The sequence below is a fragment of the Nicotiana tomentosiformis genome, chromosome 9 (genome assembly GCF_000390325.3).
Source record: "Nicotiana tomentosiformis chromosome 9, ASM39032v3, whole genome shotgun sequence".
Taxonomy (NCBI): Eukaryota; Viridiplantae; Streptophyta; class Magnoliopsida; order Solanales; family Solanaceae; genus Nicotiana; species Nicotiana tomentosiformis.
The window spans coordinates 20,501,011-20,573,099 of record NC_090820.1 but is presented as its reverse complement, the minus strand read 5'-3'; the positions used below and the strand labels follow the sequence as shown (position 1 = coordinate 20,573,099).

Genomic DNA, 72,089 nt, shown 5'->3' with positions numbered 1-72,089 from the left:
TATCCGACTTCGAATGGCCCAAATCTACCAAAATCAATTACATACAATAAATACAACTATAAAATATTAATCTAATTAATGAAATCAAAGCTAAAGCAAGAAATTAGAAAATCACTCCAAAAAGCCTCCCCGGGCCCTCGTCTCAGAATCGGGTAAATATCGCAAAATATGAACACCCATTCACTCACGAGTTCACTCGTACCAAAATTATCCAAATCCGATATCAAAATCCGAATCAAAATTCAAAGATTTATTTGAAGAATCTTCCAACCTTTTTCCAAATTTCTCAACCAAATTCCTTAATTAAATGATAAAATCAACTACAGATTAGTGAAATATAACCATAAACGAGTTAAGAATCATTACCCCAAAGTTCTCTATGAAAAATCCTTGAATTATTGCCTCAACCCGAGTTCTCAAAGACCCAAAATAAAAATGAGATCAAACCCTCGAAATTGATCTTTTCTGCCCAGCGATTCCGCATATGCGGACCACCAGTCGCACATGCGATGCCACACCTGCAGAAATTCCCTCGCAGGTGCCAAAATGACTGAAGGTGCTGGGTCCGAATTTGCGAGCAAGGGGCTGCACCTGCGTGCCCACTCCTGCTTATATCTTCCGCTTCTGTGTATCCTCACACTCCAGGCCCCGTCCGCTTCTGCGCTCCATCTTACGCAGATGCGGCTTCGCTTCTGCAGGCCCATCTTGCACTTGCATCCATAGACCAAGCTTGACCAAACCTCTCTTACGCTCCACCTTCTGTACGTGCGAGTCCGCACTTGCGGTTTCCCCACCGTTGGTACGAAAACACCAGAAACCAGAAAGCTTCAGCAATTTGCATAAGTCCAAATTCAATCCGTTAAGCATCCGAAACATACCCGAGGCCCCCGGGACCTCAACCAAACATACCAACAAGTCCTAAAACACCATACGAACTTAGTCGAGCCCTCTGATCATATCAAACAATGCTACAAACATGAATCACCCTCCGATTCAAACTTTATGAACTTTGGAACTTCTAACTTCTACAACCGATGCCAAAACCTATCAAACCATGTTCGATTGACCTTAAATTCCGGTCAAACTTCCCAAAATTTTAACTTCCGTCATTTCAAGCCTAATTTAGCTATAGACCTCCAAAATACAATCCGGACATGCTCCTAAGTCCAAAATCACCCAACGGAGCTAACGGAACCAAAGAAACTCCATTCCGGAGTCATCTTCATATAGTTCCAACTACGGTCAAAATCTTAGAACTTTAGCTTCCGTTTTAGGGACTAAGTGTCCCAAAACACTCCGAAACCACGAGCAATACCTCCCGGCATGTCACATAAGTAGAAAGAGATATTTGGAAAGCAATAAATACGGAATCGGGGCTATTACTCTCAAAACGACTGGCCGGGTCGTTACATCCTCCCCCTCTTAAAACAATCGTTCTTCCCCGAACGAGCATAGAGACATACCCAAAGTGGTGAAAATATGAGGATAATGGCTGCGCATATCCTGCTCGGTCTCCCAAGTCGCCTCCTCGACCGATTGAACCCTCAACTGAACCTTCACGGAAGCAATGTTCTTTGACCTCAGCTTTCGAACCTGCCTATATAAAATAGCCACTAGCTGCTCAACATAAGATAGATGCTTGTCCAACTGGACTAAGCTGAAATCCAGCACATGAGATGGATCACCGTGATACTTCCGGAGCATAGAAACATGAAATACCAGATGAACTCCTGCTAGACCTGGAGGTAAGGCAAGCTCATAAGCAACCTCCCCAACATGCCGCAACACTTCAAAGGGACCAACGAACCTTGGGCTCAGCTTGCTCTTCTTCCCGAACCTCATAACGCCCTTCATAGGCGAAACTCGTAGCAATACCCGCTCCCCAATCATTTCTAAAGCATCCTGAACCAAGTTTGTACCCAATAATCTAGCCTCGCCCAGCTCGAACCAATCCACTAGAGACTGACACCGCCTACCATACAGAGCCTCATACGGTGCCATCTAGATGCTCGACTGATAACTGTTATTGTAGGCAAACTCCGCAAGTGTCAAGAACTAATCCCAAGAACCTCCAAAATCTATGACACACGCATAGGGCATTTTCTCTAATATTTGAATAGTGCGCTCGGACTGCCCTTCCGTCTGAGGATGAAATATTGTGCTCAACTCCACTCGAGTACCCAACTCATACTGTACGACCCTCTAGAACTATGATGTAAACTGTGTACCCCGGTCAGAGATGATAGATATCGGTACGCCATGAAGCTTGACAATCTTGCGTATATAAATTCGAGCAAACTACTCGGAAGAATAGGTAGCAGGGTCATGTCATAAGCGCTCATCCTCTCAGGCTCGCCACAGTGTCAGGCAGCCAGCTCTGTAACCTGCCGGCCATACTCGTGCAAAGTGGTCGCTCCCTCGCCGGCATGCTGCTGCATCTGCAGTCCCAACTGGTGGAACAAATGTAGTCCAATAGCCTGCACAACATGTAAAATATAAATTATGGAACGCTAGGTTACAGTTATAAGTAAGAATACCAATTACAGTGCCTCGTGCCTCCCGGCGTATAAAATGTACCGACCGCCAATGCGATGAATGGGATTCCCGACTAAAAGTCGGGTAACGTCGCGGTACCAGCCCATATAATCATACTCAGTATCCGTCCGGCGCGGTGAAGGGCGGCGGAATCAGGTCAAGTCGCCGGTCCCAAGTATCGATCTGTGCCTCTAGCCATGCCACATATGCCTGGTCCACCCTGGAATGATCATCCCGCTGGAAATGTATGGTATGCCAGGTGGGCGGTGGCGGTACAAGCTGTGGACGGCCAAACTGGCGAAGTACCCACTCGGTGGCATGATGCTCCACAATATCAAGGCACATCAACGGGACGGAAGAGCTCCAAATAAGTCAGTCGGCCGAGCAATAATCGGGCAAGCCAACTATCAGCGCGTCGCTATATGGCGTCCAGATGAACTATTAAGTAACAATAGAAAATGTGAGTATATGCAACACATGTGAAACTAGGCAAAGTATACTTAGGTATACATTTACCTGTGCGCCCTCCAGCAAATCCAACAAATCTCTGCACAAGGGGAGATTATGTCGAGCCTCGTACTCTCGTCCATATCCCCGCCGAAGAACCCACCTCCTAGCTAGAGGGAGAAACGGAGGTGGTACACCCGGAGATAATGGTGGTAGAGGTGGCTGCAACTGTATGAACCGCTCCCAGGCCCAAACCTAACATAAAAAGTGGACGTAAAATTTAAGATATTTTTTTACTGGGTATGTTATAATGAATAGAGTATTCGAATATGTTTTCACCTGTAGCAGCGGCAAGAATCCAACAACGTCACGCTGGGTGCCCATGGTCGCCCGGCACATCAAACTCTCTACAACACCCAATAATCTAGTTTAAGTATTTATGGCCTACAAGCATCATCCAATAAGTGTTAATACTTATTTCTTTCTCACATACTCATAATAAATCCATGCATATATCTCTAAGGGTGTAGGATTACCTTTTGAAAAACATCTTGCCAAAACCCTCTTTTGAGTTCTTGAATATCTAAGAATTTCATGGTGGATTGAGTTAGTTTTAGAGTGGAGATGGGGAAGTTGGAGGTCTTGAGAGAGTAGAGGAAACCCCCCTAATTCGGCCAAGAGGAATAGGGGAAAATGAACCCCGAAATGAGTATATAACATTTTGAGCACCACAGGTAGCATGGGGCGCTAGGTCTAACCTAATTTCCAGAACCTCAAAAATTTCAGCGCCAGGGCTAGCGCCCCACGCTACCCTGGGCGCTGGCGATGAGAAATCTTTTCTATCTTGCCCGGAAATGGTCATAAATCTATCATACGATGTCCGATTTTGACAATTCTTTTTGTTATGGCTCCGTAATTTCAATACGGATCTAATGCTTCAATAAAAACGGAATTCGGAGCTCATTTGCTTAATGTTATACCACTTAATCTTGAAGAAATGATGTCGAAACATTCTAGAAATATCCAAATTCTACATTCGATGCTGAAATCTATCAAATCAAGTCCGATTGATCTTGAATTTTGCACACAAGTCATAAATGATATTACAAACCTATAAAAATTTCTATAACTGGATTCCGACCCCGATATCAATAAAGTCAACTCCCAGACAAACTTCCAAACCTTTCATTTCTAACTTTCGCCATTTCAAGCCAAAATCAACTATGGACTTCCAAATGAATATCCGGACACACTCCTAAGTCAAAATTACCATACAGAGCTATTTGAATAATTAAAACTCCATTCCGGAGTCATTTGCACAAAAGTCAAACTCTCCGGTCAACTCTTTTCTTTAAAGCTTCTTAAATAAGAATAGTTCTTCCAATTTGATCCCGAATCGTCCGAAAACCAAACTCGACCACACACGCAATTTATAATACGCTTTACGAAGCTGCTTGAGATCTTAAGTCGCTGAATGCGATGCTAATTCTCAAAATGACAAGTCAGGTCATTACATCCTCCACCTCTTAAACAAGCGTTCGTCCTCGAACGTACTAAGAATTATTCTGAGGTTATCAAATTGCTGATTAAACTCTTACACATAAACTCGCGGGTGATACCATGTCACGGCAACCTACATAGGTTCGACAACACTATCTCAATTGAGATTAATTTTCCTATCCACACTTATAAACCTTAAAATCAATTTTCTTACACTTCAATCATTTTCAAAAGTGTCTGATTTTCATATCAACACAAACCTTCACAATACTAACAAGAGACACTAGGCATGAAGGCCTCATAATTATTTACCTTAATTAATGAGTCAGATTTAACGTCACCTGGGCACTCACCTCGTAGGTTAAAACTCAATAATTACAACACTAACATGGCTAATTATGCACAGATAAATTCATACAAGAATTTTCAAATAAGTCTAACAGGCATGACTCCCTATTAGTACTATAATACAAATTTAATTTTACAAGGGAGAATTTAAACAGATAAAGTTTCATTACAAGGATCTCGTCCTTATATAACTTCCACTGCGGCTTGTAGCCAGGTTTAAATATAACAAATCATATTAAAAATGTGAGGATCTCGTCCTCAGTTCTAAATCACAAGTAATATGCAAATCGTGCCAATCAAAATCTTCCATTTTCTTCTTTAAAATAATTTTTATTAAATAAAATCACAACACATAATGAACCCTCATACCGGTAGGGCATATAATTCATAAAATTGTAACCAATTATCCCGAAATTACATCAAACCCTATGGTAGTGAGTATCAGAAAGTCATTTTTGGACTCATAGCCCTAGTGTACAAAACAAAAATGATAGACACGGGCTAACACCAACAAATCTATCCAATAGGGATAAACACGTGAGTAGAGTACAAATTCACAAACTCACTATATGAGGAGCATGGAAGGAGATCTCCCCTTTAATGAATTAAATTATACATGTAATGGCACCATCTGGTGTAACGGTCTCATCCAATTCATAGCAATTATATCAACGGGTCAGGCCTCCGCCTCTAGGATGCCCTCTACACGCCCATCCTCCACCCCTAACTGAATATGTATGTAGAGTAGCAACTGAAATGGAGCCTGTGGCTTGAGTGCTCTGATGTAATATGTGTCTCCCAAGTCTGGGACAATCTCTTATAATGTGCCTAGTATCATCACACTCATAATACCCCTCTGCGGGTTCGGTTGCTCATACTGAGTCTATGCCGGATAACTAGAATAACCATTATAGGAATCTCGTGCCAGTGGTGCATTAAAAGAAATTACTAGTGCACCCCGAGTAATCTGATGTGCGGACTGAGCTGACCGACTTCTCGCGTCTTTGCCATAATGAGTTATAGCTGCAAAGTAGCATCCACTGAATTCTACAGAACCTTAAGACCTCTTGGTCTCCCTAGTTTTATTTTTCTCACCTCAAACACGTTCTAACATCTTGGCAATTTCCACCACTTGCTGAAATGAAGTATCACCTTGTAGCCCCCGAGTCATACAGAATCTAAGATCATAACTGAGTCCTTTAATGAATCTGTGGACTCGCTCTCTGGTTGTAGGAACCAAAGTAAGGGTATGATGGGCTAACTCTTTAAACCTATTGGCACATTCTGACACCAGCATGGTGTCCTAACACAACCATTCAAACTTTGTGCGCCACGCATTACGGAAGGTCTGGGGAATAAACTCCCTCAGAAATATTTCTGAAAACTTAGCCCAAGTAGGCGGTGTTGCATTGGCTGGTCTGCCCTCTTCATAGACTTGCCACAAATACAGGTGGAGAATTATCTCTCCAAAGTCCAATTTCTTCCTTTGTTATGTTGACCCAACACCGCCGAGCTGACCATTTCTTCACATATTCCTCGATTCTTCCTTGGGGTAATACTCCCCCCTATTTGTACATGACGATCCCAATAATAAAACTCTGTACTGACAAATCTTGGTACGAACCACGTAGCCCATAAGCTCATCAACCACTGTACTTCCTCTTAAGCACCCCATACTATCGCAACCAAGACGTTCACGTTGAATAGACCTTCTGTAAATTTGAAGTTGTTTCTCTAACTCCTTTGATACTGAAATATAGGATTATTAAGGACGCAGTCATACCCCAAGTCCCAACATTATCACCTGCAAAATCACAGGCCTTAAACATGTGCAAATCTTGGGAAACTTTTCAGTACCACATATGTACATCTCAGGCCAGAACTGATATAACACATGACCCCGCAATATGTTCGTCTATAGTGAACTCCCCCATTTGGCGTGAAGCCATAGGACACAACGTCCGATGATCCACAATACTAACCCTCACAGCTTGTACTCATCAACTAGATGCTAGAATCTGTTGCTCCCCCACATAAATCACTGAGTGATCCTTCAATACATCTGCATCTTCAGTCGGGACCACACGTTGAGACTATATTTGAGCATCCCTAGCTCCCTCGTAGTCTATCTGCGACATCATAAATCGTCGGTGCACAGTTGATACCGAGTGCGCAATGGCATACACGAGTGGATGTAAATGAATATAAGATATATGCTTCAAGATGAATCAATATCGCACGATAAGGAATAAAAGAAGTGGGATTTCCTAATAGTTTCCATAGCCTCTCAAAGATAAGTACAGACGTCTCAGTACCGATCCGCAAGACTCTACTAAACCTGCTTATGACTTATAGAACCCATGAACCTAGAGCTCTGATACCAAATTTTCACGACCCTAAATTCTCACATCCGGCACCGTGATAGTGCCTAACATTTCACTTGCTAGGCAAGCCAACATTGGAATAATTTCAACCATTTTTAACAGTTACAGTTGAAATAATAATAAATCAACTGAATATTTAATTTACTATGAATTAAAAATTTCCTACAATCCCAAAACCAGTAGTACAAGTCACACGCTCTACAGAGTTTACTAAAAAAATTTCTAAATATAATTGTTCCAGAACAGAATCAACAGTGCAGGAAAATATCAGAAGGTGACTCTGAGACCTGTGAACGCGACAACAGGTATACCTTAAGTCTCCACAATAATGTCCAATCAATTAGCAAGATTATCAACAACACTGAGGTACTTGGATCTGCACAAAAATGTGTAGAAGAGTAGCATGAGTACACCGCAGCGGTACCTAGTAAGTATCAAACCTAACCTCGATAGAGTAGTGACGAGGCTAGGTCAAGACACCTACCTGACATATAAACATGTACAAAATATTATATAAAGCTAACAAGGAAATAATATCAATGTAAGGCCAATAACATAAGAATTTCCAATTCAAATCAACAATGAAAGCACGGATAGCAACGAGAAAACAATCAAGTAATTAAGCAACAACATAGTCAGAGTACAAATGACATATGAATGGGTTCAATTAAGGAATCATATGACCAATCAATCAATTAAATTAATTATAATGCATGCATTTCAACATAATTGCTCGAGGTATCACTCTTCGAAACCTCAATCATGATTCACACCTTCCAATTCTTACACATGTGGCATCTTGTGCCCACATCTTTCCGAATTATTTTTGCACGGCAAAATCCTCGTGCTACCATATATATAGTTTCCGTATCAATATCTACCAAGATGACCAATGAATAATTTAAACATACATAAATACAATTTTCAAATTGAATACAGTGAAGCATCAAATAAGTTATTGAACCAATTTAGGATTCAAATAAGGTAAAATAGTAGAGAGGTTGTGCAAATAGAATATCAATTTAGTTTAGTTTAGAAGTATATGAGATCCAATAAAAATATTGCATTTATACCAATTAAGACATTCAATCAAATTTTAACGAGCTAAATATGAGATTTATTAAAATAAAATGAAGTAACAATTGTTCACACAAATTACACGACGATAAGATAATGAGAAAGTTTAGGTATCAGTTAGAGTAAAAATATAATCATCAATTAATTTAGTAAATCTCTGAATAAGATATGAGTTTTATTTTTGAAAGACACACAAGTGGAAAAAATTAAAAAAAAATGCATTCATTTACCTCTACTAAATTCTCAGCAACTTAACATAATACATATGATGCATGACTCACATAAAAAGTTCATATTATCCCATTTTTAAAATATTGACAGTTGATTAATTATGATCAAATACAATGAAGTGATTTTTTGAAATCACAGTAACCGTCCTAGCATGAAATGCATCATGAGAATCACAAATGGGAATTAACCTTAATTTTGCAATAATTTCATATTTGTACATTTGTTGAGGCGTGCAACCCGTTCCCATAATATAATCCTTCAATTAAATTCCTTTGTGGTGTGCAACCCAATCCAATAGTATAATCTTTCAAATAAATTCCGTTGCGGCGTGCAACCCGATCCAATACAATATCAATCATTTCTCATGTGTCATTTTCATTTCTGTTGCAGCGTGCAACCCGCTCCCTAATATTAACATTCAACCAATCCGTTGCGACGTGCAATCCGCTCCTCAAATTAAATATTAAACACATATGTTGTGACGTGCAGCCCGCTCCTCAAGCAACATAAATTAAACAATTAATTTACAACCAACTACGGTGTACCACAAAATCAAAAGGAATAACGAGGCTACGCAAAGAAGTCACAACTAATGAAAAAGGTTACACGATAGCTCACGAAATAAAATAGCAAGGAAATGATAATCCATAAGCCAATGTATAATTTATGAGCATCAATTGACAATTAAGGCATGTAGCAGGTAAAGCATGAATTCAACAAGTGGTTACAATCAACAATTGGCATATAAGGTGATCTTGACAACGAACATGGAACTTGTGCTAACAATTTCAAGTAAATCACGTACAAACAATTCTAACACAAAATATGTAGTCATGAAATGATAGTTACAATTAGTTACATGAAGGGAGCCTAACAGTCCAAACCGGTCAAATACTGAATATAGGTCATATACCCACTCGTCACCTTGCGCACACGACCTTCACATAATGCAAATGACACAATCATCTCAAATCCTAAGGGGTGGTTTCCCCCACACAAAGTTAGACAAGACACTTACCTTAACTGAGTTAGGCCGATATTCCAAAATGGTCTTCTCTCATGAAATGACCTCCGGACGGCTCAAATCTGAAATTCGCCCCTTAATAATTTTACGATGGTCTACCACACTAAACAAATTTCAATCTAAAATAATGCAACACAATTGCACCAATATTAGTAAACAAATTTCCAGATTTTTGGTCATTTAGGCATTTTATCAAACACCTAGTGTACATAGCATTTTACTACCTTTAGTAATGGTGTTTCTTCATTCAACAATCCCTCTTTCCCATCAACAAGAGATACTAAATCATCCTTTGTCTACAAACATCATTCTTTATCACCATTACAATTATCAATGAACTCACATCCACCCAATTATTGCTAATTAATTCATTACAAAATCTCTACAACACCCAATAATCTAGTTTAAGTATTTATGGCTTCCAAGCACCATCCAATAAGTGTTAATACTTATTTCTTGCTCACATACTCATAATAAATCCATGCATATATCTCTAAAGGTGTAGGATTACCTTTTGGAAGAAATCTTACCAAAATCCTCTTTGGAGTTCTTGAAGAAATTTCTTGAAGATATAAGGATTTCATGGTGGATTGAGTTAGTTTTAGAGTGGAAATGATAGAATGAAACACCAAATTAGTAGGGATTACTCACCTTGGAGATGGGGGGAGTTGGAGGTCTTGAGAGAGTGGAGGAAACCCCCAAAATTCGGCCAAGAGGAATGGGAAAAAATGAACCCCGAAATGAGTATATAACATTTTGAGCGCCACAGGTAGCGTGGGGCGCTACTTGTGGCCCAATTTCCAGAACCTCAAAAATACCCAGCGCCAGGGCTAGCGTCCCACACTACCCTGGGCACTGGCGATGGGAAATCTTTTCTATCTCACTCGAAAATGGGCATAACTTTCTCATACGATGTCTGAATTCGACGGTTTTTTTGCTATGGCTCCGTAATTTCAATACAGATCTAATTCTTCAATCAAAACTGAATTTGGAGCTTATTTTATTAATGTGATACCACTTATTCTTGAAGAAATGATATTGAAACATTCTAGAAATATCCAAATTTTACATTCGATGCTGAAATCTATCAAATCAAGTCCGATTGACCTCGAATTTTGCACACAAGTCATAAATGATATAACATACCTATAAATATTTCTATAACTGGATTCCGACCCTGATATCAATAGAGTCAACTCACAGTCAAACTTCCAAACCTTCAATTTCCAACTTTCTCCATTTCAAGCCAAAATTAACTACGGACTTTCAAATGAATATCCGGACACACTCCTACGTCAAAAATCACCATACGAAACTATTTGAACTATAAATACTCCATTCCAGAGTCATTTGCATAAAATTCAAACTCTTCAATCAACTCTTTTCTTTTAAGCTTCTTAAATAAGAACTGTTCTTCCAATTGTTATCATGAATCGTCCGAAAACTAAACTCGACCACACACGCAAGTCATAATACGTATTACAAAGTTGTTCGAGATCTTAATCCATTGAACGAGATGCTAATTCTCAAAACGACAAGTCGGGTCGTTACAATAATATTAGAATTCATCACCAATAGTATAAAAAGGAAAAAGTAAGATAAAAACTCGTTTACGAATCTTCCGTCTTTCTCCTTGCTTGTACACTTAAGAGAGTGCACTCTTCCCGGTTCCACAATATCACAAAAACATATAATAAATTATCAATTGTAGAGTGGATATCAGAAGCTCCCTCACTATATCTTAGGTTGCGGGGAGGATCGATCGCGAACCTGGGTCCTCAATGTTGAAGGATCCTCCAATGTGACACCAAATGTGTCGACGACTGCTATTATCTCACCCTCTCTAGTCGGAGCAGCATCCACAACAACCTCCTCTTGAGCCACAGTCGGCTCCTCAGTAGCAGTGCTATCGGTAGCACTCAAAACGGATAACTCTACATCTCCCGGCTCCTTGAAGTCTGTCTGGACTCCAATGTGCTTTACCTATCGCAATACATGAACTGCCTCGAGCATCACAGCAAACTGCTCTCGCATTCACTGATCTCTAGTCTCTTATGCGACTAACAAAGCACGGTCTCGTGCCTCTAATCTACTCGCAACTGCTGAAGTGCTCCCTCCGAATCAGTGATGCGCTTACAATGTCCCTTTTTTTGTATAGTCAATGCCGATGGGTCCTGAACAGAGCAAATATCATGGAACGCCAACTCTTTGCCTCTACATATCTCATCGTCCTCCTCAGTCAACTTGTATTTTCCAAGTAAAGTAGTCAATTTAGGCACAAGGTAGAGCATCCACCGCATGTTTTTCTTGGTCCTTGCCATTTGATTTCATAAGATAGCTCCAATGTTCACCACAATACCAGTCATCAGGGCATATACCAAGAATACCCGCTCCCAAATCACAATAGACTTGTGTGTTGCTGGCATCAATATGGTGCAGACCTAATTCAACCATGATCGAGCCTCTCTAGTCATGTACGTCTTTACCAACCCATAATTTTTCCTCCGCTTAGCTCATCCTAATCCCCAACACAAGATTGCACTTATGTGGTCTAAGTCTGACCTCTGATCTCTCCTTCAATACTCTGATTCGGATTGCAAGGGTTTGCGGTAGTACCTATTTATTGTCGTGGAGGAGATGTCAACCTCAGTCCCACAAACCTAAACAATATCATTGCCACAGTTAGTTTCCCAATTCGCATACAACTCACGCACAAGAGTCAAATTTGCCTCGCCCTTGAGAAAAATGTGTCCACCCATTCTTCTCTATTGCTCGCAAATTATTCGAGCAACTTGACTTGGTGGCCCCAAAGTTCAGTAGTCCCTCAAACAATAGTGGATTGATCTGTTTAGTCTTGATACTTGCTCATTTCGTCCACGCTCTTTTACTCACAGTGCTCTTCTCCCAAATGGACTTATCAACTGGAGCACTCGATTCCCGTTCACCTTCGGGATAATTGTCTTCTCTTCATCAGAGAGTCAAACTCTGACTCGATAATCATTTTTTCCTTGCCCTTCCATTTTACCTTTCGCTTCTTTGCCAGTGGTGGATTCGAAGCTCCCTCTCAAATTTGGGTTGGAACCTCTCTTGGCCATAATTGATGTGCCCTTTATTGTGTCAGTGAGGGCTGCTTAGTGCTCAGATTGGTGGCCTCTGTGTCCACCACATAAGTTCCACTCTACTTATTGTCATGCCTCTCTTTTGTTCGTGCCTCCTTAGCACCCTTATCCACTACATTCTTGTCGGTTGGTGGTTTCTTTGGAGGTGGCTTACCACTACCACCTACTCCATGGCTTCGAGTTGGTATTTTAGAGATAGTTGTATTACCAGTATGGGGTGAAGGTAGGAGGGTAGCAAACGATAGAGACATAGAAAGAGAACGTGTGGGGGCTGGGGACTATCGCGCAAGAGAGAGGGAAAAAAAGAGTTTAAGTGACTATTAAACATGGAAAAAAAAAAGAGACAAAAACTAGAAAAAGAAGAAGAAAACATAAAAGAAAAAAGTGAAGTACACCTCTCGTGTCTTGATCCAGGCTAGTGAGCATTTATGTGCTAATATGCTTAAAGAAGAAGGGCCTATCATGTATTGGTTCGTTGCAAGACGTTTACTTGGTCATGATAAGAAGGTCTTTAAAAGTGAAGTGTAGTGTATTAAAGTGCTTAGGTGGGTTAGTCACTATTTTTCCCAAATATATCTCTCCTATCCCTTAGCCTACATTATAACCTTTAAAGTCCTACCTGATCTGAGCATATGCGAACTTAAATTAGTCCAGTACTATACTTCGGGCAAGACTATGGTACGAACGTGGGTGGCATATGAGTTACTTTTGCGATAGTGAGCGAATTCTTTTGATTTGAGAGTCCTTAAAATACACTTGAACTTATATTTGAGTGTGTGGACTACTTTCTCTCTTTGGTTTGTTGGTGAGGGAATGTGATTTGCAAAGGATTGGTAAAGTCCTTGGTCTTTGAGTTGGCACAAGAAACGAGTCTTAGTATGGAATATATTGGAGTTAAATTTTGAGGTTAGGATGTTAGAAAGAGTCACACAACTATTTTAATTAGTCTTGGCATGACGTAAAACTTGAAGAAAAGTATGAATAGTGCGTATGCTAGGTTCTAAGTGTTGATATAAACCTTTAGCATTGGTGTGATGTTTGAGTAGATTTGAAAATTTATTTCTTGCAAATGTGCTTAATTTTAAGTTGCTCGAGGACGAGCAAAAGTCTAAGTGGGATAGTGATAAATGACTAAAAGTGCATATTTTTATGTATGTTTTCATCTCATTTGTCGTGTGAGTTGCTGGAGATTACATGGTTTTTAAAGTGAAATATGCTCAATACGTGTTTTTTGTATGTAGGAGTAAGTTTGTGATAAGTGATCAAAAGATGTCAATTTGTTGTAGAAAGAAAAAGATGGAAGAATTGGGAGCTCGTCTATTCTCGCGCATGGTAAGAAAACAGACGCGGAAAAGGAGACAAGTGCATTCACAAAATAGTGAAGTGAAGTAAAGGCACGAATCACTTTGCGAAATGGAAGAATTTCAAAAACTGAGTCTGCGTCTATGGGCAAACGACGCGCGAGCGTAAACGCGGATTTCAGTTTTTCCCACCCGAGTTTGGATTGATTAGTTCTGCCCCTTACAGACCCTAAGTGATATAAATATATCAAAGAACAACTTTTTAAGGGTTACACGACATTTTTGAAGGAAAGAACAAGCAAGGAGCAAGGCAGAAGATTCGGAGACGAGTTTTTATCTTTCTTCTTTCTTTTTCGATTATCGGTGATTAATTATAGTATTGTAGTTATGCAACCAATTATGAGTAGCTAAACTCTTTTATCTAGGGTTTGATGGAACCTCTTGGTGGATGATATTTCGTTGTGTTTAATATAAATTTGCCATTGGATTTTCTCTACCTGTTCAACTACGTTATTATTATTGTTGATTGAAGGACCCTCAATTGAGTGTACCTATTTAGTGTGTATTACTTGGAAAAAAGTACATATTTAGGTAGTTGTTGAACAACATCACTCCTAACGTATGTGAGGAATCAATACGGCGGGTTTAGGAATAACGAAACCTTGGTGCGATCTTAGTGAGCGGTAAATTCTCGCTAGCTAGCGTAGTTTGTGAAAATACGTCTAGTAAATTGTGATAGTTGCTCAGAAGAGAATTACGACACCTGAAGTGCTCACGAATGGTAGAGAATACTTAGGTGAATTTATAGGAGACGTAGCGGGGAGTATTTCGATGATTGAGGAAATCATAACCCCTAGACTTTTCCAATCTTATCTACAACTTTTCCTTTATTAGTAATAAAATTACAGCATTTCAATTACTTTGCTTTTAGTTAGTAAACACTCAACTCATTACTTGACACTTCTGAAAGTTGATTGCGTGAATTCTTGCGAGACTAGTAGTTGTGATTAGTAGGTTAATTCCCCGTGGGATTCGACTCCGGGCTCATAAACAGGAACTGTCACATACATGTTGCGCATGTTATATCACTCCGGATATAAGTACTATGTTTATATCTGCCTAGAATCTTTTGTACACAAATAATTATAATTTCTTTTATGTTTATACTGTTAAATATCACATACTATTGTAAAAAGTTTGTGTTATAAAAAAGTATGAGCTGCCGTTGATGGTCTATTTGAACTGCTTCAAGTTCTAATGAGTTACTGGTGATGCAAGCTTCTTCAAGTTAAGCAGCTGCTTCATTCTATGGTCTATAATAATTGGTTCACCTAGTTAGTCTAAATCTCCACGTTAAATGAAGATTGTGAGGTTTTACTTATGTATAAGACTAATTAGATTATTTATACTAATTTATATGTGATTACTGACTTACTTCATCTCGAAGGTAGTCTAGGATTTCAAGTGAAGCAAATCAGACTTTGTTTTTGTAAAGGATTAATTAAACTACTTATGCTAATTTCTCTCCTATTAGATAGTCTATATCAGCCTTTTTTCGGCGGAAACAAACTTATAATGACGGGTTATCCTAGTATTATGGAAAAAGAGTAGACACAAAGCAGGAAGAAACATATCGCACTTTTTATATAGAGCATACATGTGAAATAAATGATGAATCATGTATCATTTCTTGTTAAATTTGACATCTTTGGTAGTCCCATAAAGTTTTCAGATTTCAATAGAAATCATTGTAATTTGGACATCCCCAGGTTATTGGTGAAATTTCGGTAGCTGGTGCAACATACAAAACAATGGAGTTTGTCGGTACTGCTGTTGAACGTTTAACAACAGGTTCATTGACTTTTCAGTGGATGTAACCGAGTTCCAATGTTTTGACTTATTAATACCTCTTTTCTAAAGATGGAAGAGAGAATGACGTTATGCAATATGGTTACTGAAGCTGGTGGAAAGAATGGTGTTATTCCAGCTGATAAAACAAGATATGACTATCTTTAGGTAAGTGAGACAAGTTGCTGATTCAACTTGTCCTCCCGCACAGCTGTTTGCTGCATATTGAACTATGCCTCCTGTCTTACATCTCTCGCTTACTCCCTTTAGCTTCTTGGTTGAGTGGAAGAAGACCAGTTCTCTGGCTAAGGAACATCTTTCGTGTTTTCTTGTCACAGGGCAAGACTACCTGTGCGTTATGAACCTATCTACAGTGATGAGCAAGCCAGGTAAACCACTTGTGTTTTCTGTAAGCGTTACCAGTGTCTCAAATTTCATTTTATGATTAGGAAAAAATTGTATATTTTTGGACTTCCTGCACTTCCAGTTCTCTGGTTTCACTATTAGTTGCCAACTTGATTCCTGTGACCAGCAAAGCATTATAATCAACTATACGTGAGTACTCATGTTAACAATGTCTCTTTAAGCATTAATTTATCTTTCTCCAGCTTTTTCATTTCATTTGTTGTTATTTAGCATAACAACACTAAAAGAAGTAACCCTGCCTTAACACCACCAATCAAATTCATACTTCGTGCGCACTACATCCTTCAAAATAATAACTTAATCATTCCATGATTTTCATATTTTCATAAAGTGCAATGTAACTTGTATTCAGGAATTTCATTACTCGAGTCATCCTAGATTCTCCGAAAGTCATAACTAATCCACAAGTATGCCTCAGATCAAAACCATTACAACACATAATCGTGCAATCAAATCGTAGATAGCAGACTCCCCCACTTGGCACAAAGCCATAAATCAAAACATTTAATAACTCACAATACACATACTTTATTACTGCCATAATACTGCAGTCAGTTTAATAAAAATTCTTTTCATGCTCATGCAACACCAACCATAAAATACCTCAATCATCCGCTAAGCTCGCATTTATTCTCTTGACAGTCAAGTCAACTTTCTCAACTAGATTCAAATTCAGATCTCAACACATACACCCTGCTGGTAGAAAAGAACTCTCCGCTCAACATTATAAGGAGCATACCTCCGTAGAATACTCCGCATGAGATAACCCACATGTTTTACCTAAAATTGGCATCTTGATATACCCTTTTGCAGCCACAATCACTACGTGATCACTTAATCTCCCCAAGTCCGAACTCATCAACAAGACATGAAAATCTAGGAAAACTAGATCCTCTCTTTAACTTTCTTTTCTTATCGAATAGCACATGAAAGAACATGTTGTTTTTCTGATGTTCAAACATACAATTCTTTGTTCTAGAATAGAAGCGGCCATGCACTTATTTAAGTCATCTTGAAGTATCTTAATCTTTTCTTATGTACTCTTCAGCCTCATCCTCCTGATAATCGTGTTTTGGCAAGAAAATGCAAAGATGTTAAGATTGACAAGAGTATATATTGGATATTGTACTGGTGCAAAGACAGAGGACTTCAGCGCTGCTGCAAAACTTTTCCTAGCTTCTGTAAGATGATATCTCTTTCTCAAAATTTCAAATGTGAGCTTAGCTATTCATTCTGTACGTTGCACTTGTCTTCTGTAATTCCTTTAACTGCCTATTTAACTCAATCCTACACAATGCATATCTGTGTGCATGACTTACTGTTGGGATGCGAGGCTCTCAAAGGCATTTCTTGCACTTGTCCAACTACATCATATTCCTTTGTATTATTATAGAATATGCATTTTAGGTGGAAGTTTGGGATGTGATCTTTTTCTGACCATCTCTGAAAAATTGAACTGAACTTGAGGGGAAATGCCAGTTTTACAGGGGCGGCCAATTCTTTTTAGCATATTGCTCAGAAATTTTTTTGTTTGTTAAAGCTCTGTTACCTAACTGAGTTTTGCATCATTGCAGGGAAAGAAGGTCAAAGTTCCAATCATTCCTTGTCCCTGCTACTCGGAAGGTTTGTACTCTTAACATATTATTCAACGTGAATGTTATGGTGTCGTGCCATATGATGCAAAACTTTGGAATATTTTCAGGTGTGGATGGATTTATGTACTCTTCCAGTTCCAGAATCTGGTGACAAAACTTGTTCACAGAATTTTGAGGATGCCGGCTGTGATAAACCAGCAAGCAGAGGCGGATCCAGGATTCGAAGGTTGCGGGTGCCACCATATTATGCATACAGTATACATGTCAGTAGCTACAAAGACAGATTAGGAATAATGGGTCGGTTCGGTTAGTTTTTGGTTAATTTGAATAGGTCTTTCATTCACAAAGCAAATAAATTCGATTTTAGTTTAAATTTTTAGCGCTTAATTTAAACACATTCTAAATAAAAATGTAAAAGAAAAATAACATTGCATGAAAGAGCGCCTCCAATATAAATATTTGCTTAAAGGGTACCTTAACTACACTATATTCTTTGTTTGACTAGATTAATTTACTTGTATTTTTCTTTGTTTATTTTTTCATTTTAATTGTTGAGTTATATGACAATTATTTTCAAAGAAAAACTTTCAACATTCAACATTCAACCTATGATATTCAACTCAAAACGACTATCAATCAAGCCATTTAATTTTTTTTCAAAACCCAATAGAAGATATTGCTCAAATTATATTCCAATATATAAATTAATATCGTTTCATTAAAAATAAAGAAATTATATTAAGTAAGGTATAATGATAGAAACAAAATGAGGACTAAAAGTTAAAAAAATGAAGAATAGAGACTTAACAAGTAATAAAAGGAGGGAAAGAACCGAAAAAGAAGGAAAAGATATGAGGCCCTAGGGTTTAACTAAAAATAAAAGAAATCTTAATAAGTAGAAAAAAGGAAAAATCAAAGGAGCTGCTCCAACAGGGAATCGAACTTGCATTCTTGAGGCCAAGAAAAGCCTTCAATGGGAAGGCTAAAACAATGGCACCCACTTCCAATTTGTGATTTTTGGGTGCCATTCTATCTATTTATACGTTTTTTCACAAAGATATTATGTACATGGTAGAAATTTTAGCGAAGCGAGCGGGTGCCGTGGTACCCCTAACTTGCAACGTAGATACGCCCCTTCCAGCAAGTCCTAGCTGTGGTGCTTACTAGACACTGCGCAATATGCCTGCTCGATTCTTCGTTCGTTCTTAACTATTATCTGTTGATCCCCGAACACGATCCCGGCTTAATTCCTTGGGGTTTTACTCATACTTCAAAGCTCCAAATCACTTGAATTCATTCCATAACATCTACATAGCTCGAAATCACTCCTACAAGGCATAAAACACACCATTAGTGCAAAACACTAGCGATTAAAGCTCAAACTCAACTAAAGTGCAGTAAATTGAAATGTAATAATCGACTAAAACATGAGATTATAGCCTGCCATCAACACTCGTGCACGCTTGAATGAACCTCAGGCAAGTTTCATACTTACTATAGAAACAAGTTGATAGTGGTCATAGGTCAATGATGAAGATCTAATATTCTTCAATATTTCCATCTTGCACTTAAGAATGAATGTGAACCACGATGTTTATACAGTGGAATTGCAGTTTATCTTAAAGCGCAATGCCTTATTCAATGAAGTCTAGTTGTAAATGTTTGTCATACCATTTTAGCATACTTCATATTGTAATTTAAATTATACTCCTACCTGCGTCAATAATGTGGTCTTTAGTTGATCGATTTGTCCTTACAAGATTAGCACATTCATCTTATGGCTAGTTTTTCAAGTTTCTTATTAACAATGAAATGAAAGGTCATTACTATATTGCAATGTGTAACAACTTGACCTCAACGAGCATTTTGATTTGCAGGTCTGTGTCTCAACCACAAATAGAAACTTCCCTAGACGAATAGGTCATAAGGAAAGGTCAAATTTATCTTGCATCTCCATATACAGCTGCAGCATCAGGATTAACTGGTCTCGTTACTGATCCCCGAGAGTTTTTGCTGTATAAATGCTTGATTATTCATGTTAAGGCGCGTTTAAGCTTGAACGTTTTGTATCTTAATCGTATACTTGAGGACTTTGTGTTTCAACGAAGTAAAGATTGGCAAAATGTAGGTTTCTCTAGTTCTCTTAGCTATAGTTACATTTATTTACTGGTGGAAAGTGAAAAGACAGAAACGTTGGCTAGTCACTCATGAGCCACTTGATTTAGCTTATGCCTTATCAGAAAGACTTGGTTCAAAGAGTAGAGGCGTTTCTTCATTACATTCGATTGGCTATTGTCTTATGTGAATGCACCAAGTTTACCACACGGTTAGTGTGTAGACGTGATGAATTGTGTGAATCGTCTCACTCAAAAGGTTAATGTCTCAATATAACCTCTCATATACTCCTGGACCTATGCATTTAAACTGTTAGAAAGTGAGCACTTTCATTTATTCGTTTAACTTGTGCACATTACATCACAAAAGATCGAAATCGATGTAATACATGAGGCATTATAAAGTACCAATCTAAACTATAGAATGACGATATCCTCGGTAAGTCAAGGAGCTGAGATATACCAAATCATTACAAGTTAATTAGGTATATAGTTATGTTTACCAGAAAAATTGCTGCATGTTTTTACAGTTGTTTTGATAAAGAAAAAGGGTTAAAGGCAAGTGAATCAAAAATGATTGTGAGCTAGTTTGAATTGTGTGAACCGCACAACAGTTTAAGACAAAAAATACAAAGAATCAACAAGACATGCTTAAGATATCAACCCAATAGAATTATACACTTTTTGTCTCTGATTCTGATGTCAGAGAGTTGATGAGAATGCCTCCAGTTGGCGCGGGGATCCCCGGGGCCAAACCACTTCAAGATGGCACCGTGACTTCAAGGGACCGGCAACCACTATATCAGATCTATTGGTCGAGGTCACCGGCTACGTCTCATATCTCTGTTGTACACCTGGTACGTCCGAATTTTTGCCCCATACAAGTTACTCCCTCTTGTTCCAGTTTTTGTGAACTTATTTTCTATTTGGTCTGTTCCAAAAAAAAATGACCCCTTTCTAAATTTGGTAATAATTTAACTTAAAATTATAATTCTATCCTTAATGGGAAGCTTTTATAACCATACAAATACTCTGGACCCCTTTTTGAGACAAATTACAAAAATCTTCATTTTTTTTTAAACTTTGTGTCCAGTCAAACATATTCACATAAATTAAAATGGAGGGATTAGTTTTTTTAAATAGTTATGATATCTATAAGTTTCGTTTTTTGGGTACCAAAAAGTGCTACAATGGAAGGTAACTTTCATGATCTTTTTGAGATTTAGAAGTGACACAAAAACACAATAGTTGGTGACTCAGATATGAACTCAGATAGTTTCATCATTGTGTAGGGTTCCTATTGTTGGGAAAAAGTGGAAGCACAATGGATGGCGCATGAGGGTTTATGCAACTTTATGTTAGGAACCTCCTGGAAACTCTCTTCGCCACCCACCCAATTCCTTTTCTTTTTTTTTTTGTGTGTGTAAAAATAACACGGGTTAGCCAGTTTAATAGCCAGCGTTTGAAAAATTATTGAAAAAAAAGCTGTTGTTTTACTGAAACACGAAAAATTCTGGCATAATATACTGGATTGTGAAGCTCCTGTGTATAAACTTCCAACGTATTATATTGGAACTCCAGCAGAAAAGTTCTAGCATAATATGCGGGATTATGGAGCTCATGCATATAAACTTCCAGCATATTAGGATGGAATTTCAGTACATTATAAAATTTCAGCATTTTATGCTGAAAGCTCATATGTAAAAATTTCGAACTCAAACATATTATGCTGGAATATTTCCGTATTTTTAAGAGTTTTTTGTTCATATTTTATCTTTACGTGAAAAAATGGTTAAATTTCGATTACTTTTGAAATTGTGGCTATTTTTTGTGAGCACCTAATTTTTGACTATATTTGAATTTTTGTCACCTTCTACTATTAAATATTTTTAGAAATTTAATATATATTTTTTAGCTTTGTTATATTTTTTATATATATAGGGTAAGAGTTAAAAATAATTTAAAAGGTAAAAATAATTTGAGAGAAATTATTTTTCTTCTTCTACGCTAAAAGAATTTCTACTTGTGTCATTCTTTCTTCGTCTTTCTTTCAAAAAATCCAGTAATTCATCGCCTAAAACACAACAAAAAAATACTTCAAAACATTCCTTTTCACATGCCAAACAGTGGAGTCGATAGTCGAGGTCGAGAATTCCGTTGGAGCTCCGTTCACTAGCTTTGATGTTCTTTTTCGCTTATGCTTGTTCGACGTTCGTCTTAGTTATTGTACTTGTTCTTGGAAACTCATTTAATTGGAAATTTTGCATTGAAGGTTTATTCTTTCCTCTATTTTTTTAATCTTATTTCATGTGATTTTATTTATTTGTCTTTAAACTTTATAAATAATTATGTAAATTAGTCCTTAAAAGCTATATGCTTAATTATGTTTCTCGAAATATGGTATTCAAACTTGTTTTAAAGTTGGGAAAATTTGGACCCTAATAAGTTTGGGCTTCAATTATTGGGCTATAGGGTATTGGTATATAATGGTTTATTTATTCAAATATCTATAATCATACACTTCTTCCACAAGTAATTCCATAATTCATGACCTCACAATAATCTCAAAGTTTAGGAAGAATAATGAACATCGTTAGAGTGCTTTAGGCGCGCTTTTAATTAGTTTATCGCGATTATGTATACGTTCGTGTGGCATAATTATAATTTTCAAAATTAAAACAGAAGTATGTGTTCGCGCAACTTTGGTCAAAACAATTTTAATATAATAAAATGCTATTAATTGTGTACACATACGTGTAGCATAATTTTGGCGCAATAAACAAAACGGATTCACACACGTGATTCGTTTCAAAGATAATTCCATATTTTAATAATTAAAAGCGGATAGATAAAGCATGAAAATCAATAAATCACAGTTTATCCAAAATTAATTCAAGCCAAATGTAGTCAATAAAGCGACCGTGCAAGAACCACGAGACTCGTGGAATACCTTACACCTTCTCCCCGGTCAACAAAATTCCTTATCCGAACTTTATTTTCGCAGACCAATAATAATAGAGTCAAACCTTCATTTGACTAGGGATTCAAATAAAAGGTGACTTGGAACACCCAAAAAAATTAATTCCAAGTGGCGACTCTGTAAATAAAATAATCTCTACTCAAATTTATCGCTTTAATTGAAAAACCCCTTTAACCCATAATAATCCATAATACATATCTTTTGGGGGGGGAGGGGGGAGGGGGGGTATAAAAGGGGTGTGACAGCTCTAGCGACTCTGCTGGGGACCTCAACCAGAATTCAAGCTTGTATATATTGACTTTTATTTGGATTTATTAATTTTTGTATGTATTATAATTTATTGGTGCCTAATGTGCTACTTCCCCGCTTTTTACCGTTTTTATATTGTTGAATTGTACATATAAATTGTCTTCTCACGCACCCCTCTGAGTCTTGTTGAAATTAATTGGGCATTTGCTTGACAGAGCCCGTTTTCTTTGAGATAGCCGAGGTGCTTGTCACCCGGTGAAGGATTTAAGTCACACATATTTTAGGTGGGGAGTACCACCAGCCAAGCCGGAAAGCAATGCTACTGGTACGCTGACCCTTCTCGGCTCGAGTTGTCCGCTCGAGTAAGCCAGTCTAGATACCTTCTCCATTACGATTTAAACCTAGAAGAATAAATCCCATGCCGTATATTCCTAGTAGGTTTGCTTTATTTGCATCACGTGTATTTGACTTAGCAAGGGCCGGCACAGGGGCCGAGTTCTGTTTTAGGATAGGTACCTTGTTGAAACCATTATGTCATGTTATGTTCTATTTGTTGCATTATTTGGGAGGCTTGCATGTTGATCGACTTTAGCATAAATTAGTTGAATAAACAGAGAGAAAAAAAAAAGAAAAAATGATGTGGTCTAGCGCGAATAGTTTTTAAAGATTAATTTTCATAAAAATAAAAAGAAAAAAGAACATAGTCGGTTTTCACCGAACTACGCGGGTCTGATTCTCACCGGATGTGAGATACATAGGAAAACCTCATCGGTTCCAACCCCAATTTTAAAAAATCTAAAAATATTTTCATTTAATTCCTTCTTTAGAAGTTTTTCCTTAGAAAATCCCAAATAAAACAAAATTTAAAACCCAAAATATTTTCTTTCTTTTTAGAAGTCTTTCATTCGAAAAAGAAAATCAAATAAAAATCCAAAAATATATTTTTTTTCTTCTTTAGAAGTCTTTCTTCGGAAAACATAAAATAAAATTCAAAATTAAAAAAAAAAAATTTCTTTCTTCTTTAGAAGTCTTTCTTTTCAAAAGTTTTAAAAACAAATTAAAAAAATAAAAAAAATTAAAATCCAAAAATATTTTCTTTACTCTTAAAGAAGTTTTCCTTTCAAAAATTCCCCTCCAAAAAAAATCAAAACTCAAATATATGTTCCATGTTAGAAGTTTTAGTGATCTGTTTTGTGTTTAAGTAAAAAAAAAAAAAAAGGAAACAAAGGTTAGTTTATTCACTTTATTCTTGATCTTCTCTTGAACTACATAATGATCTGATTCATGCGGGATCATGATACGTAGGCAATCCCCATCAGATTCGATCATAGCCATAAATAAATTAAGTAAAAAAATAAACCGAAAAAAAAAGAAACAAAATTGAGTGAAAAGGAAAGAATAGAGTGACAAAAAAAAAATAACAGAGAAAAACAAAGAGCGAAAAATAACAAAAAGAGAGGGGAAAAAAAAAAGCCTCCCCAGAAGGAATCAGTTCACCCCTGTTGGTGAATAATACTCGAGCTTGTTCCAAAAGCTAATCAGGCTAGGTCTACTGCAGCCAGTAGCCCCGAACCGGCCAAACTCTGAGTCCTCCTCGCACCAGGCTTATGCTAGATGTGAATACCACTCTGGAGCAGTGGGACATGATACAGAAGACTGTTGGACTCTTAAGACAGCAGTGAAAGACCTCATCGAGGTCAAGGCAATAGCACTTAGGGATGAAGAGGCCCCTAATATGATGAACAATCCTTTGCCTACTCACACCAATGGGCCAGTAGCCGGAATGATCTGTGAAGATGGGGAATTTGATCCGGCACTAAAGGCCATTGCAACCATTGCTGAGACAGAAGAAAATCCAAAAAATAGTCGTCAAGCCTGAAAGTCTCCCATGAGACGGGAATCTCGGTAGCCGATCTTGCCATTTTTTCTGCGTCTGGATTATTTCAGGGTGTAATCTGGATGTTTTACTTTAGAATTTGAAAGTTCAAAGTTCATAGATTTTGAATTAGGGTATGACTCGTGGTTTTTGAGTTGTTTGAGGTGATTTGAAGGTTCGACTAAGTTCGTATGATGTTTTGGGACTTGATGATATGTTTGGTTGAGGTCCTGGGGGACGGGGGAGGGTGAGTTTCAGGATGGTTTCGGATCATTTCTCCTTGTTTTGCAACTGCTGGAACTGATATCTGGTATTGTTCTTCGCGAACGCGAAGGGTCTCACGCGTTCGCGAAGAAGTATTTTGGACTGTTGGGATTTGCCCATCGCGAATGCGATGAAGAAGCCGCGAACCCGAAGAAGGAGATGAGGAAAGCTTACGCGAACGCGAGTGGGAAGACACGAACGCGAAGAGGAAAGGGAGTTGGGGGCCTGCCTGGCGTTAAGCCTTCGCGAACGCAACTCATGTCTCGCGAACGCGAAGGGCAGAGGTCGGAAGGTATCGCGAACGCGATGAGGATATCGCGAACGCAAAGAAGAAATCTGGGCAGCACATTTTTTTGTGCTTCGCGAACGCGAAAAAGGCCTATCTAGGCAGAATTAAAAGTCCCAAAAATGGGGGTTTGAGTTCATAACTCAAAATCTAATTGGGAGCTCGGTAGAAGGCGATTTTCGGAGAGATTCTTGCGTGGGTGTTTGGGGTAAGTGATTCTTATCCAGTTTTGATTAATTTCCATGATTATATCTTTGAATCCATCATTTAATTCAGATTTAATGGAGGAAAAATTAATATTTTTGTAAAATTTTCCAAAAACGAAAATTTAAGATTTGAAGCTCGAGTTGTTATTGGAATTCGATAAAATTAGTATGGTTGAACTCGTATCGGAATGGGTGTTCGGATTTCATGAAAAATATGTCGGGTTCCGAGGGGCGAGTCCCGCGTTGACTTTTTGGAATAAATTTTTAAGTCGACGTTTTATTATCCGGAATTATTTCCGATAAATTTTAATAAAGTTATACAACTGATCTGAATAGATTTGAGTAGTTCGGAAGCCAATTCAAGCAAGAAGGCGATTTTGGAATATTGGCATAACTTCTAAAAGGTAAGTGTCTTGCTTAACCTCGAGTGGGGGAATTACCCCTCAAGCATTGAGTATTATGTGTAAATTGTGTAATTAAAAATCATGTACGCGAGGTGACGAGTACGTACTTGGTTTATATGTGCAAATTTCATTGATTAAAATAATTATACGCCCTTATGTATTAAGTTGAAAATTATTGGCACTTATTAAATCCTCTATTTGTCATACCTAGATCCTTGTTTGTTGAAATTGGTTTTATATGATGATTTGGTGTGATTGCCACCTTGAATTTATGTGAAATATTATTTTGTTGAGTTGTTCACTCCCGGATATTTTTGTTAAGATTTTGTGCATATTATGGTCGAGCCATGGACTCCTTATTGTGAAAAATAATGTATTGTTGATTTATGTGGTAAGTTGTAATATTTGAGCATTTGATGTGCAATTTGTGATATGTTGTAAGAATTGAGCACTTGATGTGCAATCTGTAATATGTTATAAGATTTGAGCATTTGATGTGCAATTTGAGAAATATTGTAATATTTGGGCACTTGAGGTGCAAGTTGTATTATGCTGTGATATCTGGGCACTTGAGGTGCGATTTGTGAAATATTGTAATATTGATACGCATGCGGTGAGATAAGGGTGGCTTGAAACGCGTGGCTAGTAGGGGAACTACTAGAAGTCATGCGGTATGATAAGGGTGGCTAAAACGCGGGATGCTATTTCGGAAAAATTATTTCTTTAAAATTAAATGTGAAGGCTCCTGCGGTGATATAAGTAAATGAGATATTGTGAATTTATTTATGATTTGGGACTACGAGGCGGTACCTCGGGAGTGCCTTGTTGATATTTCTTTAATCATGTTCTTGCCTTGGGTGATTTTGTTTCATTTAATATGTAAAATCTTGTCTTCTTCCGTGATGTACTAGTTGACTTTATTATTATATGTTTTGTGCTCCTAGTTGTATTGTGTTGACTTTGGCTTTTTAGCACGAGACTCTAAAGAAGTATATTTCTAATTTTTTTCTTACTGATTGAGTTGATTTAAATAAAAGGAATTATTATTATGTTTTAAATTAAATAGTTTTACAACCAAACCAGTAGTTTATCTGATGCCTTGATATAAGTACAAAATTATTTTCTTCACCCAAATAATTTCTAAAAATAAATTCAATTCTTTGTTGATTTCTTACTTGATTTAAAAACTTTTAAACTCACTTTAGTGGAAATAAATTGATCATGTGGATCTTATATACATTGAGGATATTGGCATGTGAATTGTCCGTGCAATTGTGATATAAAATGTGGGCACGAGGTGCTGTGATGAAATGATAATGATATTGGGCACGTGAATTGTCCGTGCAGTTGTGATATGAAATGAGGGCACGAGGTGCCGGGCAAATACGATGATTTAATTATGGGCACGAGGTGCCGTAAAAATATAAAAATGGGCTGAGACCCGTATTTACAAAAAATATGAAAATGGGCTGAGACCCGTATTTTGATGATTTTGAAATGAGGTATCATATGGTGACTTTTTAATTGAAAGAATTATATTCAAAATATTTATTTGGAAGGATTTTTACTTAGAAAATATTATATAAAAGAATTGTATTTTGAAAGATATTTATTGGAGCAAATTGTATTTGAAAAGATTTATTGAAAGAATTATATTTGAAAAAAATAATTTTTTGAGAAAATTATATTTGAAAGAGAATTATCTGGAAGAACTATGTGAAAGACATTTATTTGAAGGGCTTGATTTAATTGGGTGTAATTGTGTTTATTAATTTTTGAGTGATATTAATGGGATTATTGTTGTCTGTTGTGCATATCACTGGTTGTTTTATCCTGCCTTTATTATTATTATTATTATTTATTTCCTACTATTTTGTATATTATATTGCACAAGTTATTAGACTAGTGAGTGTCTTGATTGTACCTCGTCTCTACTCCATTGAGGTTAGTCTCGATACTTACTGGGCACCGATGTGGTGTGCTCACTCTACACTTCTGCACATTTTTGTGCAGAGCCAGGTAATTGAAGATATCAGACTTGAGCAGAGTTAAAGCGGAACCGTAAGGATTCAAGGTAGAGCTGCTTGGTCGTCGCAGTTCCTTGGAGTCTTATCATTTCATTGTACTATTAATTTGTAATCAAACAATATTGTATATTCGGTCCTCGTGATCATTCTATGTATTCAGCTAGAGTTCGTGAATCACTACTATCAGTCTTGGGAGGTTGTGTATTGTAATTATTTTTGATGTTAGTTTTGATTACAAAAAAAAATGGCTTTAAAAAGGTAATTAAAAATCGGCTTACCTAGTCTTAGAGACTAGGTGCCATCACGATGCCTGTGGTGGAATTTTGGGTCGTGACAAACTCTGTTCCAAAACTAAGGCAAAGAAAGCATGGTAAGACCGATTACAGGGCTCTCGTTTGAAGCGAACGGATACATTGAAAAGGCACCCAACCTCGGTAAGGGCATCAAGGCCACAAACTGACCACCACTTTGAACACTCGTGATTTTTCTTTGTTTGCAGCAGGAACAAAGCAGTGCAGGATAGCGATTCCTAAAGGACGAATGTCACCAAAGGTAAGCTTCCTCAAAATCTCCACTTTCCTTTACTTTTAGCATGCATCACTAATGCTCATACCTCTCATTTTGGTAGCTTAACCCAGGTAGAACCTTTTTGCCTAGAGGGATCCAGCTCATAATTCAGGATAAAAGTACTCTTCGCTCATGTTATTTTACGTAGCTTAACCCAAATAAAACCATTTCGCCTAGGGAGATGCAGCTCACAGTTCCAGGTAGAAGTACTCTTCGCCCAGGCTTGTTTTCTATATCTTAATTCAGGTAGAACCTTTTTGGATATGGGGATCCAGCTTATAGTTCTGGGTAGAAGTACTCTTCGCCCAGGCTTACTTTTCGTAGCTTAACCCAGGTAGAACCTTTTCGCCTAGGGGGATCTAGCTCATAGTTCCGGGTAGAAGTACTTTTCGCCCAAGCTTGTTTTTCGTAGCTTAACCCAGGTAGAACCTTTTCGCCTAGGGGGATCCAGCTCATAGTTCCGGGTAGAAGTACTCTTCGCCCAGGCTTATTTCTTGTAGCTTAACCCAGGTAGAACCTTTTCGCCTAGGGGATCCAGCTCAAAGTTTCGGGTAAAAGTACACTTCGCTCAGGTTGTTTTACAGTAGCTTAACTCAAGTAGAACCTTTTTGCCTAGGGGGATCCAGCTCATAGTTCCGGATAGAAGTACTTTTCGCCCAGGATGTTTTATGTAGCTTAACCCAGATAGAACCTTTTCGCCTAGAGGGATCTAGCTCATAGTTCCGGGTAGAAGTACTCTTCGCCCATGCTTGTTTTTCGTAGCTTAACCCAGGTAAAAACTTTTCGCCTAGGGGGATCCAGCTCATAGTTTCGGGTAGAAGTACTCTTCGCCCAGGATGTTTTACGTAGCTTAACCTAGGTAGAACCTTTTCGTCTAGGAGGATTCAACTCATATTTCCTTGTAGAAGTACTCTTCGCCTTGGCTTGTTTTTCGTAGCTTAACCCAGATAGGACTTTTTCGCCTAGGGGGATCCAGCTCATAGTTTCGGGTAGAAGTACTCTTCGTCCAGGTTATTTTTCGTAGCTTAACTCAGGTAGAACCTTTTTGCCTAGGGGGATCTAGCATATAGTTCCGGGTAGAAGTACTTTTCGCCAAGACTGTTTTTTCGTAGCTTAACCCAGGTAAAATCTTTTCGCCTAGGGGTATTCAGCTCATAATTCCGAGTAGAAGTACTCTTCGCTCATGTTGTTTTACGTAGCTTAACCCAGTTAGAAACTTTTCTCCTAGGGGGATCCATCTCATATTCTGGGTAGAAGTACTCTTCGCCCAGGCTCGCTTTTCGCAGTTTAACCCAGGTAGAACCTTTTTCGCCCAGGGGATTCATTTTCATTTCAATAATACAGAGCACCAACCCCTGGTTATATTTTTTTTCCGTAATACAGGGTGTCATCCCCTAGTTACATTTCCTTTCAGTAATATAGGACGTCATCCCATGATTACATTCTTTTCAGTAATACAGGGTATCAACCCCTAAATACATTCTTTTTTCGTAATACAGGGTTCCAACCCCTGGTTACATTTCCTTACCAGTATATGGGTACACCAATCCCTAGTCGTTTTTCCAACATAAGGTCTCAACTCCCTAGTTTCTTTTATTTTAGATATAGGATCTTCATTCCCTAGTCTCTATTTTTTTTTTCGGGGTACACCATTCCCCACCTTTTATTGCTTTCAATAAAGAAGTAGTTTAGAATTTTGTTACAATAACTCACGAAATATTTTTAGTGCAAACTGGGGCAGAAAAATTTAGTTCGTTTGTTTTTTTGGTGTCTGAGTAGATTTTACCTCGAGGCACAAAGTTCGAGATGACCAAAAGAAGAAGTCTCAATTCAAAATAAAAGAAAAGAAAAAATAGGTGAATCCAAAATGCAAAAGCAGTTGAAAAGATGTGGAATGCTCAAGACATGATCGAAGCCATGAGCATTGGAGTCATGTTTTGATTAGAAGAAGCTATAGAACAATGAACTAGCACCTACAACTAGCGAGCATCAATGTTTAGATCAGAGTCTGCATGAAGAACCAGTCAAGACTCAAGATCAAGTTTCAGAAGACTCATAGATATGAATCTTGTAACTCATAGCTAATAGGCTTGTTTAGTTTCTTTTTTTCTTTTTTTTAATATCAGGACCGCAGACCGGAGCTTCGACGGAACCTCACTCGACTCCTCATCTCATCATTCCACCATTCTCCTTGAACTACACTTGACCTGATTCCCCTATAACCCGGGATATGTAGGCTGTCCAAAACCAGGACTCGGTTGCACCCTATCTTTTATTTTCTTTCCCTTTTGAATAACGGTTTAGTCGATAATTAGTCACATGGCTCACCTAGTCTTTGCCTGAAAACTCTTTATGTTTCCAAGCAAAGAGGGGCAGCTCTGAGCACCTAATTTTTGACTATAATTGAATATTTACCACATTCTAATATTAAATATTTTTAGAAATTTAATATATTTTTTTAGCTTTGTTAAAAAAATTATATATAGGGTAAGAGTTAAAAATAATTTAATAGGTAAAATTATTACTATTAGTATTATTTTTATTTTATTTTAAAATAAAATAAATTAAAAAACGAAAAAATTAAATATTTTTATTAATTTTTGGATGGGAATAAAATAATAAAAAAATTAAAAGTATGGAATAAAAAAGTAAAAGTAAAAGTAGGTGAAAATTACTTTTTTAAAAAAATTAAAAGAAAGTGGAGAATTAAAAAAATAAAAGTAAAATAATGTGAAATTTTAAAAAAATGAAAGTAAATGAAAGTTGGAATTAAAAAATAAAAGTAAAGGTAGCTAAAAAAAATTTTAAAAAAAGTAAAAGAAAGTGGAAATTTAAAAAAGAAAATTAAAATAAGTAGAAATTAAAAAAAGAAAAGTAAAATAAGTGGGAAATTTAAAAAATAAAAGTAAAGGAAAGTGAGAAATTATTTTTTTTTAAAATAAAAAAAATGGGAAGTGGGAATTCTTTTTAATTAAAAAATAATAAAATAAAATATATAAAAAAATAAAATCTGAAAAAAATTCCGAATTTATTTTCTATAAATAGAAGAGAAATGTGAGGAGAAAAGAGGGAGAGAGATAAAAAGGAGAGAGAAGGGAATTGAGAGAAATTATTTTTCTTCTTCTACGCTAAAGAAATTTCTAATTGTGTCATTCTTTCTTCGTCTTTCTTTCAAAAAATCCAGCAATTCATAACCCAAAACCCAACAAAAAAAATACTTCAAAATATCTCTTTTCACACACCAAACAGTGGAGTCGATAGTCGAGGTCGAGAATTCCGTTGGAGCTCCGTTTACTAGCTTTGATGTTCTTCTTGGCTTATGCTTGTTCGACGTTCGTCTGAGTTACTGTACCTTTTCTTGGAAACTCATTTAATTGGAAATTTTGTATTAAAGGTTTATTCTTTCCTCCATTCTTTTAATCTTATTTCATGTGATTTTATTTATTTGCCTTTAAACTTTATAAATAATTATGCAAATTAGTCCTTAAAAGCTATATGCTTAATTATGTTTCTGGAAATATGGTATTCAAACTTGCTTTAAAGTTGGGAAGATTTGGACCCTAATAAGTTTGGGCTTCAATTGTTGGGCTATAGGGTATTGGTATATGATGGTTTATTTATTCAAATATCTATAATTATATACTTCTTCCACAAGTAATTCCATAATTCATGACCTCACAATAATCTCAAAATTTAGGAAGAATAATGAGCATCGTTAGAGTGCTTTAGGCGCGCTTTTAATTAGTTTATTGTGATTATGTATACGTTCATGTGGTATAATTGTGATTTTCAAAATTAAAACCGATGTATGTGTTCGCGCAACTTTGGTCAAAACAATCTTAATATAATAAAACGCTATTAATTGTGTACACATACGCGTGACATGATTTTGGCATAATAAACAAAACGGATTCACACACGTGATTCGTTTCAAAGATAATTTTATATTTTAATAATTAAAAGCGGATAGATAAAGCATGAAAACCAATAAATCACAGCTTATCCAAAATTAATTCAAGCCAAATGTAGTCAATAAAGCGACCGTGGTAGAACCACGGGACTCGGGGAATGCCTTACACCTTCTCCACGGTCAACATAATTCCTTACCTAGACTTTATTTTTGCAGACCAATAATAATAGAGTCAAACCTTCCTTTAACTAGGGATTCAAATAAAAGGTGACTTGGAACACCCAAAAAAAATCAATTCCAAGTGGCGACTCTGTAAATAAAATAATCCCTACTCAAATTTATCGCTTTAATTGGAAAAACTCGTTAACCCATAATAATCCATAATACATATCTTTTTGGGGGTATAAAATGGATGTGACATTTTTTAATTACTAGTTATAAATATGGCTATTTTTTTATTTTTTTTCCTTCTTTTCAACTCCGTATTTGATATTTAATTTGGGGCCCAACCAGGGGCGGAGCTACCCTTGTCCGAGACTGATACCCCTTCGCCGAAAAATTACACTGTATGGAGTAATGCGTCATTTTAATCCTAAATGGTTTGTTGATTATCATGGGTGGTTGGAGTATAGTATAAGTAACGATGCAGCATATTGTTTGAGTTGTTATTTGTTTAAAAACGATAACATTCATCAAGGTGGAGGTGATATATTTTCGAGCATAGGGTTTAAGAGTTGGAACAAAAAGAAGAGCTTTGATAAGCATGTTGGTGGGCCAAGTAGCTTTCATAATCAAGCAAAAAGGAAATTTGTAGATCTACTACGGCAACAACAGTCCATTATATATGCATTTGAGAAGCAATCTGATCAAGTTAAGCATGATTACTGGATTCGCTTAACTGCTTCGGTTAATGTCGTAAGACTTCTTTTGAAGCAAGGATTTGCATTTTGGGGTCATGATGAATCTAAAACGTCATTTAACATGGGTAATTTTCTTGAAATTATCTTATGGTATGCAAAAGAATGTGATAAAATTCATGATTGTGTATTGGAATATGCTCCTCAAAATGATCAGATGACTTTTTCAATGATTCAAAAAGACGTTGTGACTGCATGTAAGATGGAAACAATTAAAGCTATCATTAAAGAATTAAATGGTGACTACTTTGCCTAATTAGTTGATGAATCTTTTGATGTGTCGCGAAAGGAGAAAATGGCTATTGTCTTACGATATGTTGATAGAATGGGATTTGTGGTGGAGCGACTTGTTGCTATTGTTCATGTCAAAGATACGTGTGCTTCATCTCTAAAGAAGGCATTGTTGATTTACTTGCTAAACATTCCTTAAGTCTATCATATATTCGTGGGCAATGTTACGATGGAGCAAGCAATATGCATGGTGAGCTCAATGGCCTTAAAATGTTGATTAGGCAATAAAGTAGATCGGCTCACTCTATTCATTGTTTTGCTCACCAACTTCAATTAACTCTTGTTGCGATTTCAAAAAAATGTATTCAAGTAGGAGAACTTGTAGTTTTGGTCTCAAATATTTTGAATGTGTTGGGATCTTCTTTTAAGCGTATGGATGAATTTCGAGAATCTCAAAAGGAAAGAATTGAAGAGGCATTAGATATGGGTGAGCTTAAAACTGGTAGAGGCTTGAATCAAGAACATGGTCTTTCAAGAGCTTGTGATACTCGTTGGGGATCTCATTACAAATCTTATAAAAAATTTATTCTTATGTTTGTCTCTATTCTTGATGTTTTTGAAGCACTTGTTGTTGATGCACGTTTGATGGATGATAGAGCCAAGGCAATGGGATATCTCAAAACTTGTCAAACATTTGAGGTTGTATTCATGTTACATTTGATGGTAGATGTTTTAGCAATCACAAATGAGCTAAATAAATGCTTACAAAAAAAGGAGCAAGATATCTCAAATGCCATGCTGAGAAGGTTGCAAAGCTTAAGAGAAGATGATTGGGATTCACTTATTGAAAAAGTATCTACATTTAGTATCAAGTATGGAATTTTAATACCTAATTTTGATGAGCCATACATTAACTCTTTAAGATCACGACGTAAATCTACCGATCATACTATTTTACATTATTATCGTGTTGATGTGTTTTGTAAGATTATTGATTGGAAAATTCAAGAACTCAATGGTCGTTTTCACGAAATGACTACTAATTTGCTTCATGGAGTTGATTGTTTGAATCCAATTGACTCATTTTCTAGTTTTGACATCAACAAGATCATAAAAATGGCTAAATTATATCCTGATGACTTTGATAAAGTTAGTATGGGTGCTCTTGAGAATCAACTTGCGGCATACATTATTGATGTCCGTGATATTGATGAAAGGTTCTCCAATTTGAATGGATTTTGTGATCTTTCAAGAAAATTAGTTCAGACAAAGAAGAATTTAAACTTCCCTCTTGTATTCTGCTTGGTGAAATTTGCTTTGCTTTTGCCCGTTGCCACTGCATCGGTTGAAAGAGCTTTTTCGACAATGAAATTTATCAAGAATGACATGCGGAATCAAATGAATGATGAACTTTTGAGTGGTTGTTTGGTGCCTTATGTAGAAAAAGATGTATTTAGTACTATATCTAATGATGATATTATAAAAATATTTCAAGAAATGAAACCTCGTCGAGTACAATTGTAATAATATAATATTATTTTGCTTTAGAGTGTGTAACTTTGGTTTTGCTTCTAAGGTAGAGTTACATGCTTTTCATCACAACTTTTGCTTGTAATAGTTTGTTGGGTGTGTGTTATCTAATGTGCTTAATCTTCTTGATTTGTTCCCTCTTTTCCCCCGTACTGCTTCTTATAACTATCTGTAGCTAAGATGAATAAAAAAAATGGTGTCTTCCTTTGAACCTACCATTGTCTGCTTTCTCAAGCTCGTTAGTATATGTTTGTTCCCAATGTTTTGGGCAGTTCACAAATTGTCGGCTTGTTTGTTTAGTGTCTATCTAGCTTTCTGCTTGATTCACCATATGAGCAAAACTGTGGTCCGACGGAAAAAAAAAAGTTTGTTATTGTTCTTGTTGTTTCACTAGTAGAATTATTTTTCTTGGTTTCTTCTTTAGATTTTGACATCCCTTTGTGTAAATTCTGGCTCCGCCACTGGGCCCAACTAATTTGAATTTCCGCATTATAAGGCTTAGGGATGTACAAAGAAAATCGATAAACCACACCAAACCGATAATTCGAGTCAAATCGAAAAAAAAAATCTAACTATGGTTTGTTTTGATTTGGTTTAGTGTTGGGGGAAAAACCCGATCATAGATGGTTTGGTTTGGTTTTAAATAAAAAAAGTCAAACCGAAACCAAACCAACCCAACATTACATGTCTAAAAATTTTAAATATATTTAAATATAAAAATATTTATTGTAGTATTGTTTATAAATATTTTTTAAACTTTTTCATATTTTTATCTTTAACATATTATTTCAAGTTGTTACTTATAATTTTTGAATGCTGCAATAAGTTTTATAGTCCATAAATACTAGTAACTCAAATAAATCCCATACCAAAATCAAATCAATATTAATACTAACAAAAGTCATTCAATTCAATTGTACTAGGAATGACAATAGTGTTGGATATCTATTTATTTTTTTAGTTTTACCATGGTTTAGATAAAATATATTAACTTATTTTTTTTAGTATTTAGTCATGTAAATAATAGTACTTATAAGACGTACTTATTTTAGCAACTTAGTAATTTTAGATTATGTTTATTTTTATTATGTCTTATTAATAATATTTATTTTATGCAAATTTATTATTTTTATTGTTGAATATTTTAGTACAATACCATGGCTGACGTCATATTTTATGTTATTTTGTTGAAAAATACTTTATATAGTTATGTCTTATTAGGATTAAAGAAATATTTGGAGCACAAATATCATGTTTTGTGCTATAAAAACTTTATGAAAAAAACCCAAAAAATCCGAAAAATCCGGAAAAAAAAAAATCTGTGATTAAAAAGCCCGACTTTATTGGTTTGGTTTGGTAATTGAAAAATCTGAACCAACCCGACATATGTACACACCTAATAATGCTCATTTGAATGGGGAAATGCTCACTACTATGATTGTTTTATTCCCCGGGCTCTAACCTCTTGTTAACCAGTAGAGAGATCTTATGCATTCCACCGTATAGCCCCGAATAATATCACGTTCTTACTGATTCGCATTTCGTGTTTGAATTCAAATTAAACAAGGCATGTCAATTGTTTTTTTATATATATTTTTATTACTTAATCATGGTTAAATTGATATACTCCATCTCAATTGATCACTTGTTATACTAAATTGTTTTTAGGGTGTGTAAACATAAAGTGTCAGTAATTTTTTACGTGCTCCAAAGAACCCTACCCAAAAAGAATAAAGAAACATGAAAAATAAAAAGGAGAAGGGAAAATAACTTTATGCTGGTTGTTAATGTTGGGTTTTTATTCAATTTGATGTGTTTTACAAAGTTCAAGGAGCATTTACGTTTAAAGTTTAAACCGCGAGAGTATTAAGTGCCTTTTCCGACTAAAGTGACTTAATTAGACAGAAATTAAAAAGGTTCATTACACAAAGGAATGATTCATTTCCTGAATAATCTATTTTTAAAAAAGGTTGAAAGGGTGGAGAGTTCCAAAATATATATTGTATATTTACACAAGAGGTCTCAAATTATTTATCTTATTTATCAAGACAAAATTAATTATATTCTTTTATTTTACCCTTAATAATAATTGTTCTTGAAGATGGAGATATCGCATTAATAGAGTACATATTCAATAAAGAAAAATTATATTTTAAGACATAAATAAGGATAAAATAATTCAAAATTTCTCCTAATTAATATGTTCTTAAGCGACATGTAAAAAGGAAATACGATAAATAATTTGCTAATTAATATGTTCTTAAGCGACATGTAAAAAGGAAATACGATAAATAATTTGAGACGGAGGAATAATAGTTAAATATCAAGTACAAGTCAATTTTTACTACATTTGTTTTGTCTCTCACGGACTCCACGAGGAGTATTGGGATACAGTTGTCATTTGATCAGTGAAAAAGAAAAAGGATCAATAATTATGTTTAGAAAGACTAATATTAGTCATAATCAGAATTATGACTTCACAAGAATATAAAGTCGCACATAGTTTTTCCTTTTGAGTATTCTGGCCTTATCCAAATTAAGGTAAAGTGATTAAACTTACGAAACACGTGTCGGGGAAACAACCATCTTTTATAGAATAAAAAAAATATTAATACTATCAAAATTCTCTATTATAACTTTGTTTGTTTCGATATTTTTTAGTCGTTATAATAAAGTGCCGCTATAGAAAATATATTTTATCATAATCTAAGGCAAAATCAGAATTTAAACTTTATGGGTTGTGGATTTCAGAACGCCGACTTCAAGTGCTAATGATTGAGTTCCAAATATATATACTATTTGAACAAAAATTATTGGGTTCGGTCGAACGCGTAGCTCGGCTTCTGCCTCCGCCCCTGAACATGATATAGAAATCGGTTTAAGAAAAAACTTGTCTTTTATAGTTAATGGTTGTTATATAAAAATATTGCTATAAAGAGGTCTGATTATACATAAAATTACTGAGGAATAAAGAAGGCTCGAGATATATAGAGACAATTTCTCAATCCTCAAAAAAGTGAATTTAAAAATACTCGTTTTTTATATTATTTTCTTGTTAGTCCATTCTAATAAGAACGATATATTTTTATATTTCTTTAATAATAGAGAGAATTATTTTTAATTATAAGTTCAAGTCCAAATCATATAAAAGAATTTATGTCTAATCTTCGCATATGAGAAAATTATATTTGATAGGAATAGATGGATTAGTTTTTAATAACTCATCTTCTCCCTTGAATCGTTTTAATCACTTTCCTACTACAAACTGTTGCAATAATTTTCACTTTATAAAATGCTTAGCCACCAATCTAATATTTAAAGCTATAGTATGTGAAGTTGGTGTTACGGGTTTTGTTACGGATAACCATTTGATATTTGAAGCTCAATCTAATATTTAAAGCTATATAAGCTATAGGTTACGGATTCGCGCCGTAAAAACAATCACGCTTACGTTAGAGTAAGTTATCTACATCACTCCTTAATTGTGACCCTTCCTCGAACCCTGTGTAAATCAAAATATTTTATGCACTGCCCTTTTAATCCAATATATTCAAAACTAACTGACCTAACTAACCTGGATTTGTGCCAAAATAACCTCATACTTCTAATTCTTGATGAAATGACACTCTAAAATAGTATAGAGTTTACTTGCACTATGTTGGATTGATAACTCTAGCACCAAGAGATTTTACTTTATGCCAGCAAATGTTAGGATTTTGTACAAAATTCCCAATTGTTCATGCTACCACAGTAAGGATTTACTAAGAACTTTCAATAGCCAGTTCCTTTAATGACTTCACCACTAACAAATTCTAGACAACATTTCTCTTTACCACCAACCAAAAAGAGAATGATCAACATTAAAATAAATAAATAAATAAATAGAATTTCTTGCAACAAACACAAACACACAAAAAGAGAGAAAAATAGCATTCCCATATTTACATTATGAGAAAAAGTAGGTTTGGGCAAAACATTGGTGTATCAACTATATGAGGGGGGTTTAAGACCTAAACCAAAAAACACGAAAAAAATAATATATTGGTGCAAAACAAAAAATGCAACCATGAAAAAGTAACAAGATCCATCAACTCTTTTAACACTTCCCTATTTCCGTTTAACTTTTTTTTTCTTCCATACTGTGATTTCATGCATTTTCCTTGAACCAAGCAAATTAGATTGGTTTCCCTTTTTGTCTCTCCTGCTTCTGAGGGATTCTTGGACCTGAAAATAAACCAGTAGTTAGTATTAGCTCTAAGGAAATAAGATGACAAAAAGCAAAGGCAAATTTTCATTAATTAGAAAATATGTTCATTTGCCAATGCTTATATACATACCAAGTCCATTAGCCTCAGAAGTCCTCATAATTCTTAGCCTTTTCACACTGTTGACAAACATCCTATAAGACATGAAAATATTAGAAGATATAAGAACTAGAATGGCAAAAACTAGTTGGGTTTTCAGATATATATATTAATTTTATTCTATGCTAGTGATGTACTTCAATTATCCTTTGGCTTTATGTCTACTACTTATTGTCTTTTTATTCAATTTCATTTCTATACTCTCTTTTTCTAGGGTGGGAATGAGGGATGGTTGATGAAAGATGAAGGGGTGATAATTTGCTTTCATGTATTAGGTCCACCAAAAGAAAGGACAGCCCGATGCACATAGCATCCCGCAGATCCGGAAAGGGTCGCACCCCTAGAAGTGTGTGATGTAGATAGCATATCTTAATGCAAGCATTAGTGAGTATTTCCACGGTTCGAAGTTCGAACCCATGAAAACACGAAAACAACTTTACTATTGCTCCAAGGCTCCCCTCCAAGTCCACCTTTTTGGGGGGTAATGAAGACTTAGGCTTTGCTAGTTTTTTCAATGAAGGTGGTGTTCGAACCAGATTAGTCGCAATTGACTAATTCACGGGGTACTTGCTACCTCCCACCAGCACAGTTACCGGGTATTAGGTTTTGCTATTATATCCATGCTTTTTGCAACTATATGGAATACTAAAGTGAATTTACTTACTCCCATGGAACATCTCCAACAAGCATCCAGTCTCCTTCTTTATCCTCATATGTGAGCACAAATTCAGATGATCCATCCAAGAGCTTAAAAGACTTTGTTGTTTGTTCCTTTTCACCACCTATTTACAGAACATAAATCAACAGAACATCAACAGCCATTTCACAATAAAAACATCACTAACATACAATTGACTTGTGTAATCTAATACGTAAAATAGGTTCACAGTTTCTATAAACAAATACCACGCGATGTTAGAGAGCCAATTAAAGTAACAACAAGAGAGTGAACTTTGAAATAGAATCCATACTTTTAGTTGATTTGCAGAACATATCCTCTAAGGTTTCTGCTAAGGATTCATAGCAAGTGTGAGCATTCAAATCCACCTTTCTTCCAATAGGCAAACCATCCATATTCACCTTTACAAAACCAAGATGCCCTTTTTCTTTGATAGAAGTCGCGTCGTCCTTGGCATTTCCATGATTGATTTTCTTCTTTGAATGCTCCTTCTTATCGTTCCCGCCAACTCCCTTGTCTTCTTCAGCATTTAGAACCTTTGATTGATTAACCAAGCTGTTCATTCTGTATGCCCTTATGGGTGGCCATCCCACAACCTGACTGTTTTCAGAAATCAAAATAAATGAATCAATTATACTATATCCATATCAAGAAGCCAAAATTCATGAACTTTGTTATTATTCTAGCTAAAATAAACAAGTCAAAAGAATGGGAAAGAAAAAGGACAGGCTGGCGCACGAAGCAATTCGCGTTCACGCAGGGTCCGGGGAACGGCCGTAGCCCAAGGGGGTGTGATGTGAGCAGAGAGTGACAGATTGCACGGGACGAACCCGTGACCTATATAGGTTACACGGAGACAACTTTAATGTTGCTCCAAGGCTACCTTCAAAAGAATGAAAAAATAAATTATATTTTACCTAACTTGCCATAACTTATCTATTTCCGGAATTCCCTACACCCTATTTATCAAATCTAATAAAGAAATATGAAAGGATAATGTTCTGTACCCAAGTGCAGAAAGTAAAAACCAGATGTGGGCAACCTCAGAAGAAGGGGGGCGGGCATAAGATATAATAGCAAAATGAATGAAATATTTAAATTTTTCCAAAATGGCCCTAAAAGAAGGATTATTATATGGGAGGGAATATAATGATAGATTATCATAATGACAGGGCAACCAAAAACAACTTTTGGTAGATTTTATATTTAAAGGTAATGAGATGAACAAAGTGATACATGCCTTGCTAGTTTCTTAAAATATACTAAACATTCAAGAAATATGTATTCAAAAAATTCTATAAACAAAACAAGTACTAATACTTCACAAAAAAACCAAGATAATTACACCCTTCAAGAGAAACACTTTATTGAATTCTGCTTTACGAACCAACCAAAGACAAGCAAAAACAAATTCAACATACTCAAATGACAAAATACTAGAAACAAAGGGCAACTTACATATATGACCGATCGGGCAAATATAATTACATCGGCTAGCCAAATAAATAAAAATATATATTAATTATGTATAAAATATATATATTATACACTAATATATAAAAATATATATTTTATTGGCTATTATTTTTTGTGCGGGCGAAGGGTAAGGTGTGCATATATGCCAAGTATATCCGTATAATATACTGAATTTTTTGTTGTTGGCCTTTCTGTTACCTACAGTGTAGTTTTCCAAAAAAAAATGAAACTTCACATAAGAACCAAAATCATTCTTTTGAGATAAATAAGTTTTTGAGTAAACTAACCATAACCTCATGGATAAACAGGAAATAAATATAAATCTTTACTAATATTAAAAGAAAGAATTTCATTTTTAGGAAAAATTAAGAAATTATAACCTGGAACCAGTAGGAGGAGATCCAACATCAGTATTAGAACCAACAAAATCAGCAGCTCTTTTAGTACCAGAAGAAACACCACTATTATTAATAATAGATCTCCCTGCAGCTGAAAATCCATTAGGAAAATCTTTAGCAGTTAAAATTCTACCATAATCACCCCATGCTGATTTCTTAGCTTTTGCCACCACCCCACCACCACTGTTTAGACTAAGTCCTAACCCCAACTCAAGCTCTGTTTCTTCCTCAGAACACATGTCCATATTGTAATCTTGTTCCACTTTGGCCATATTTGAACAACCTTTTTCACCAGTGTCAAGTAAACCAAGTGTTGGTTCCATTCAAAAGGGGTTTCAAGATTTTGTGAGTAAGATTTCAAGAAAATGGATTTGAGAGAATAATGAAGAGAATGTATAGTGGTTTATTATGGGGTGGGGGGTGGGGGTGGGGGTGGGGGTGTATGGTGGAGCTAGTGATGATTATGGGACCCATATGTCTGCTAGTGCAACAAGCACTGTCAAAATTCTTCTTCCTCAAGTTTCTTTTATTGCATTCATTTCAATTTCTCGAGCTCATGATTTTTGGTTTTTGGTTTGGCTTGTATTTTGCCATGCTTTTGATATTACTACTTGAAAGTGTTTTTGGGTTGTCCCCTTTGCTTTTGTCCAAATGTTGGAAGCAAATATTAGTATGGGAATCATTTTTTTCTTCTCGAGTTTCGTAAATGTCTAAAATGTCTTTAGAAAGTATAGTATTTTAGTACTACTACTTTTCTTACCTTAAAAAAATATAAGAGGTTTGAAGGAAGAGATAATGTTTTTTTGGTGTAGTTTGGTAGGATAGATAAATAAAAATAATTTTGGAAGAAAAATTTAGTATTATTAAAATTTAGAAAAAATTAATTTTTATTTGATTACTAATCCAGATTAAAAATAGTATAAGGATAATTTTTATCTGTCAAAGATTGGAATAGTAATCACAAGATAAGTTATCCTAAGATAAAGTAATAAAATTGACAATCGTAGAATTAATACAACATACCAAATAGTCAATAAGAAATAATAGCAGAATAATTAATCTCAACATAACTAATCTCATTATATCTAATATCAACATAATTAATCACAATATAACTATGTCTTCAAACCAAACGACCCCTTAATTTTCTGTTTTAACCATTTAGTTTCCGGAATTCAGAAACCACTTGCTTGATTTGTACCTATTTAAAATAATAAACAGTGCTTAATTAGTACGAATTAGTTATACCATAGAAAGTGCATAAATAATGAGTTTGATCTCCTAACTATATTTTATGAATGTAATATCCAATAAATAATACCGCAACAGGGTAGTTTGAAATATTATCACAGGATTTATCATTTAAATCAATCTTGTTGTAAAAAATCAGAAACAATATAAATATGTGTAATTCAATAAAAATAGAAATTTGTTTTACAACATTAAAATGATTGTCCTTTCAACTAATAATTCTCGTGCATATCATTCTCAGTCTCATGCATGCAAAGTAGGACAGCTAATTAGATGAAATGAAAAGAGGCATTTTTACAAAAGTTATTTGTTATTGTATGGAGTATGAAGTAATTTTTCTCGTTTTACTCCACCTTGTTGTGTATTTAGGTCATGGACTAGTAATGTAACTTTAATACATTGATTGATATACGGATGAACAATAATGTAAAAATTGTTATACATTAAATGACAACAATATAAGAAATTTTATTTCATAGTCAATCCCGCATAAAATGATTTCTGCATAAGTAAGTACTGATTTTACTACTGCAGAAAGTAATTTCAAACTCAAAATAATATTTTAAGTTTTATTCCAGAAACCAATTATTGCTATCAAGATTACATGCTAATATAGAGTTTTATGTAACAAACAGAAGTTATATTAGTCATACAAAAATGTATGTTGGGACTTGGGGTTATTTTTTCTCACCAAATGACCATTGCCTTTTTGTTTTCTTGTCGAAAGAGTGTTTAGAAAAAAAAAAAAACAATTGAACAATATTGTTCTTTTGCACGGTGTATGCATCATATGCCATGGTAATTAATTGGGAGAATAACATTGAACGTTAATAAAATTTGATTTGGTTATTGATTAGGTGATACGGCAAAAGTGATCAACTCTATTTTATTTTTAATTAGAAAAGCATATATTATTTTGCACTAAAAAAAGATATAAAAATTAAAAGGAAGTAGAAAAATGGTCTGACTATTTGGAGGGACAAATGAGTTAGAAAGCTCTGTAATTCCTGGCATTATCTTAAGAAAACATGCTCATTAATTGATATTATATTTGACAGAATTTTGTGGTGAATTATACTAATACCTTGTGTCCGACAATTATCATGCGTGAGGTAAATTAAGGGTTGATTAATTATATAAATCTTCTTTAGGATAACAAAGCATCATTTTTGAAGGCCCATTAATGTCTGCCAATGTTGATTTGACATATGATTATTCTTGAATAAAAGCACTTAAGTAACTTTATTAGGTATAATTATTTATACAACTTATAGTACAAGATTATATTGATTTTTCAAGTGACCTTACTTAATTCCATTTTCAACCTTTACATCAAGTATGAATCTTGAAATAGATTCTTCTTTTAGTCTCTTTGTACTAGATGTCCAACCTATTGACTGTCATTGACCAAGAAGAATTGGTACATTCTTACCTTTGAACCAACTTAATTTTAGACAATACACAGGAAGATTTATAATTTAATTTAAATAATAGTTTAGTTAAACTAGCCTTTTTCTTTGACTTATATAATAAATATATATATATATATATATATAAGAAAAATTTTCATTGTATTATATTAGGTTGTGATCATATTTCAAGAACTCAAAACTTAAATCCATTAAATTTAAAATTATATATTTGCCTCTAGATTAGAGAGACCTTCTTACTATCATTATATCTTCGCAAAAACTCTCATTTATTATAGGGCTTGGGACAAGTGAGGCTCGATCGAGCTCCCATCATATCATAGATATGTGTCTCATATATATTGACTGGTTAGGTGTAAATATTCAGAGTGAATGAGTTTTTACTGTGACCGATTATGAGACTCAGGAGGACCTTCTAGGTCATAATTATGGGTTCTATAAAATTTTCTACTTAATCTCCACGTCTACTTATTCCAAAATAAATTCTCTAATATATTAAGCAAGCTTAATGGATTCAAAGAGACATTTGACCTTAATTAAGTGGCCGAATTAGACTTGGCACAAGTTTGTGTAATTAATACTATGTGATTACTAGGGGAGACATGTATCCCTCGCTAAATTGATTAAGGGGTAAGTGCGCACATAGTCATTCTCAGGTATGCTATTTAGGGATTAGCCAGTACTTATTTTGTCCTTAAATTTTAACATAAAAATCTTAAGTTCAAGACAACCCACAATATTTTTGTCCTGAAAAATTAAAATTCAGAATGAACTGGCTAATTCTTAAATAATAGCTCTTTAGAGTGACTACATTGTGCTATTTCTACATGAATTAACGTGAATTAAGCAATTAGGTTTAAAGACTCCTTAAGCATGAAAAACAAAAGCAAAAAAAAAAAAAAAAGAGAGAGAGAGAGAAATGGAATAGAAGGAAAAGAGAGACAAAAGTGTCATAGTCATGATGAAGACTAATGAAGAAAATTTAGAAGACTTTTTAATCACCTAATTAAGAATCTTAATTAAGCACTTGTCATTAGTGAAACAAACAAAGATTTAGAAAATCTTAATAAAGCTTAGGTGTCAGCTTTAGCATGAAAAACGATGGTTAGTGTCTAAAGGTTGTGTCTTTTTACCAGGCAAAAGCATTTGCTTCTCCATACTTTTGCCATCTCTTTTCTTTCTCTAGCCTGTCTAATATTTACAAGACAACCAGCATATACCCTTTTATTATTATTACTATTATTATTTTTATTGCTTTTGTTAAAAGGAAATAGGAATATGATACTATCAATATACTACTATATGTCTATAATCCTAGAAGTCCAAAATTTCAGGGATCGAGCATCCATTTTGGGACCACCATTTAGATAATTTCGTATTTTATGAGGAAACTGAACAAAGTAGACAAACCAACATAATACTAGTGGGCCTATCGAGGGACAAAAAAGAATAAGTACAATAAATAGGTGAATTGTGGCAGTAGCTTTAAGGTGAATTTGTGTAAAATCTGTGCACAAATTATCTAGTTTTTACGTAGAATATGGGGAGACAATCCGTAGACCAAATCCCATGTTCTATTATAATACCTTTGTTTCAATTTATGTGAACTTATTTCTTTTTTGGTCCGTTTTAAAAAGAATGACCCCTTTCTAAATTTGAAAATAATTTTGCTTAAACTTACAATTCTACCCTTAATGAGAAGCTTTTATAACCATACAAATATTCTGGGCCCCTTTTTGAATTGTTTAGGACCACAAAATCAAAAAGTCTTCATTTTTTCTTAAACTCCGTGACTAGTCAAACAGGTTCACATAAATTGGAACGGAGGGAGTATATGTTTTCTATAACAGCAATTCGCTATAACATCCAAAAATATCTGGAACAGACGAGGCTGTTATAAAAAGGTTTGACTGTATTAGTGCTTTTTTCGCGGTCACGAATTCGAACCGTGAAAGCATCACTAATACTTGCATTATGGTAGACTGTGCATATCCAGGGGCGAAGCCACCTTTTGCCAAAGATGGTCAATTGACCATCCTTAATCGAAATATTACGAAAACCTACACTGTATATATAAATAAGATATTAGATTTTAGATGAATATAATATGTACCGAACATTCTTTGTTGAATTTTTTTTATTTCTTTCAAATTTGAACATCATTGAGAAAAATTTCTAGCTTCACCGGTGTCTATATCGGCGTGGGGATGCTGAATGCTAACATAAAAACAAAAGGTAGAAATACATTTCCACAGAAATGTTGGATCTGAAAGGAACAAAACGATCAATGATTGTATTCCATTTCCGAAATAGACCTCATTATACAGTACAAAAAATGGCTTAAAACTTAACTTTTATTACTAACTCTAGCCTATTCTGGATTACTACGGATTTTTTCCTTTGTATTATCAGCAAGAAAGAAAAATGAGTTCTTTTATTACCTTGTGAAAATAATTCACTCTGAATAATAAACTTCTTTAAATCCTACGATGTACTGAATGAAACTGTTTTTTGTGAAAAAATATTTTTGGTTGAAAACGTTTTCTCAAAAACTCTTTTTCTAACAATTTTGCAATTTTTGATTGTTAAAAATTCCTTTACATATAATAATTGTACAAGGCCTTGAGCCCTTGACTCTAGCTAGATAGTGTAAACGTAAATGTTATGGTATAAATATAATTGTACAAGGATATGGTTAGAGACAATGTGTCAATTTATGAAAAGCTACCATAGATTGGTTTCTGTTTCCAAAAATAAATTTGTTTGTTTATCTTAATAAGGCGTTTTATCTAAATACAATAGTTTTTTTAAAAAAAACTCTTTCCAAACCAAATAGGTCCTAAATAGCCAACCATCAACCTTTAGCTCATATTAAGGAGGGATAAAAAAATTATATTTAATTAGAGATTTTTGATTCAAGTTTTAAAAATAATTATTTCATAGCAAGCACTTTCTTTTTAATAAATCTATAATTCAAGTATAGTTCGAATTAGTCATGAGTACCTTATACCAAATGAAGAACAAGAGGAAGTCCAACTTTCAAATTTTGGGCAAGTTAAATATTTGACCGATCTGTCAAAAATAATTATATTAGTTAGTTAAATATATAAAAATATAGTAGTTAATTATGCATAAAATATGTATATTATATATTGATAAATTTATATTTTTTAACTATTGTTTTAGGGAGAGATTATAGTTTTCTATTAATTGGGAGATCTTAGAGAAGTAAAACGAAAATGTGGAAAGAATATTAGTATATAAAAGTAAAACACTTTTTCCTTTTCTTTTAGTACGTACTTTTTTATCGTGGTTGCTAAAGGAAGAAGAAAATGATTGTGATAAACTGAAAATATCGGGAAAGAAAGAGATAGATACGAGAAATTGGTAAATGGATAATCCAAGTAGAATCCAAAAAGGAGAAAGCTTGTCGCATCAGAGGGACAAGCCGACAAAGTGGGGCCCAAAGTCACGTGACTTAGAGCATGTCATATTGCCACGTCATCAGACAGGGAACGCGGCTGACCGGAAGGTTTTGTGGTTATGGGACCTACACTGCTGCAGTTAGCTGATAGTCTGAGACAGCTTAGGACTTGGCACCCATTCGGACCAGCAAAAACATTTGTGGTATGTTTTTTTGTTAGAAATTTATTTTCTAAATTATTTTTAGGTTAAATTTTGGCAAATTAGAATAGCTTTAAAAGGTTTTTTTGGCACTCCACAGAGCTCGCCCGGAGCGGGGCACTATCAAAACTCCTTGAGGCTAACATGCGTGTTGACCCAAGTAAAGGATAGTTTTGAAGATTGACAAAGGAACTCAGGGATGAACCAGGTCCATCACTGGTAGGCATAGACACGGGCAGATTCAAAGCACGTGAGATGCACATGCAGGAGATAAACGAAATCTGGCATAATAATAGATATCTCCTGATCGAAAAGATTGCATAATTGATAAGGAGAAGGACTCCTTACTCAACGAGAACATTATCCAAAATAAGTATGGAGTTAGAAGTTGAGATTAACTAGAACTCTTGCACCAAGGAAGAGTAGCATTAGGACTCTAGTTGCTTTCTACTCTACTAACTCTATAAATCGCAGAAGTTCTCATTCTACAGGTGACGCACAAAAGCAGAAGTTTAACGTGAATTGAGAGCAAAATAGCAAGGCATTTTGCAAGCAGTTCGTGTGTGATTCAAGTGTGCGAACCTGAAGCTACATGAACCAGATAGAACAACCAGCTCCAAGTGTCTGTCTTTTACTCTAGTTCAATTGTAGTAGGTGTTTTCATATTGTACCTTTCAACTTTATCTAGAGGCAATTGTAATAGGTAATCAGAGTATTCAAGTTAGAGTTAACTTGAAGTTGTCGCAATAGTTAGAGGTTGTGTGCCACAACGGGATTAGAGTTAATCCTAGGTTTACAAAAGTATTTTGTAAATACAGTTTTTGGCTCAGTGATTTAGTGAAGAGTTTGGGAAAAATCCTACTGGGAAGTAGGTCAGGATTTTTTCACCTTTTGAGCCAGGTATTTTCCACGTAAAAATCCCTGTGTTCTTTAATTTCTGTATTTATTATTCTGCAACAGTAGGATAAGGAATACATAGAAGAACCAGATCCTTCTATAATTTGTGCACGCGAAAAATTGGACACCATACAAATCACCCCCCTCTTGTGTGGTATTGAAGTTAAAACATCAATTGATATCATAGCAGGTTATCCTTGAAGAGGCTAACACCTTAGGAGAAGATCAAGATAAGTGCACCACCTGGAAACTGGGAAGGGCAATCCACTGCTAGGCCACCACTCTTCAATGGCCAGTACTACTCCTGGTGGAAAAACAGAATGAGAGACCACATCATAGGAGAAGACTATGAGCTATGAGACATTGTCATAGATGGTCCATTGGCTACCATGAAGATAAATGCCGAAGGAGAAGAGGTGCCAAAAACAAGAGCTGACTGCACTGCTGACGACTTGAGGAAATGGGAGAAGAATGCTAAAGCCAAGAAAAGGCTTGTTTGTGGACTCGGTCCAGATGAGTATAGCAGAATTCAAAGTTGTACTACTGCTAAGGAAATTTGGGACACTTTGCAAGTGGCTCATGAAGGAACACCTCAGGTGAAGAGGACAAGAGGAACGTTACTATATTCTCAATATGAGAATTTTGGTATGAAGGAAGGAGAAACCATCCAAGAGATATAGACAAGGTTCACCATACTAATAAATGAACTTAACTCTCATGGAAGGGTTATTCTTAAAGAAGACAAAGTTGAAGATTTTGACAAGGGTTCTGCCAGTCTCATGGGAGAGAAAAATCACTGTTATTCAGGAATCAAAAAATATTGTCACTCTTAGGTTGGATGAGCTAATTGGAAATCTCACTGCTTATGAACTTAGAAGGCAAACCATGAAGATGGATGTACCCAAGAAGGAAAGGAGCCTGACACTCAGAATCACTGAATGTTCTGATCTAAAGGAAGATGAAATGGCTATGATCACAAAGGACTTCAAGAAGTACTTGATGAGAGAAAAAGGTTCTTCGAGAAGTGAAGGCTACAGCAAACCAAGGGTTACTGAAAAACAGACCAATGAGGGCTGCTACAAGTGTGGGAAAACTGATCACCACATCAAAAACTGCCTTCAATGGGAAATTGAATGGAAGAAGGAAAGAGCTGAACGAAGAAACAGAAAGAAGAAACAGGTTCATCCCAAGAAGAACAAAGGATCAACAAAAGCTATGGTTGGTGCTTGGGGAGAAAGCTCAGATGAGGACTCAGATGATGAAGATAAGGATGAACAAGCACTTATGGCAATTGGAGAATCCGATGAGGAATCTGAAGTAAGTATAATCCATCTAAAAGACAAGATTAAGTTTTTGTCTAAAGAAAGGCTATCTGAGTTACTTCTAAATTTCATTGATGAATCTGAGGATATAAATAATGAAAAGAAACAGTTGTCTAAGGAATGTGTGATTTTAAAAGCAAAGTGTAAGAACCTGGAACTTAGAGTTAGTGAGACTGTAAGTGAAAATACTGTACTAAAGAACCAGGTTCATGCATTTGAATCAAATGTCCTAGAACTTAGATCTGAAAACCTAAAACTGAAATTAGGAACAAGTAAGAAGACAGCTGATTGCACACAACTCACTCTAGAAGAAAATGTTGGTAAACTAAAAGATGAGTTTTATAAGAAGGATGAGCAGGTAATAATTTTGACAAAGGATCTAGGCAAGGTCAAGCATGAACTAGACAGAACTTGTAAATGGAATATGTCCTCCGATGCACTTTCATGGCTACAGGAACATCATAGTAGCAATGTAAAAGGACTTGCCTTTGGGAATCTGCCACCTAAATGGAATCCCAAAAGTAAGTACCTTACACTTCCTGAGAACAAGATTTGTACTCACTGTGGTAAGATTGGTCACTATAAAAGTGAATGCACTGCAAAATAAAAGGCTAGTCAAAAGAATAAAAAGTTTGTTCAAGGGAAAATGGGCTCCCAAGTTGGGCTAAAAAGAATTTGATTCATCCTTTTGCCTATAGAAAGGGACCCAAACTAGTTTGGGTTCCTAAGACTAACCCCTGGTTTCCTTTTGCAGGCCCAAGTGAAGGGGAGCAGCCAAATATGGTACATGGATAGTGGCTGCTCAAAGCACATGACAGGAAGCAAGGAACAATTCCTTTCACTTGAAGACCTCAAAAGAGATAATGTCTCCTTTGGAAATGAGAAGAAAGGTGAGATCATTGGGGTTGGCAAGGTAGGTAAGACTGACTCTCACTCGATTGAGAATGTCTATTTAATAGACGGCCTAAAATACAGTCTAATTAGTGTATCACAACTGTGTGATAGAGGTAACTTGGTAGCATTCACCTCTAATAAATGCTTTGTGATTAATCTTATCACTGACAAGATTATTTTGCAGGGAAAAAGAGTGAACAATATATATATTGTAGATCTGTCCACACTGTCAGAAAATGAATTCACTTGCTTAAGTGTGTTGGATAACGATCCCCTCCTTTGGCACAAGAGACTTGGACATGCAAGTCTGAGTCAACTCAACAAATTAGTCTCCAAGGACTTGGTGATAGGACTGCCAAACATCAAGTTTAAGAAAGATAAAGTTTGTGAGGCTTGTGTAAGGGGGAAGCAGGTAAGATCCTCTTTTAAATGTAAGAAAGTGGTAAGTACCACCAGAATGATGGAACTGGTTCATATGTATCTTTGTGGTCCAATGAGAATATTAAGCAGAGGTGGTAAAAGATACGTGACGGTGCTTGTTGATGATTACTCTAAGTTTACTTGGACATTATTTTTAACATCTAAAGATGAAGCATTTGACATGTTCACTTCTTTTGTTAGAAAAACTAAGAAACAACTAGGTAATCAACTTGCATCAATTAGGTCCGATCATGGCATTGAATTTGAAAATGTTAAATTTGCTGAATTTTGTGATGAGCATGGCATAGATCATAATTTTTCTGCTCCTAGGACTCCACAGCAAAATGGAGTAGTTGAAAGAAAGAATAGGACACTTGAAGATATGGCTAGGATTATGCTTCTTTCTAGTAAATTGCCCCATAGCTTCTGGGCAGAAACTGTAAATACTGCATGCTACATCATAAATAGGTGCATGACTAGACCTCTTGTTGAGAAAACTCCCTACGAGTTACTTAAAGGGATAAAACCAAATATATCTCATCTTAGGACATTTGGATGCAAGTGCTTTGTGCACAACAATGGTAAAGACTCCCTAGGCAAGTTTGATCCTAGAAGTGATGAGGGAGTATTCTTGGGATATTCTTCACATAGTAAAGCTTATAAGGTCTATAACAAAAGAACTATGTGTGTAGAAGAAAGTGTTCATGTGGTTTTTGATAAAACTAACATTCTTTATGAGAGACAGGAACATGATGATGAAGCAATTGGGCTGGTGAGAAACTTAAATGAAATCACAGCCCAGACTAAAGCAGCATTAGAAGAAGGAACATGTGATGGAATAGGTCCTTCTACCTAGGGCAACCTGACAGGGGGAATAGAACAAAGAGGAAATGATCCCCAAACCTCAATGGAACCTGTCCATGAACTTGCTCCACAACAACAAAACACTAAAGGAATATCAAGGGGAAATCGGTTGGTTGTGAAACCTTACAAGTATCAAAGTTCTCATCCCATTGAGAACATAATTACTGATCCAACCTCTGGAATCAAAACCAGATCTTCATTAAAGAATCTTTGTGCTTTTGATACTTTCTTATCTCTTATTGAACCTAAAAATATTGTTGAGGCTTTGCAGGATGCAGACTGTGTAAATGCAATGCAGGATGAACTCAACCAATTTGAAAGGAGTCAAGTTTGGTATCTGGTTCCAAGACCATTGGACAGATCAGTAATTGGCACAAAATGGGTCTTCAGAAACAAACTTGATGAAGATGGAACTGTTACAAGGAACAAGGCAAGATTGGTGGTTCAAGGATATAGCTAGGAGGAGAGCATAGACTATGATCTATGATGAAACCTTTGCTCCAGTTGCAAGGTTGGAAGCAATAAGACTCTTTATAGCCTTTGCTGCTTACATGGAATTCACCCTCTACCAGATGGATGTCAAGAATGCCTTCCTCAATGGCTATCTAAAAGAAGAAGTGTTTGTCAAGCAACCTACGGGGTTTGAAAGCAAGGAGAGTCCTGATCATGTGTACAAACTTGACAAAGCACTTTATGGGCTCAAGCAGGCGCCAAGAGCATGGTATGAAAGATTATCAAAATTTTTGCTTGAGCATGACTACAAGAGAGGTAAAATTGACAATACTTTATTCTTGAAAGAAAAAGGTAAAAATCTCTTGATAGTTCAGATATATGTTGATGATATAATCTTTGGAGCAACTACTGATAAGTTAAGTAAAGAATTTGCTAAACTAATGGGGAGTGAATTTTAAATGAGCATGATGGGTGAGCTTAATTTCTTTTTAGGCTTACAAATTAAACAAAATCCAAATGGAACTATGATCCATCAGCAGAAGTATGTAAAAGAGTTGCTTAAAAGTTTTAAAATTGAAGATTCCAAAGAAATTGACACTCTTATTACAACAACTACAAAGTTGGATATAGATGAGCCTCGTTCATATGTCGATCAGAAGTTGTATAGGGGAATGATTGGCTCATTGTTGTATCTCACTGCTAGTAGACCTGACATTGTCTTCAGTGTAGGCCTTTGTGCAAGATTTCAGGCAAATCCAAAGGAGTCTCACTTGACTGCTGTCAAGAGAATTTTGAGATATCTAAAAGGCACCATTGATCTTTGTCTTTGGTATCCAAAAGGTAGTAATTTCAATCTTGTGGGATATGCTGATGCTGATTATGCAGGTTTTTTTGTGGATAGAAAGAGCACCTCAGGTATGGCACACTTTCTTGGCTCATGTCTTGTGTCTTGGGCCACCAAAAGGCAAAATTCAGTGGCCTTATCTACTACTGAAGTTGAGTATGTTGTTGTTGCTTCATGTTGTGCTCAATTGTTGTGGATCAAACATCAATTAATGGACTTTGGAATTGATGTTGGTTGTATCCCTATTTTTGGTGATAACACTAGTGCAATTAGTATGACCAAGAACCTGGTTCATCATAAGAGAACTAAGCACATAGATGTTAGGCATCACTTTTGAGGGATAACTATGAAAAAGAGTTGATCACTGTGGAATTTTGTGCTACTGACAAGCAAATAGCTGACATCTTCACAAAAGCCCTAAGTAGAGATCACTTTGAAAGGAACATGTTAGAATTAGGGATGATTAAGATCACCTAAAAGGATTAGTTCAGAATTCACAATGAAAAAAAAATGAAAAAAAATGATTTTTTTTTGTTGGTTTTGGTTAGAAAAATTGAAAATGTGTATATAATAAGATTAACTTTTGCTCAGGCTCATACTTTCAATAGTATACTCTTGTGCTATGTGTTAAAATGACTCATTAATCTCTAATGATATTTTCTATATTTTGGCAAATTTAGACTTACAAAAGAGAAATATCAGTGAAAATCCTGTTTCATCAAGATAATACAATATATTTTCTACACTCTGTATAATTTAAAATAATAATATTTGGATCATGAGCAGAGTCTTAATTAATTCCAAACTCCTTTTGGACTTATCCGTTACAAGAGAACCAGTTCTATTCAAAAGAGTCCCAACCGAATTGAAGTACCTAGATTCTAAGGATATACTCCAAAGTCTTTTCAAAACTGAACTTCAGTTTGATTAGACTTCCACACCCACTATCATCCCTTCCACCACCCCAACCTCTAAGAAAAGAGTAAAGATGCTTGCTCGCAAGGTTGTTGCGGGGAGAGAACAAATTTGGAGAATAGGTCTGTACTAGTAGGGTCTAAAGCAGGTGTTGAAACTACAAAGTCTGGAGAAATTTGTGGTAAAAATGAAAAAGAAAAAGAAAAAGAGAGCGAAGGTGTTCGAAGTGCTGTGAAGGGAAAGGGTAAAAGAGTGGTTGATTCTTCACCCACTCCTGTGAGTTTAACCAAAGACACAGGTGCAATGGTTGTTTGGGGAGAAAAATCTGCTGGAGTAGAGGAGAGTGTAAAGAAAACAGGGGGAAGTGGGTCTGGCGAAGCCGCTGAGGGGTTGGTTCAACTTGAAAAAAATATAGATGAACATGTTTCATCTGAACAAGAAACCCTCGCAGACCTACTGAAGAGAGTGACTGAAAGTTGTAATCCAAAGAAGAAAGGGAGGTTAGTACAAGCAAGGATCATTTTGGGGCAAATACGCTGCCTGCTTGTGACTATGAAGTCCATGTCACTCCTAAATAACCCGGTTCATCTAAGAAGGTACCAGTGAATAGCAAGGTGCGAGCCTTGGTGCAAGAAAGTGGGGCTAAGGATGCTGAGATTTAGAGGCTGAAGAAAAGGTTGGCTGAGGTAGAGTCTTAGAGAGATGCTCTCAGAACTGAACTAGCAAAGGAAAACGAGAAGAATGATGGAATTCTTCAAGACATGCTGAAACTTCTCCAAGCCAAAAACCAAGCCCCCAGTTCTTCCAAGCCTTAAACTTCTAGCCCAGTGTAGACCTTTCAGTGACCCAGTTTGAGATGTTTTTTGTTTGCTCATGTTTCCAGTGTTTTTATTTCTTTTTATGCTTTGTGGAAGAATCGTATCAATCATCAATGAAATTCATTATTTTTGCTCTAACTGTTTGTTTATATTTTTTTGATGGTTAAAATTCTTAGCTTGATCTATGATGATTAATCCATGATTGCATTTGAAGTAGCCCCAGTGGCCATGGGTAAGTTTTAAAATCTGGTTATCTCATATTTTTTATGCAACTTTTCGATGACGCCAAAAGGGGAAAAAGGTTGTGCTTTACACTTTGAACAGTGATGTTTATAACATAATGAACCTGGTCCTTGATGATAAGTGATAAAAAGGAAAAATATTTCTAACATTGTATTGATGTTGAGCTAAGTTGAAACAGGGCCTAAGCTTATGGAAGCACAGAGTTTGTCATCATCAAAAAAGGGGGAATTTGTTGGCCCAAGTAAAGGATAGTTTTGAAGATTGACAAAAGAACTCAGGAATGAACCAGGTCCATCACTGGTAGGCATAGACACGGGCAGATTCAAAGCACGTGAGATGCACATGCAGGAGATAAACAAAATCTGGCATAATAATAGATATCTCCTGATCGAAAAAATTGCATAATTGATAAAGAGAAGGACTCCTTACTCAACGAGAATATTATCCAAGATAAGAAAGGAGTTAGGAGTTGAGATTAACTAGAACTCTTCCACCAAGGAAGAGTAGCATTAAAACTCTAGTTGCTTTCTACGCTACTAACTCTATAAATCGCAGGAAGTTCTCATTCTACAGGTGACGCACAAAAGTAGAAGTTAAACGTGAATTGAGAGCAAAATAGCAAGGCATTTTGCAAGCAGTTCGTGTGTGATTTAAGTGTGTGAACCTGAAGCTACATGAACCAGATAGAACAACCAGATCCAAGTGTCTGTCTTTTACTCTAGTTCAATTGTAGTAGGTATTGTACCTTTCAGCTTTATCTAGAGGCAATTGTAATAGGTACTCAGAGTATTCAAGTTAGAGTTAACTTGAAGTTGTCGCAATAGTTAGAGGTTGTGTGCCACAACGGGATTAGAGTTAATCCTAGGTTTACAAAAGTATTTTGTAAATGCAGTTTTTGGCTCAGTGATTTAGTGGAGAGTTTGGGAAAAATCCTATTGGGAAGTAGGTCGTAGTTTTCTATACCTTTTGAGCCAGGTGCTTTCTACGTAAAAATCCTTGTGTTCTTTAATTTCTGCATTTATTATTCCGCAATAGTAAGATAAGGAACACATAGAAGAACCAGGTCCTTCTATAATCCGTGCACGCAAAAAATTGGATACCACACAAATCACCCCCCCCCCTCTTGTGTGGTATTGAAATTAAAACATCAATGCGAGGCTTAGTTATGTAATACTTATGCCCCCAAGTACTCGATTGTGCGTCCTAAACAAACCTAACGCTCAACCCTCGGGGCTTGCCCAACAATTCTTATATAAATCATATGTCGTATTCCTTAAAATTCTTTAACAAATAAATGCTTAAAGTTCTATTAATCTATAGGAATATAAAGATTGAAAGTAACTCAAATGACAAGCCATAGTATTGCATATTTACTTGAGAATATTGCGAATTTTCATATTACTTGCTAGATCTTCATGTGTTAATTCTATGTTTTCAAAATTATAGGACCTATATTATTTTGCTATTTAAAAGTAAATTTATATTTGCTCATGAAAGGGCAATATTGTCACGACCCTAATTTTTCTTCATAGGATGTCGTGATGACACCTAATCTCTAAGACTAGGTAAGCCTAACAACAGAATATAAAACTAAAACTCAAATCTCAACATATAAAATAAATCAAATCGCGATTAAAAATAGTTACAATTCCCAAAATTCGGTAGAAATAAGTCACAAACTTCTAAGAAAAATGCTAAGTGTCTCTATACATCAGAGTCTAAAGAGAATAAGGAAAAATAACATAATAAGGATAGAGGGGGACTCTGAGGTCTGCGGACTCTGGCAGATGTACCTTGAAGTCTCCACGTACAGGCTATCTCACTGGTATCTATCCTGGTAGGAAAAACCTGGATCTGCACAAAAAGATATGTAGAAGAGTAGCATGAGTACACCACAACGGTACCCAATATGTGACAAGCCTAACCTCGGTAGAGTAGTGACGAGGTCAGGTTAGGGCCCGACTGGAATAAAAGAAACAAGGCAAAAGATATAATTATATAATGAAATGACTGAGAATATAACAATGAGAAATTACATAAAGGTAAGTACACAGCAAATAGAGATAAACAACAGAGGCACTCCTGAGGGTACCGCATCTGTAAGGCACCGTAGAATTTCGTAAAGGAATTTAAGGTTTTGTGGTGCCGCATCTGTAATCACCGCAGATCCAGACATGCGACATCAGCTTTGGGGGCCAAATTGTGCGGTCGATATGTGGACCGTATATCTATTCTGCGGTCGCATATGCAACCACATACCCTGTTCCGGAGCTTCATTTTTGGGTTTTTATAACCCGATCCTACTTCGTTAAATAGACGATTTGTACCATCATTTGAGCAAAAGTTTGATATTTTGAGGGTTAGAGAGTGCCCTAGAGTGGGAGAGAGTTCTTCAACAATTTGTTCTTCAATTCTTGCTCGAATCTTGGATGATTAACAAGGAAAACTTACTAGGTCTGCATCCTAGAGGTAAGATTCTACACCCTAACCCTTCATTACGAAAGTTAACTAGAAATACGTAATTAGTAAGATGATTCTTGGGTATGTGAGTTGGTTATTTTGCATGCATGTGTTATCAAGGGGTGTAGGAGGATTGTTGAGCTAAGAATGGGTTGTGTGATGATAGAATCCTCCATAAAAGGACCTTGAAAACTTAATGCACACCTAGTGTTTGATAAAATACTCAAATGAGCTAGAACCATGATCATTTATGGTAGGCTATAATCCCGTATTTTAGTCGCTTATTGCACTCTAATTTACTGCACTTTACTTATGTTGAGCTTTAATTAAGCGTGTTTTGCACTTATTGTGTGTTTTATACCCTGTAGGAGTGATTTCGAGTTATGTAAATATTGTGGCATAAATTCATGCTATTTTTGAGCTTTGAAGTCTGAGTAAAAGCCCAAGGGTAAGTTAAGATCGTGTTCGGGGATCAACGGATGATAGTGGAAATCGAGCAGGCATATTGCACAGTATCCGTAAAATGCACATAACTCTTCGCTCAAAAATCAGTTTTGGATCCACAATATATCGTTAGAAAGCTATTTCAAAGGGCTAAAACTTTCATGTTTTATGTTTTCCCAAATTCCCAACATACCACCCAGGTGCGTGACCATGTGCGTGATCGCGCACCTGGGCGCACACTTAGGGCAAAACAATGCTCAAAGTGCGCGACCCCAAGTGTGCGACCGCGCATGTTCTATCCGGGAAAAGTCCTATTTCCCTAAAAAGAGTAGTTTCGTCCGGGATTATTTTGGGGGCGGATAAAACACCCCAAAACACCATTTTAGTGGGACTTTTGACATACCTTAGACCTAGGGAGGCCAAGGAGGAGTTTGAAGAACACAAGCACAAGGATTTCATCATTCCTTCCTCACTCAAGATCCGGGTTTGGATTATATTTATGTTTTCCTCTATTTTTATTTTATTTGTGAAGATCTTCTCCATGTCTATGGAGTAGAACCTTTTGGGTTTTGATGGATTTGGTGTATTGATGGTTGTTTGTGCATTATAACTCTATTTTTATGTATTTGAATCATTTTTGGAAGATTTATGTCGTATCTATATTCACTTGTTCTTGTAATCAAAAGAGGCATAACTTGTGATATATTTTCACTATATTGTTGGTTGAGTTCATAGATTCTTCTAAATAATCGAAAGAGGCTAGTTGAATCATTGATTAAACCTAGTTAGGAGGATAACCGAAAGAGGTTTTCCTAAAGACCAATCCATTACGAATTCTTGCATATCTTTACCGAGCTTAAATTGGTTCATATAGTGAGGTTGGAACTTAATCGAGAGAAGAGTTTCTACTAAATATTTGTACTACTAATTAAGTGAATTCGAGAGACTCACTTGAACATTAGAAGTGAATTATCTAGAGTTAGATCCCTAAAAATTATCTTACACCTATCCTATCAACCCATATTTTCTCCCATTGATAACTTTCTTGCTTACCTTTGTTGTGATTGTCATTAGTCAATAGCTTTAGATTCTTAGTTAGTTTAACTTCTTAATTGTATAAATCTCAATTCTTGATCCTCCTGGATAGCAATCTAGCTACGAAATACGATAATACTATCTAAATCTAATCCTTGTGGACACGATAATTATACTATACTATCTTTGACAAGCGAGTACAATTTAAGTGTGTGTTTTGCGCTCGTCAAATTTTGGTGCCGTTGCCGGGGATTGGCAATTAATAGTATTAGAAATAGTTTGTAGTGCTAATTCAAGAATTTATTTGTATTTTTATTTTTGTTCTTCACGGGTTTCTCCTCCGTGTGTAGGCAACATGTTAAGTCTGTGGTGTATGACAGGATCTTCTTGTAGAGAAGTAATACCCTACAAACCGAAATTGGGAAAACACATGCGGTAGCTGAGGAAGGAGAAAGAGTTTACCGTAAGGTTCTTGGGACAACCTTCAACCCAAGAACACATGGATAATAACGAGGCAACTGCAAGGATAGCTGCTAAGGCAGCCCATAGAGCTGTTGAGGAAACCGTCGAAGACAATAGGGGTCAAAGATTTAATCTAAATCGACCCTTGATTGAAGACCCGTTCGAGAATGTGCTACCAAGGCCTGGTAGATCATTGGGTGACTATTCCAGACCAGTCTACAATCAAGGATTGTCAAGTGTTAGACCACCTCCAATTGCAGCCAATAATTTTGAGTTGAAGCAAGGTTTGCTTCAAACCATTCAAAGCAGCTGCGTTTTCAGAAGAAATATGAACGAAGATCCAAACACGCATCTGATGGACTTCGAGGAGATTATGATTACTTTTCAATAAAATGGGGTGTCACAAGATGCACTGTATTTAAGGTCATTCCCCTTTTCACTTAAAGATGATGCAAAGCAGTGGCTTCGAAGCTTGCCAAATGGATCAATTAGAACATGGGAGGAAATGACTAGAAAATTTCTTGATAAATATTTCTCCTTAGCCAAGACGGGCAAGTTTAGAAGAGAAATCCATAACTTCTGCCAGAAAGAGAATGAAACTGTTTTTGAAGCATGAGAGAGGTTTAAGGAGATAGTTAGAAGGTGTCAACATAGCGGAATTGAACTCTAGATGTAACTCCAGGATTTTTGGGATGGATTGACACCGGCCTCGCGTAGAACTTGAGCAATGCAGTTGGAGGCCCTTTTATGAAGAAGACTCCAGAGGAGATAGTTACAATTCTTGATGAATTATCCGAAGATTCTAATCAGTGGACCTCTGAGAGTATGGAAAGAATAAAATCAATTGGTGTTCACCAATTTGATGCTACTACATCTGTGCAAGTACAACTTGATGCTATGGCTAAAGAAATACGGAAGCTAACTATAGATTCGATGCAAAATGTAACCACGCAACTTGTGATATATATGGAAGAGGACACCCCACCCATGAGTGTCAAGCCTCAACTGAGGAAGTGAATGATGTAGGAAACTATAATACAATGGGTCAGAGGCACTCCGGCTTTTCATAGAGTTCACAAGGGGGTACTATAAATGCATGGCAACAAAACAACCCTAGATTCCAAGAACAAGGAGCTACAAGTTTTCAAAATCATCAGAGACGACAGTATTACTCTCCACACTCGAATCAATCTAGCATGGAAGATCTTATGAAGACCTTCATTTTCAAGACAGATGAGAGGCTTGATGACCATGATGCAGCTATCAAAGAATTGAGTACATCTTTTCGAAGACTGGAAAAACAGGTTGGGCACTTAGCTAATCTAATATCGGAGAGAGCCCCAGGAACACTTCCCACTGATACTGAGAAAAATCCAAAAGAAACAGTGATGGCTGTAACTCTGAGAAGTGGTCAAGTGTTAAAAGATCCCACCCCGATCCAAAATGAGGTGAACTTTGAAAAAGAAAGTGAGAAGCAGTTGAAGGGTGATGTTGATAAAAAGAATAAAGGCCCGATGAAATCTGAGAAAAAAATGGAAGAAAAATCAAGAAGGGCGGAACATGATGAGAGCAAGCATATGTTTGTGCTGCCTTTTCCCCAAAAGCTAAGTCGAGAAAAGCTGGACAAGCAGTTTGAGAGATTTCTAGATGTGCTGAAACAGGTTCATGTAAACCTACCATTCATAGAAATGCTCTCACAAATGCCGGCTTATGCCAAGTTCTTGAAGGAGATTCTGACAAAGAAGAGGAAAATAGAAGAGACCTCGGTGGTCAAGCTCACAGAGCATTGCAGTGTAATATTGCAAAACAAACTACTACAAAAGTGTGGAGATCCAGGGAGTTTTACCATACCTTGCTCTTTAGGCACTACTAATTTTGATAAGTCTCTATGTAATTCTGGTTCCTCAATTAATTTAATGCCTCTATCTATTTACAGGAAACTGGAGAAAGAGATTGGAGAGATAAGGTCTGCACCAATATATTTGCAACTGGCAGACCAAACGACTCTAATACCTGAGGGAATAGTTGAAGATGTCTTAGTTCGGGTAGATAAGTTTGTATTTTCTGTGGATTTCATAGTGGTTAAAATGGAAGAGAACAAGGAGGCCCCCCTCATCCTAGGAAGACCATTCCTAGAAACGGGTAGAGCAATATTAGATATATATGAGAGAAAACCCATGCTTAGAGTGGGCGAGGAGACTATGATTTTTTAGATGGATGTAGAAACAGGGGTAAAAAGGGAGAAGCTAGCTGCTAGTGTTGTGTGGAAAGTGAAGGGCGAGAGAGAGAAGACTGCGGCGAGTAAAAAAGATAAGTGTGGGGTGTAACCCAAGAAGGCTGAGAAGAAGTTGTATGCGTGGATGTGTGCACTAGCTCGGGAGCGAAGAATGGAGCTCGACTTCGACTCAGACCCCGACTAGAGATTCAGGAAAGTTTCCTCTTCCTTATGCATTTTAATTGTGTGTCATGGGGACATGCCACAACTTTAAGTATGTATATTTGTATGTATGTTGTGTGTGTATTAATCTTAGTTTTGTATGTTAGTTTGTAGCAGTTTGATAGAAAAAAAATGAAAAAACCATAAAAATTTTAAATTTTTTGATTTTTCCCGACGATGAATATCATTCGACAGGTTTCTTGAGGGATTAAAGTCGAAGGAAAAAGGCAAAAAAAATTTCTTTTGTTAGGTAGTGTATAAATTCCCCCTTGATTTTTCTTTGTGTCGCGGTTCGTTTCCAAGGGTTTTGTTTGAACCAGGTGTAGTTAGTTTTTGGTTTTGTAGAATAGTAGGAAACTTTGTGCTATGATTTGAAATGAAAGCAATATCTTTTGACTCTATCATGCCTTGAGAATAATATGTGCTTTAGGTGTGACGCTTAGGCTCAGTTTTTGACTCTTGTATAAACACCTTAAATTGTATGATATTAACTTTGCTTAACTACTTTGATTAGAGTGTCTTGATGAGTCCGATCCTGAGTGAGTCTTGTGCCATGTGTGTGAGATTTCGCGTATTCTGTGCATTGCATTTGTTGTCTAGAACTTGCCCCGTATGTTTGCAAAGCGAAATAGTAGTTTCATTCAGTCTTGGAAGTGATATAGGCATTTCTTCATTGAGCCAGTTATATATTGTACCCACCTAATTTTTATGTATCTTAGTTAACCCCTTTGAGCCTGGAATCTTGTTTCTTTGGCAACCACATTGCAAGCCTTACCCATTTGTTTGAATTGACCATCTATTCGAACCTTTTTACCTCTCGCGAGCACTTAAATTTCTTATGAACTTTGTAAAAGTTAAAGTGTGGGGTGTTGGTTTGGCTTTTGAGTGGAACTATTGAATTAAGGAGAAATGTGCATTTTTTGAAAAAGTAAGAGCCACTTGAACTGAAAAAAGAAAATGAAAAAAAAATATCATTGATAGTGGTAACTCTTAATGCATTTGTGCTTAAAGAAGTGGGGAGTTGACATATATTGATGTAAAGGTAGAGTTATGGATTGACATAAGTGTGGAGTTTTGAACGGTTAATTGTATGTATTAAAGTGCTTAGGGAGGTGTAGTCAATATCTTCAGACATATCCTACCCGTTTCGCAGCCTACATTACAACCAAATAAAGCCCTACTTGATCCTTGACTGAATGAGCTCAATTAGTAAAGTAGTACATTACGGGCAAGCTTATGGTACATCTTTTGTGGCACATGAATGTTGTTTATGATAGAGCGAATTCTTCCTATCTTAAGTTCTTAATTGTTCTTAAACTTTATTGTGTGTGGAACTACTCTCCATTCTCGTATGAGGGCACTTGATTCATGAAAGAAGGGTAATGTCATTGACCTTTGTGTTAGATTAAGTGAGCAGGTTGTGAAAAATGTGTGGTGCTCTTGAGTCAAATCTTGAGGCGAGGATGTTACGGTATTGTGCATAATCTGTTTAATTATTCTTGGTGTGATGAGTTAGGAGAGTTGTTTAAAAAGCTCATGTCTATGTGAAGTGTAGTTTGATTGCTCGAGGACGAGCAATGGTTTAAGTGTGGGGTATTGATGGTAGGCTATAATCCCATATTTTAGTCGCTTATTGCACTCTAATTTACTGCACTTTACTTATGTTGAGCTTTAATTAGGCGTGTTTTGCACTTATTGTATATTTTATGCCTTGTAGGAGTGATTCCTAGCTATGTAAATGTTGTGCCATGAATTCATGCTATTTTAGAGCTTTGAGGTCTGAGTAAAAGCCCAAGGGTTAAGTTGGGATCGTGTTCGGGGATCAACAGATGATAGTGGAATGAAATGAAAAATCGAGCAGGCATATTGCGCAGTGTCTAGTAAAATGCACATAACATTTTGCTCATAACTCCATTTGGGATACACAATATATCATTGGAAATTTATTTAAAAGGGCTACAAATTTCATGTTTTATGTTTTTCCAAATTCCTAACTTACCACCCAGGTGCGCGACCACGTGCGCGATCGTGCACCTGGGCACGCACTTGGGGTAGAACAATGCTCAAAGTGCGTGATCGCGCAGCTGGGTGCATACTTGGGGCAGAACAATGCTCAAAGTGCGTGACCAAGTGTGCGACCAAGTCCCCAGGTGCACGACCGCGCATGTTCTGTCCGGAAAAAGTCCTATTTCTCTAAGAAAAGGGTAGTTTCGTCCGGGATTGGTTTTGGGGGCAGATAAAACACCCCAAAACACCATTTTAGTGTGACTTTTGACATACCTTAGACCTAGGGAGGCCAAGGAGGAGTTTGAAGAATACAAGCACAAGGATTTCATCATTCCTTCCTCACTCAAGATCCGGGTTTGGATTTTATTTATGTTTTCCTCTACTTTTATTTCATTTGTGAAGAACTTCTCCATGTCTATGGAGTAGAACCTTTTGGGTTTTGATGGATTTGGTGTATTGATGGTTGTTTGTGGATTATAACTCTATTTTTTATATATTTGAATCATTTTTTGGAAGATTTAATTATTGTATCTATATTCACTTGTTCTTGTAATCGAAAGAGGCTTAACTTGTGATATATTTGCACTATATTGTTGGTTGAGTTCATAGATTCTTCTAAATAATTGAAAGAGGCTAGTTGAATCATTGATTAAACCTAGTTAGGAGAATAATCGAAAGAGGTTCTCCTAAAGACCAATCCATTACGAATTCTTGCAGATCTTCACCGAGCTTAAATTGGTTCATATAGTGAGGTTGAGACTTAATCGAGAGAGGAGTTTTTACTAAACATTTGTACTAATAATTAGTGAATTCGAGAGACTCACTTGAACATTAAAAGTAAATTATCTAGAGTTAGATCCCGAACTAATCCTATCAACCCATATTTTCTCCCATTGATAATTTCCTTCCTTACCTTTGTTGTGATTGTCATTAGTCAATAACTTTATATTCTTAGTTAGTTTAAATTCTTAATTGCATAAATCTGAACTGTTGATCCTCCTGGATAGCAATCTAGCTACGAACGATAATAATACTATTTAAATTCAATCCATGTGGACACAATAATTATACTATACTATTTTTGACTAGCGAGCACAATTCAAGTGTGTGTTTTGCGCTCGTCAATCATCTTCCTAATTTTGATTCAATTTGTTACATTTATAAAATAGATTGAAGTTACTAAGATTTCAGAAATATTTTAGAGTTTAAGAAAGCTCAATTGAGGTATGTTGGCTAAACTCTTCTTTAAGAATTGGAATCCCCAATATCCTTGCAAGTTCCAAGATATTTATTACAACTACTATTCCGAATAAGTTTTGTGATAAAGATATATGTTCAATTCATGTTACAAATGCTCTTATAATATTGTATTATCAATTGAGGATGTGTTCCAAACTATGGATTGTGTATCTACATGTTATGATTCCAAGTCGTGATTTATGTGGAAATTATTATGCCAAATTGTGTAGAGATTGTGATTGGATTACACCTCCACTCGCATACATTGGGGTGAGGCGGCAATGTCGCTTTGTGTATGATTTTGGTATTGTTGTTGCACCACCACCCATATATATATATTGGGGTGAGGCGGCATGGCCGCTTTGTGTAGGTATTGGTATCGTTGATGTATTTCCACCAGCATATATTGGGGTAAGGCGGCATGGCCGCTTTTGTGTAGGTTTTTGGTGTTGTGATTATACCTCCACCCGCAAACATTGGGGTGAGGCAGCAGGGCCGCTTGAGTAGAGTTTTGGTATTGTGCTTACACCTCCACCTGCATACATTGGGGTGAGGCGGAGGGGCCGCTTTGTATGAAAATGGTTATAGGGGATCTCATCTTAAATTCTATAAATGTTAGTGGCATCTCTTGATAAGCTTTCTTTGGTTTAAACGGCTATGTGTGCTATTCTATTGTCGCCCTGGTTCATCATATTCATATTGTATTTCCGAATTCTTAAATTGGTGTTTGGTTTTCATACTAGTACTATTCGACATGTACAAACATCCATTTTTTCGGGGACACTACATCTTTAATGGATGCAGGTGGTTCCACAGCGGAGGATATTGACCAGTGATAGCGGTGCTCATTCTTCCCAGCTGACTTGGTGAGCCCCATCTCATTCCGGGGTTGTGCATTTTTTTTTGTTTCGTATGTTTTATCATGTTTTGAGGTATAGCCGAAGCCTTGTTTCCGGCACTATCATTGTACTCTTTGGTATTTTTAGAGGCTCTGTAGACTTAGTGTGGGTTGTATATGGGTGTTGGGAATGATAAACAAGTTGTGTTGTGATTAAATCACTTGTTCCACTTTGAACCATGAAGGGGGGTGTGTGTGTGTTTTGAGACTTATTAAATGAAGTAACTAATGGTAATGGATTGGTATTGTAGACATGATCACCTTATTGTCTAATTAACAAAAATATGTATTCTCGGTTCACTAATAGGCTTGCTTGGCTGGGTTCACTCGGTTGAGCGCCGGTCGCGCTCCCCGAGTTTGGGGCGTGACAAACTTAGTATCAAAGCCTAAGGTTTTAAAGTGTCCTAGGATGTCTCGGAGCCGTGTCTAGTAGAGTCCTTCTTATCGGTGTGTTGTCGACCACATCTATAATTAGGATGCTACTTGGGCATTTAGGAATAATACCCTTCTTTCATGTTCTCGATCGTGCGATAAAACTGATTGTAAGATTGTTCCTCCTTTAACTCGTGCGTTGCTCTAATTTTCAGTACATTACACCTAAGAAGAAGGCAAGAACTGGCCAAAGAGCCAATGTCACCCCGAGAGTGGCAGTTGATTCTATATTTGATGATGCGGGTGAGCACCCGAGGGGTGAGGATATTCCCCCAGTTACTACGTTGCCTGATTCTACCACAACTGATCAGACCGTACATGTCCCTACACCTACTGAAGGTACAACGGTTCCTCCAACTAATATTCCAGTTCCACCTCCAGCTCCAACTTCCGATTCTGGTATTTCTGATGTTGATCTTAGGGTAGCCATACAGATGTTGGTACAGATAGTGGTTTCTCAGGCCCAGAGATCGAGTGTTGGGCCTACCTCTTCCAGTCATCCAGGGGAATATGCTAGTTCCAGGGTGAACAAGTTTCTTCAGTTAGATCCTTCAGTGTTTACGGTTACTAATCCCGAGGAAGACCCCCAAGACTTCATTGATGAGATGCACAAGACTCTTCGAGTTATGCATGCTACAGAGACGGAGGGAGTGGAGTTGGCCTCCTACCGCCTGAAAGGGGTGGCCTATTCTTGGTTTGAGTTGTAGCAGGAATCCCGTGAGGAGGGGAGCCCTCCGGCAAGGTGGGGTGAGTTCACAGATGCCTTTATGGATCATTTCTTGCCTGCCGAAACTAAGGCAGCCTGTGTCGCTGAGTTTGAAAGCGTGAAGCAGGGTAGTATGAATGTGTGGGAGTACCATATGGAGTTTGCGCGCCTGTCCAAGTATGCTATTCACATGTTGCCCACTATGGAGGCTAGAGTGCGCCGGTTTGTACAGGGACTTAGCCCCTTGGTTATTAATGATACCGCTACAGCTGCCTTAAATTCCGATATGAACTATGGTAATATGGTGGCATTTGCTCAAGCCACAGAGACCCGCAAATTGAAGAATAGAATGGAGCGTCAGAGTAGCAGCAAGGCCCAGTCCGCGGGCAACTTTGGTGGTTCTTCCGGTGGTGGTGGTAGGTCGACATTCAGGGGAGGATCATCAGGACCATCCCAATCATTCGCTCAGTCTTTGATGAGTACACAGTCGTCTAGACCCAGTCAGGGCAACTGGGGACCCCCACCAGTAGGGTCGTCCCGACGGAAGGTTTTAGCAGCGGATGCTCCCATGCCCTAAGTGTGGGAGGATGCACTTTAAGGCCTGCTTCATGGACCTACCTATATGTTATGGGTGCGGTGTGAGGGGTCACATTCAGAGGGATTGCCGCTCGTCCCGCCGAAATATGGGAAGGGGTGCGGCTCAGCCAGCTAATTATGCAGCTACTACATCCACAACACCTCCAGCTCGAGGCACCCCAGCACCCGCAGGGCATGGTGCAGTTAGGGGTGGTGCACAGAATTCGGGAGGACCCAGCAGATTTTATGCTATGCGGAGGCATCGGGGTTCAGAGGCTTCTCCAGATGTTGTCACAGGTATATTGCTTGTCCAATCCCATGATGTATATGCTCTTATTGATCCCGATTCCACTTTGTCATATGTCACTCCTTGTGTTGCTATGGAATTTGGGATAGAACCAGAACAACTTCATGAGTCGTTCACTATATCTACTCCGGTTGGTGAGTCTATTTTGGCCGCACGGGTTTATAGGGATTGTGTTGTCACGTTACGTGGTCGGGACACCATGGCCAATCTTATTGAATTGGGAAATGGTCGATTTGATGTGATAATGAGGATGGATTGGCTTTATTCTTGTTTTGCCAAGCTTGATTGCCGAACCAAGACTATTAGGTTAGAATTTCCAAATGAGCCAGTTATTGAGTGGGAGGGTGATGATTAGTGCCGAAGGGTAGGTTTATTTCTTACCTTAAGGCCACGAAAATGATCAGCAAGGGGTGTATTTACCATTTGGTCCGGTTACGGATATCGATGCTGAGGCACCTACACTTGAGTCTGTGCCTATTGTGAATGAATTTCTGGGAGTCTTTCCGGATGAACTCCCTGGGATTCCACCAGATAGGGAGATTGATTTTGGGATTGATGTGATGCTAGACACGCATCCTATATCTATTCCACCCTAAAGAATGGCACATGCAGAATTGAAGGAGCTAAAGGAACAATTGAGAGACTTGCTAGAAAAGGGTTTCATCCAGCCGAGTGTGTCACCTTGGGGCACACCAGTTATCTTTGTAAGGAATAAAGATGGGTCACTAAGAATGTGTATCGACTATTGACATCTTAACAAGGTCACAATCAAGAATAAGTACCCACTGCCAAGGATAGATGACTTGTTTGACCAATTGCAAGGTGCTAAGTATTTCCAAAATTGATTTACGATCCGGGTATCACTAATTGAAGATCAAGGAGTAAGATGTTCCGAAAACAGCTTTTAGAATCCAATATGGGCACTTTGAATTTTTGGTGATGTCTTTTGGGCTAACAAATGCCCCAACAGCTTTCATGGATTTTATGAACTAAGTTTTCAAGCCGTTCCTCGATTCTTTTGTGATAGTGTTTATTAACGATATCCTTGTATATTCACGCAATTGAGTGGACCATGATGATCATCTCAGGGTAATTCTACAAACCCTATATCAGCACAAGTTATATGCAAAGTTTTCAAAGTGTGAATTTTGGCTTGAATCTGTCACATTCTTGGGTCATGTCGTTTCTAGTGAAGGAATTAAAGTTGATCCTCAAAAAATTGCAGCTGTGAAGAATTGGCCGAGGCCTACAACCCTAATAGAGATTCGCAATTTCTTAGGCTTAGCGGGGTATTACAGAAAGTTTGTGGAAGGGTTCTCAACCCTTGCCTCTCCGTTGACTAAATTGATGCAGAAGGCAATTAAGTTCCAATGGTCAGATGCTTGTGAAAGGAGCTTTCAGGAGTTGAAATTGAGATTGACTGCGGCACCAACATTGACCTTACCAGAGGGTGCAAATGGATTTGTGGTATATTGTGATGCTTCAAGAATTGGGCTTGGGTGTGTATTAATGCAACATGGCAAGGTAATAGCTTATGCTTCTAGAAAACTCAAGAATCATGAAAAGAACTATCCAACACATGACTTAGAACTTGTGGCAGTGGTATTTGCATTAAAAATTTGGCGTCATTATTTATATGGGTTCCATGTGGATATATTCACGGACCATAAGAGCTTTCAATATATTTTCAAGAAGAAGGAATTGATTTTGAGGTAGAGAAGATGGCTTGAGTTACTTAAGGACTACGACATTGATATTCTATATCATCCGAGGAAGGCTAATGTTGTGAAGGATGCTCTTAGACGGAAATATATGGGTAGTTTAGCACACTTGGAGGCATATCAAAGGCCATTGGCCAAGGATGTTCACCGATTGGCTAGTTTGGGAGTTCGTCTTGCGGATGCTAGTGAAGGAGGGGTAATTGTGCAAAATAGGGCTGAGTCATCACTTGTTGTGGAAGTCAAGGAGAAGCAATACACCGATCCATTGTTGGCACAATTGAAAGAGGGGATTCATAAACATAAGACCATGGCCTTTTCTCTTGGCATGGGTGATGGCACACTAAGGTACTAAGGGCGTCTATGTGTTCCAAATCTAGATGGTTTCCAGGAGAGAATCATGATCGAAGCTCACACTTCTAGGTATTCCGTGCACCCAGGCTCTACAAAAATATATCATAATCTTAATGAAGTCTATTGGTAGAATGATATGAAGAGAAATGTAGCATCCTTTGTGGCGAGATGTCCAAATTGTCAGCAAGTGAAGGCAGAACACCAAAGGCCCGATGGGTTGGCACAGAATATAGAAATTCCAATGTGTAAGTGAGAAATGATTAATATAGATTTTGTGGTAGGACTACCTCGCACTCCTCGTAAGTTTGACTCGATTTGGGTGATTGTGGATCGACTCACTAAATCAACCCACTTTTTGCCGGTTAAGGCTACCGATACAGCGGAATAATATGCTCAGTTGTATATCAAAGAAATAGTCAGGTTGCATAGCACTCCAGTTTCCATCATTTCTGATCGGGGAGGGGGGGGGGCACAATTCACTGCTAATTTTTGAAAGAAATTTCAGCAAGGTCTGGGTACTCAGGTGAATCTTAGTACAACCTTTCACCTGCAGACTGACGGGCAGGCAGAGCGGACTATTCAGATGCTTGAGGATATGTTGCACGCTTATGTTCTAGACTTCAAAGGTAGCTGGGATGATCCTTTGACCCTCATAGAATTTTCCTACAACAATAGGAATTGTTCGAGGCTTTATATAGAATGAGATGTAGATCTCCCATTGGGTGG

At 36.6% G+C, this 72,089-nt stretch overlaps 3 protein-coding genes and 1 non-coding gene across 4 annotated transcripts; 2 read left to right on the top strand and 2 right to left on the bottom strand.

Moving 5' to 3' along the window:
• The first annotated feature begins 33,294 nt into the window (after positions 1 to 33,294).
• On the top strand, positions 33,295 to 33,891 carry LOC104094776 (uncharacterized). Its single transcript, XM_009600772.2, has one exon. It carries the CDS (start codon positions 33,295 to 33,297, stop codon positions 33,889 to 33,891), a length of 597 nt encoding a protein of 198 aa, XP_009599067.2.
• A 407-nt stretch (positions 33,892 to 34,298) lies between these two features.
• Positions 34,299 to 35,390, top strand: LOC104094775 (uncharacterized). The gene has a single exon (XM_009600771.1). The coding sequence runs from the start codon at positions 34,299 to 34,301 to the stop codon at positions 35,388 to 35,390; it is 1,092 nt and encodes a 363-aa protein (XP_009599066.1).
• Positions 35,391 to 39,313: 3,923 nt separating this feature from the next.
• On the bottom strand, positions 39,314 to 42,692 carry LOC104094772 (auxin-responsive protein IAA13-like). The gene is made up of 5 exons (XM_009600769.4): positions 42,296 to 42,692; positions 40,732 to 41,039; positions 40,425 to 40,542; positions 39,734 to 39,795; positions 39,314 to 39,620 (listed from the first exon to the last, which is right to left on the bottom strand). The coding sequence occupies exons 1-5, from the start codon at positions 42,634 to 42,636 to the stop codon at positions 39,571 to 39,573; spliced, it is 879 nt and encodes a 292-aa protein (XP_009599064.1). The 5' UTR covers positions 42,637 to 42,692; the 3' UTR covers positions 39,314 to 39,570.
• Positions 42,693 to 61,242: 18,550 nt separating this feature from the next.
• LOC117274519 (small nucleolar RNA R71) lies at positions 61,243 to 61,349 on the bottom strand. The gene has a single exon (XR_004504635.1). It is a non-coding gene; the product is annotated as a small nucleolar RNA R71 (small nucleolar RNA).
• Between the last annotated feature and the right edge of the window lie 10,740 nt (positions 61,350 to 72,089).

Excerpts from the sequence above, each read along its gene's own strand:
- LOC104094776 (XM_009600772.2), top strand. The coding sequence starts at position 33,295 with ATGCGTCATTTTAATCCTAAATGGTTTGTTGATTATCATGGGTGGTTG.
- LOC104094775 (XM_009600771.1), top strand. The coding sequence starts at position 34,299 with ATGGATGAATTTCGAGAATCTCAAAAGGAAAGAATTGAAGAGGCATTA.
- LOC104094772 (XM_009600769.4), bottom strand. The coding sequence starts at position 42,636 with ATGGAACCAACACTTGGTTTACTTGACACTGGTGAAAAAGGTTGTTCA. Across the intron at positions 41,040-42,295 it reads TCTCCTCCTACTGGTTCCAG|TCAGGTTGTGGGATGGCCAC; the intron begins GTTATAATTTCT and ends TTCTGAAAACAG. Across the intron at positions 39,621-39,733 it reads TTCTGAGGCTAATGGACTTG|GTCCAAGAATCCCTCAGAAG; the intron begins GTATGTATATAA and ends GTTTATTTTCAG.